This window comes from Solanum dulcamara, chromosome 3 (assembly GCF_947179165.1).
Source record: "Solanum dulcamara chromosome 3, daSolDulc1.2, whole genome shotgun sequence".
Taxonomy (NCBI): domain Eukaryota; kingdom Viridiplantae; phylum Streptophyta; class Magnoliopsida; order Solanales; family Solanaceae; genus Solanum; species Solanum dulcamara.
The window spans coordinates 21,880,303-21,952,391 of NC_077239.1; the positions used below are offsets into that span (position 1 = coordinate 21,880,303).

Genomic DNA, 72,089 nt, shown 5'->3' on the forward strand with positions numbered 1-72,089 from the left:
TAAATTTCCACATTAAAGAAGAAATTTCATCCTACTTTTTTTTTTTTATCTATATTAATTTACAACACCAACAACAAGAAGCATGATCCCAAGCACAAGTTCCATAATCACTCTTCTCAAGTTTCCATCAGTCAAGAGTAGGACAAATGAAATGCCTATCTATTCTTTCAATAATGACAATTTTTCCATCTATAAACGTAGTACCTTGAGTTGTTCCACTTACTCTTTCAATCTCTGAGTACTCACAAATGAGTATTAAAATGAACAAATAAATTCACACTAACACTCCCTTATGCAAAAAGAAAGAATCCGTTTTTTTTTAAATTGAAAAAAATAAAAAAACGTAAGCTTAATATTTCTTATTTAATGTTTCATACATTAGTAATCTTGATCATGCATACAAGAATGCACCGATAAAGAAATTTGTTCTGGAGATTTTTTTGTAGAAAATCTATGAATGTATACAACTATGGTGATATACTAATGTACTCGTGCAATAAATACTTAGACAGTTTGGTGATCCATTAACATTGAGACTCTGTCTAAATAGTTATAGCTCTAAATAATTATTTTCAAAATTTGTTTTGTACCATGTAATTACATTTCACATAGTATTGAAGAAGTTAAAATTCTATGACGATCTACTAAATTCAAGCTAGCTAAAATTTGATGGTATAATGGCAAAATAAGATTTTGAAGAAAACACTTATCACTGCGAGTACATTTTTACTTAATCTACCTTGTTAAATTGGTCTCTTTCTATAGAGAAAACTACACTAATAATCTATAACTACGTAGATGCTCTTTGCTAATTAGAGTAGACAGTTTTCGAGACATCTGTTATTACATCAATTTGATGAACAAGCTATTCTACATGGAACAAAGAGATACAAAGTCATCCTAAGACCTTGAATTTTTTCTAGCTAAAATGAGTAACATAAAGAAACTCGACATGAATATGCTATAAGACAAATTTCTACCCCTGAAATCTACTAGCCATTGAGTCTAAAAGCATGATCTCCAAGTGTGCAACATAAACAGAACCACACAATCATAAAGAGAAGTGTACAGACCAATATTTTCTTAAAACTAATCAGTTTAAACAAAGATGTTGGTCACATAATTGCTAAATGAAAAACAATGACAAATTGATCAAAAACGACATTAATATCTTTTTGAGTATTTGAATCCTCTTAGTCTCACCACAAGAAATAAGACTTATTGTGGCGAGATTTAGTGGGGATCCTACTTGTTGCTACAAAAGCTTCATATTCAGTAGGGACATAAATGGTCGTTCCAAAATATTTAGCTTCAGTGGTGACTTATTTTGTGTCGCTGCAATAGTTGTTACTAATTCCCAAATTATAAAGTCCCGCTAAAATAAAATTTGGGCGCCAAATATTTAGTAGAAAATTTTGAAATGTCGCCTCAAATAAGATTTTGTAGCGACCTAGTCGCCGCTAATGTTAATCCAACTAAATTAAATTTAAAAGAAAAATAAACTAAAAAATCAGGAAAATTTTGGAAAGCTTCGAGATATTAAAAGAACATCTCTTAGCTAAGCTAAACAAAATGCCATTCTCATCAGCTCTTGCACAAAGCTAAAGAAAAAAATGGATATTATATAGATTTGGGGAAAGGGATCGGAGGAAAGAAAAACAAAGACAACACTGCTAATAGAGATTCCTCTTTGCTCGATTTATAGGAACAAGTAGTGTCGATCTGTTGGTGAAATATATATGAATAGGGTTCCTTTTTGCTGAATATTCTTCAATTTTTGACTAATATGGTTCTATAAAGTATGTATTTCATCAGGTATGTGTTCAAATCCCTTTCTAGATTTATGTATTTTAAGATTTCACATGTAATTTCTATAACCCACTTGAATTTTGTAGGAATGGGTTCTCTAAAGTCAAAGGAGAAGGAAGAGAGTTCCTAGTTTGAAAATCAATGTGAGCGTAAGAAGTTCGAAGTTCTAAAGGATTGAAGCAGTTCGCCCATTTGAAATTTTGAAAATCAGTTCGAGGTAAGTTAAAAGCTGAAAGTTCTAAAGATGTTTTTGTATTTTGTATTCTCGATCTTGCGAGGTAAACTAGAAGTCGAAATTCTGTATTCTCATTTATATTTTGTATTTTGTATTCTCGATATCCTCTGTGTGGGTGTTTCTATGTCTATTGATGGAAGTTCTGCATTTGGATTGCACATTGGAAAATCTATCTTGAAATCGGGAGTCTCTTCGTTGTTTACATCTTTATCTCTTCATGGATTTGTGGTTTTGACTAGTTAAAGAATTGAAACCTTTGTTAGAGAAAGAAGTATTCACAATTTTTTTTACAGAGATTAATTTTTTTATACTTTGTGCAGTTCTGTCTAGTTAGCTGATCAATCGATTCTCTTTATTTGACGTTTTATTTTCTGGAGATGTGTAGAGTCGATAAGACTCACTGTAAATAGCCGCAGAATGTATGAAGAATTCTAGTATCTGTACTTATCTTTCATGAGCTCTAGAAAGATATGATAATACTTAAAAATTATAGGAATAACAATAACCGTATAATTATATAATTTGGAGGAGAGATATGAGATTGACATTATTGTGCAGTAGATAGTTGATAAATTAAGAATTTGGTGCTATTAGAATGTGAAAAGAGAAGATTATAAATTATAGATTGGTCTATTATGTGAAAAAAGTTTTTTCCTAGTAGACGCTCCATCTGTATTTTTGATTAAAACAACTACGTAAACTATGAGTGCATCAGAAAAGTGCTACTAATACGAACAAATTCATTACCTATTGCTTAGAAAAGGCCATGAGATCATCCGAGTTGAACTTTTTATTACCTGCATTGTACTGCTTCAGTTCTACAGAGTGTTTCAGGTTATTGTGTGATGTTGTTGTTGGATATTGTTATTGGATGTTGCAGCTCTAAATTGTACAAGGAGCTGCAGTTCTGTATTAATTGCTGCAGCATCTTGCAGGTTTGTGCTGCAGCTCTGCAGTGTTTCTGTAGTTGGTGATCTTATCCACAATATTTTCTCCTAGGTGGTTTAGTCACAACTTGCAGCTTCTATAGATTTGCAATGTACCTGCACAGTAGTAGATAATAGAGAACAATGGATCCTAGGTAGCTAAGCATATATGAGAGGACTTCTCTCGATACAAAGTATCTAGGAAAATCATAAAATAAGGGAGACTCTCTCCTTTACAATATAAACCTAAATAAGGATTCTTCAAAGAGGCTATAACTTCAAGGAAATACATAACCCCAAAAAAGAAAGAAAGAAGAGAGAACACAAAAAAAGAAAGAAACAAAAGAAAATTAGAAGAAGAGCTCATGGTGCTTCCTCTTGAGATAGTCTGCAGCTCATTTAAGGTGGTTCTTTGATCCTCTTCATCTTTTGCCTTCTGAAACTTGACATTCCAGTTTGTCTAGTATGTAGTACCCTCTTGTCTCCTTAGGAAATTGCTGAAAATTATAGATTTGATACAACCTGTCAACCATATGGATGTGCTTGGAAAGAGTGTCTGTAGCAAAGCACAGTAAGTGCCATTGCATATGAGGCTCAATAGCATAGTTGAATATTTACTTATACTTTACTAGATAATCACTGTAAACACAGTAAGTTGTGCTAGTCACAATCATATGTGATCTACGCTCTCTTTTTATTATTAGCATTTAATTGTGAGAATTTCCAATTTCTAGTCACAATCTCATTATTGATATTTTTCTGTAAAGTTATTTCTCAGTACTTCTCTGTCCAATATTTATCATTATGAATAATTGAATTAATTAACTTATTTATTTTTTTATTAAAATAGGAATGGATAAAAATTGGTTGAATATTAGGAATAGAGTTGACCAAAAATATAGAGACAGAGTAGAAGGTTTTCTTAATTGGGCATTCAGTCAACCCAAGGTGAACACTATGATTCGATGTCCTTGTAAAGGATGTATGAACACTGTGTTCAAGCTAATAATTGATATAAGAGTAGACTTATTGAAGAAGGGATTTTGGGATTCTTATAAGGTGTGGGACTTGCATGGAGAAGTGTTGGTTAGAGTTGAAAATTCTAATGTCGCACTTAATGATGAAATAGAAGTTGATAGCGCTGAAGAGGATGACATTACTCAAATGATCCATGATGCTTGTGGATATATGAATCTGGATAATAATGCTACTTATTCGGAGGGAAATGAAGAGACAAATATGCATGCTACAAAGTTCTACAAATTGTTAGAAGATGGTAAGACAGAACTTTATCCTGGTTGCACAAAAGTCTCAAAGTTGTCTTTTGTTGTTAAATTACTTCACTTGAAGTCACTTAACCATTGGAGCAAAAAATCGATGGATGAGTTATTAAGGTTCTTTAAAGAAGTTCTTCCCGAGGAATCATTTGTACCTAGTTCTTTTTATGAAGCAAAGAAAGTTCTTCGTGACCTAGGATTGGGATATACCAAAATAGATGCATGCCAGAATGATTGTATTTTATATTGGAGCGATTATGTCAATGCTCAATCATGTCCTAAGTGTGGCAAGTCTAGATGGAAGTCAGTAAAACTCAAAGGCAAGAAAGTAGCTCATAAAGTGTTGCAATATTTTCCAATCAAACCAAGGCTTCAAAGATTATACATGGCAAAAGAGACATCAAAGAAGATGAGGTGGCACAAGGAGAATAATATTAATGACGGTGTCATGCATCATCCATCTGACTCAATAGAATGAAAATCTCTCAATGAGCATCATCCTACTTTTTTAGCTGAGTTAAGAAATGTTTGATTAGATTTAGCAAATGATGGGTTTCAACCTTTTGGGAATATGAGTTCCAATCATAGTATATGGAATGTCGTTCTAGTTACATATAATTTTCCACCATGGGATTGCATGAAAGATCCATATTTCATGATGACACTTCTTATTCCAGGACCTAAGTCTCCAGGGAATGATATTGATGTATATTTACAACCAATGATTGATGAGTTGAAAGAATTATGGGATGGGGTGGAAACTTATGATGCACACTCAAAATCTAATTTTCTTATGCGTGTGGCTCTGCTGTGGACGATTAATGACTTTCCAGCATATGGAAACCTTTCAGGATGGTCAACCAAAGGCAAGCTTGCATGCCCCTGTTGCCATAAAGACACAATCAATTTCCTTATGCAACAAATTGTGTTATATGGGGAATAATTTCTTCCTTCCCATGAACCATCCATGGTGTAAAAATAGGATGTTATTTGATGGGAAAGTGGAAATGGGGATCGCACCTAGCCCTTTAACAGGTGATGAAGCACTTACACAATTACATGAGTTGGGCAATTTGAGTTTTGGTAAAGTGCAAAAGCGAAAGCGTAATGTTTCTAACAATGCTTATAATTGGAAGAAGAAAAGTATATTTTTTCAATTGCCTTATTGGAAGAGTCTTAAGTTAAGACATAACCTTGATGTGATGCACATAGAAAGAAATGTGTCCGACAATATTTTATCAACTGTGATGAGTGTGGTTGGTATGACAAAGGACACATTGAAAAGTAGATATGATTTGGTGGACCTTGGTATTAGGCAAGGGTTTCATCCAATTGAGGACAGGGATAATATTTTATTGCCGGCAGCTTGCTATGCATTGTCCCCTCAAGAGAAGTTGAAGTTATGCGATTTCTTAGCTAATTTCAAGGTTCCAGATGCCTTTTCATCAAATATTTCAAGGTGTGTTAATGTACTTGAAAATAAAATACATGGATTGAAGTGTCATGATCATCGTGTATTATTACAAGATATTTTACCCGTAGCTATACGTGGTTTGTTACCTAAGGAAGTGTGTGAACCAATTATAGTCTTAGGTAAATTTTTCAAGAATCTATATGCTAAGTGCCTAAAAATTGAAGATCTTGATATCCTAGAAGCTAAAATTCCTATCATATTATGCAAACTTCAAATAGTTTTTCCTCCTGCATTTTTTAATGTCATGATTCATTTGCCAATACACTTGGCAAGAGAGGCAAAACTTGGTGGACCAGTTCAATACCGGGATATGTACCCTATTGAGAGGTAACATCTTATTCTATATATTGAAAACCAATATTTTTAAACTGTCATATTCTATAAATCTATTAATGAGAAATCTATAGTAGGTATTTGCGAACACTTAAGGGAGATGTTCGCAACCCAGGTCGTCCAGAAGGTTCAATTGCTGAAGGTCATATGGCAAGGGAAAACCTTACGTTTTACTCACGATATTTAAAAAATATCTCAACCAAGTTCAATCAACCAACAAGAAATGATGATGGATTTGAATTACATGGTAGGATGTCTATATTTAAATTAAGTGGTCAAACAAAAGGGGCTTCAGTGCGAAAGAAACTACCTCATTATGAATTCAACCAAACATGTATGTATGTTCTTCAAAATTGCGAAGAGGTTACAAAATTCATGGAGTAAGTCTCTTATTAATTCAAATATAATTTCACATTAAGATAATTTAAGTAATCTTAACTAACACAAAATGTAGGGAATATATGAGAGAGATTGAAATACAAGGTTTAACGAGATCTCATGGGATGCATAATAATGAGTTTATTGATTGGTTTTATGCACGTGTAAGTGTTCACTAAAACAACACTTTACTATTAGTGTTGGCATGTCAATATGAACAAATCTTATTTGTTTTTATACATATTTGTACTATTTGCACAAGGACGCACAACAGATGAGCTCATAAGCTTAGCCATCGGTCCAGAACCATTGGTGCATCGATATTCAATATTTATGGTGAATGGATTTAGGTTTCAAACAAAAGAACTTGTGAAAAAAATACAAAATAGTGGAGTACTTGTTAGGGGAGATGATACAGACTCTAATAAGGAGTATTATGGTGTATTGGAGGACAATTATGAGTTGCGTTATATGGGAAACAGAAAAGTTTATCTATTCAAGTGTCATTGGTGGGATGTGGCTCGCCTAGGAAGAGGATATAAGATTGACAGTTATGGGTTTACAAGTGTGAATACTCATTGTGCTTTGAATACAAATGAGCCATTTGTGCTGGCATCTCAATCTAAATAAGTTTTTTTACTTGAATGACACGATTGATAAAGATTGGCTCGTTGTTGTAAAGAAAAATCCTCGTGACCTTTTCAATATTCTTGAAGTTGAAGAAGAATTAATAAATGAAGAAGTTTATCAATAAGAGGAAGTGGAATGTAATATCTTGAGTATTAATGACCAAGAAATTGATATTGCGGTGTCTTTACATAGGGATGATATTGAACCACAAACTGTTTTGCGTACCAATGATGAAGAAAATTAGGAGGATGATTTTATTAATGACAATAATATAGATGTATCTAAAAATGAAGAAAGCGAAGAAGAGTTAATTAATGATAATGATGGAGATGACAATGATACATCCTTTTGAAGATTGCTTAATAGAGACAACTGTATATCTGTCTACATCTTGTTTTGATAAGTTTTTTGTATTTTATTTTAATTAGGTTGACATAAAATTAATTCATAACGCTAGCACAGGAGATTATCCACGATATCCGAAAGCCTGTTATTGGCAACAACGTGGTTATCAAGTTAGACATGGCCAAAGCATATGATAGAGTCTCCTGGTCCTATACTTGTCTGGTACTGAGAAGGATGGGCTTCGGTGAGACCTTTATTGATATGATTTGGCGAATCATGTCTAACAACTGGTACTCTGTTATCGTTAATGGGTCTAGACATAGTTTTTTCCACTCCACTAGAGGGCTCAAACAGGGTGATCCTCTTTCTCCCACCTTATTTATTTTGGGAGCGAAGGTGCTGTCAAGAATGTTGAATTGTCTTCATAGTTACCACTTCTACCGTGGTTTTCATATGGAGAAAAGAGGCCCACAGATTAATCATTTGAGTTTTGCGGATGACATTATCATCTTTTCCTCCGGAAGGAGGGAAATTCTTCAGATTATCATGAAGACCTTGACTCTGTATGAAAAGACATCGGGGCAGCTTATAAACAAGAATAAGAGCCACTTCATGATGCATCCCAGTGCGCTCTAAGACAATGTGGAAATGGTGAAACAGGTTACGGGTTTCACTCAGAAGCATAGTCCCATTACCTACTTAGGATGCCCTCTGTACATTGGCAGGCAGAGAGTCATGTACTACACGGACATGGTCTCTAAGGTTGTCAACAGAATTAGAGGGTGGCACTCCAAAATTCTCAGCTACGGCGGTAGAGCTACACTCGTGAGATACGTACTTCAGTCGCTCCCCGTTCACCTTCTTTCGGCCATTACTCCCCCCCGTACCACTCTCAAACAGATTGAGAGAGTCACTGCTGATTTTTTCTGGGGGTGGAAGGATAACAAGAAAAAATACCATTGGGCTTCATGGAAAAAACTTTGTTACCCTTATGACGAAGGAGGTATTGGGTTAAGGAGAACTATAGATGTGTGCAAATCTCTCCAGTTAAAGCAATGGTGGATCTTTAGAGCTAAACCAACGTTGTGGGGTGAGTTCCTTAGAGCCAAATACTGTCAGAGAGCCAACCCCATCATCAAAAAATTCCATTCTGGCCAGTCGCTTGTGTGGAAACACATGATGCACAACAAACACATTGCCGAACCTCACATTCAATGGAGGATTCACTCGGGTTCATGTTGTTTTTGGTGGGACGGTTGGCTAGGTATCGGACCCTTAGCCAACTATAGGCAGGAGTTGGGAAGAGCAAGCAATGCTAGGGTGGCTGATTTTCTTATAGATGGGCAATGGAACATCGATATGCTAAATCAATTGGCACCAGCGCAACTAGTTCCTCTCATCACTTCTTCCACACTTCAGCTGCAAGGAAACACACCGGACCAGGCTATTTGGAAGCTGAATACCAATGGGAACTTCACATGCTCCTCGGCATGGCAGCTTGTGAGGGAACATAGGACCAAGACACTTTCCGACCATTACACTTGGCACAAAAACATCCCCTTTAAATGCTCTTTTTTGTTGTGGAGGGCTTTTAGAGGCAAGCTGCCAATGGAGGAAAAGATCATTGCATTCGGTCATGTTTCCACTCCATGCTATTGCTGCCACAGTCCAGGTCCAGACACCATAGAGCACATTTTCAACATGGGCCACTTCGCTATGAATATTTGGCGCTACTTCTCTGACTCCCTAGGCATAAAGCATGAAGCCACACCCCTCAAACCTCTTGTTATGAGCTGGTGGCTTCATAAGTACCGCACAGAAGCTCACAAACTTATCCTTCACTCCACCCCAATATTTATATGTTGGAATTTGTGGAAGAATAGGTGCGCGAGCAAATACGGGGGAAAGATTTCTAGCCTGGCGAGAGTGAAATTTGCCATTTTCAAAGACATCTCTAATCTACTTAGAGTCGCGTACCCCTATATCCATTGGCCTTCGAACTGGATCCACACTATTTCCTGCATAGATAAGTGTGCTCATGAAATGAAGATCACCCAAGTCTCGTGGACTAAACCACAACTCGGTTTCGTTAAGCTGAACACTAACGGAAGCGCGTTGGGTAATCCGGGGGCAATTGGGGGGTGGCATCTTAAGAGATCATATGGGTAGATTCATCTTCACCTACACCATACCGTTAGGGGAGGGAACCAACAATCAAGCCGAACTAGAGGCAGCAGTTTATGGGCTTAAATGGTGCATTCAACAGGGCTTTCAACACGTTATCCTAGAAGTCGACTCAGAGTTGATCACTAAATGGATCAATCATCAGACGAAACCTCCATGGAGCCTTCACCGGGTAACTCATGACCTTGTTGTTATTTCCGAATTATTTGTTTTCTTTTCTTGCAGGCATGTATACAGGGAGGCAAACTTCACTGCGGATGCTCTCTCCAAGCACAGTCACACTCTTACCACTCCAGGCCACTACACCACCCTCCAACAGCTACCTCGGGGTACACGAGGATACTACATGCTAGATAGAGCCGGCCTACCTAGCTTTAGACGGAGGAAGACCAAAAGGATTAAGAAGCCTCCATGATCTACTACTTATGTTGCAGCATTGGATTGAGTGCCCAATTGCAGTGTTTGTCTCCATGTTATATTTTTAGCCATGTTATTTGATGATCCTCGCTGACGCTAAAATTTTGTTGTATATAGCTTTTATGAGGATTCATCCCCAGTTTTATTTAGATTTTTCCTTTATTTTATGTAAAGGGCGAGTCTCCCTTATTTATGCTTTCCTAGTTTCTTTGTATCGAGAGAAGTCCTCTTCTTTAGGTGCATAGTTTCTAGGTTTCCTTTTCGTGTCCTTGTATCGGGGATGAGTTGACTGACCTTAGTAGGATGGCCGACTTATGAACCACCATAGGATTGGAGGTTAGGTTTATGTCCCCCTCCGTGTATTTTTCTGTTTTATGTATAATAAGGCTTGGGGGTGTGCGGCTCAACCCCTGGCTGTGCACGAGAGGTGGGAGCCTCATATAGGGTCTGTTCCCGTTAAAAAAAAATAGAATCAGCATTTTAAGTTTAATCAATGTGTTATATTTCCATTAATGAGACTATAGTTGTTAGCAAAATATCGCACATTTTTTTTAATTTATTAATCTAATACGCTATTTTATGAATTGATGTTTTCTTTAGCTAGTAGACATATGTTTTATCATCTTTAATTTCTGAATCTTATGCTTCTCCTTTTTAGTCATGTTGCAGGAAATGAAAGGAACTGGATGAGGTAAAAGTGGAAGAGGTTGTATAAGAACTGGATGTGGAAATTTTTAAGAATGAGAAAGTCTTGCTGGAACCGCATCTCAGCCACAAATACCACCAAGGCAAGGACCTCTACAGACAGAACAATCATCTAACCCAAGGCAAGGACCTCAGCAGATAAGCCAAATATCAAATGACCCTATCCAAAGAACATCTCCAGAGACACAATCATCCAGAACTCTAGAAGAAAGTATACGCCCCTCCCTGGAGGTTGAAACTGGTGCATGTTAGTCCATGTCCCTAGCTAGTGGTGCAGGATTATCTGTGCTTGGTCTTGGTTCTAAAAATTTAAATTTACAAGGATCTAATAGACTAATGGGTGGCGTTCTGCAGCAAAGTAAATTAACTTGAAATGCTGGCAGTTTCTCTTCTTCTAGTTCTGCTAGTTCCCTTCATCTGCTAGTTTTCATACTTGACAGAGGCTTAAATAGTTTCGTTCTTTCTTGGGTGCAGATATAGACACTTATTTAATAATCTTATTTTGATCTGTTTCTTAAAATATATAAGCTCAAACTTTTATGTAGCTTTAAGTTGAAAAAAGAAGAGGATAGTTGGTTAACAAAAGATGTTTTTTCAACATGAAAAGTCTGTTATTCCTTTTTCTTGAGGGGGATCAAATACAAATCATTTCCCTTAGCTTTGAGTTTATGGTACATAACCTTCTTGGCCTTTCAAAATATATATACATAACTACCTCGTTATGAACTAAAGTGAAACTATTTGTACATTATTCCACCTTACGAAAGTGAGATTGGTTCTAAGCTTACTCTTCATGAAAAATACAACAGCAAAAATCTTGAATATGCAAGCTTTTAGTGGAGATGCTAAGATCACATAATTTCATATAGTTCTCAAGATCACCATATTATTGCTTTGCAGTTTCTCGCATCAATAAAAAGAGAGGAAGAGGAAAATATAAATCTAAGATGGTTGATATTAAAACCAAGTATGGAGGAAAAATCAATACAATTATTCCAGATGACATTGATAGAGCTGTGGTTTCTGGTGCTAGAGATATTGTTAATTACTGTGGCTTGATCATGAGGAGCAACATCTCATTTCGAGATAGAAATTGACAGAAGATTGTTTTAAAACATGGATAAGCAATGTGGTATAAGGTTAAGGTAATAAATTACTTTCCATTTTGTATTGTCTTTAAATTACTTAATTTATCAAATTTAATATTATAATGTGTTCAGGACAAATTTGAATTTTGTGGTGGACTGCGAGAACATAATACAAGGCTTTGTGATAAGCACTATGCAAAGACTTTTTAGGGAATGGAAAGCTCGATTGCATAATTCTTACTCTGCCTATGAAATTAATGAAGAAAGATTGTCTCATCGACCTGAAGATGTTGAGTTGGAGGACTGGAAATACCTAGTTAAGTATTTTGGCAGTTAGAAATTCAAGGTAACTTTATTATAACCAAAACATTGTTGCCCACTCTATAATCTTAGACATATGCTTACATGGACAACATGACATCTTTCAGTAGCTATCTAGACTAGCATAAATATTTTCTGATCTCTTGACTTAGTATAGGTTGTTAGTGAGAGAAACAAAAAAATAGAGAAAAATAGATAATTAAGCATTCTTGTGGGACACGATCAATTGCAGAAGTAAAGGAAGCTACGGTGAAAACACATTTGTTCTTCTATAATTATGTATACTTCTTGTTATTTATATGATTATTTGCTTCTATATTTTTTTTCTTATTGAACTATATTGTAGAGAAATCCTGAATCGGGAGAAAAAGACACACCAGATAAAGTCTGGAAGATTCAGCATACACATAAAAATAACAACGGAGAATGTGTATGGTTGGATCCGCAATCCCAACAGATTCATATAATTCCCTAAAGACATTACCTTATTATCTTTTTGATCTACTACAAGTTACTTTATTCTTTTTTTTGGAGATAACTTCTTCTCATGATAGTCATTTTCACCTTGTCTACTTTAATATGTAATCTTTCTTCTTCGGATTTGTGGCTGTGTTTGGAAAAAATATCAGCTGTGAAGTTTCTTTGTCTATGTAAATGAACACTATTGAAGACATGGAAATGAGAACACCATTGAGGACTTAACTGCAGCTGCAGTTTCTACCCCATATTTCTGCGGGTTCTAAAGGTAAAGATGAGGATGACTATTGTAAGGTGTTGCAGGTTGTTGGATGCTAAAGGTTCCAAGGATGGTTGTATTGTAGATGTGTACATGGTTGTGTAGTTGAGGTATTTATTGTTGGATACTGCAGCTCTGCAGTAAACTTAGATGTTGATGTAGTAATCCACTCCATTGCACCATGCTAAATCAACCTGCAGGTTCTAGATGTATGCTGCAATTCCACAACAAAGCCATCAAGTGCTGCAACACTTTATTTACCTGCACAATGGAAGCAAACAAGCGAGGAATTCTAAGTACTGTATCAAGTATTGCAGGTCTGCAATGTACCAGCACAGCAGAAATAGAGAAGAAATACCTACTCTAGTCTTTATCCCTAATGATAAGTTATTTAGTCTAAGAAAGCTATAAACGAGGGAGACTCTCCCCTTTACAAAGGTCCTAACTATTAAATCTTCAAAGTCGATATAGCTATGAAATAGAGACATCCAAATTGAAGAATTAGAAGTTAGAACACTAAAGCGGTAAGAAGAGTTCAAGGAGGTTGTTTGATCCTCTTTAGTTTTCTTCTTCTAAAACTTGCCATCCCTAGCTTGTCCAACTTGATGTAGCCCATAGTTTCTTGTGGTAGTTGCTGAAAATTATAGAAATATTGTGTATGTTCAAGCATATGACTGCATTTGGACAATGTATCTGCAGGGAAGTTTGCTTCTCAGAATACATGTTTTCATTGGAAGAAGTCCAAAAGCTGGACCAAAGAAAGTCCAAAGTTACTTTCAATATGTACGTTATGTTTTTGGTGAAATAATTAAATGTTATTGCAGGGTCAGCTTCAACAACTTGTTTTTGAACAACAATCTAAAGAGATCGAGCATCCCATGACTAGAGATGAGATTTTATCATCGGTTCTCGATGAGAGATCAGGCTATGTTCGGGGAAAAGGATATGGAAAGAAGCCTCCAAAAAAGACTCAACTACATAAGTCAGACATAGAGGCAAGTGTATCTTCGGCAATGGAAAGTATTCGTCAAGAGATGCAAGCTGATATGGATCGAAAGTTACAAGAAGAACGTGAAGAAATGACTGCTGATTTAAAAAAGAATATGAAAGAATATTTGCAGAAAAAATTGGAAGAGGAGCGTGAACACATGAAAGGCGAGGTAGACAAGATGTTCCAAGAACAAATGGCTGCTATTATGACTAGAATGCAATAGGTACTTTCTCTTGCTCCTTTGGAATATAATAAATTGTTATCTTAGTGTAGAAAATAGTTACATTGAAAGTTGGACTTGTTATTAGGGAAATACAACAACTAAAATATTTTTCTTTAGAGATGCCGAATCCAACAAAGCTATGGCCTATGGCCAATAAGAACTACTTTAGTTATCAACAGTAAGTGAAAGATTGTTGGAAGTTTTTTGTGTTATCTATTTACTGAAAACTAGTGAAGACTTCTAATAAGCTATCAATAACCTCATCATTATCTAGAGGACACTTTTGGGAAAGCTTCTCTTGGTTTCAGCCGGCGAAACTCATTTAATAAGTCACTAAGGCATGATTTTTCGTTAAGGCTTCCAGATAAAGTGCTCAAGTCTTGTGTTATTGTAGGTTTTGGTTTTGTAAACTTTTTAGTTTCTATATTTCTATTTTTGGAGTCAAAATCCTGCTTCTTTTAGTTATTATTTACAAAAAATTATTGCTTTAGCTGCTCTTTTATGTTGTGAAGTATAAGAAAAAGTTAAGATTTTAGGTTGGGATATGAAGAGTAACATCCCAAGAAACATGTTCTTGGCAAGAAAAAAAATGGTAATTTTCCTTTTCTGTAGACTAAGTACTGTTTGATATTAAATTAGGACTCAATAGAAGCTGTATGAAAAGGTCATATCTTTAACACCCTCAGTCCTCTTTTGACTATTTTTTTACTGATTATAGAAGAAAAGGAATACTATGAAAGACAGTTTGAGACATTGAAGTCATTCGAGGAAGTTGATGTTGTTTTTCTATTTTTAGGGACAAGGTTCTTATGCAATGGGGCCTAATCAAGAAGTAGTTTGAAGGCGTGCAATGAGAGTTTTTGCTTTACGTACTTTTATATGCAAACACAAAATGCTTTTGTTCTAATTTTGTGAGATACAATGATAACTGAAGTACTAGCTAATATGTACGTAATCGTAAATGCTTTTGTTCTAATTTTGTGAAATACTATATATTAGATGTTTTTAATATCTATATATATATACTAATTTTAGAGAATTTGTTTTTAAAATACTAAATATTGGTCTTTAGTAGCGAGATGAATATTACCTTTTGCAATGACAAAAAAATTGCCACTGATATTTAGTGGATTTTTGCGGCTGTTAATTAATTACGTATAGCAGCGACATAAAAGTTGATGTTAATAGTTTATACTTTTTTGCAGCGATAGGAGACACTACTAATTAATATCAATATTTATCAGCGACATAAAAGTTGCCACAGTTAGCTTATAAGTTTTTGTGGCAACTATGTCGCCACTATAGGGCATACTTTAGGAGCGACATAAAAATTGCCACAGTCAGTTAATAAGTTTTTGTGGCAACTATGTCGCCACTATAGGTCATATTTTAGGAGTGACATAACAGTTGCCACAGTTAGCGTATAAGATTTTGTGGCAACTATATCACCACTAAACATCATATTTTAGGAGCAATTTTCCAAATATTTGTGTTGTAAATTATTATTTTTGTGGCATATTTGTTTATATATTGTGATGAATTATGTCGCCACAGATGGATTTTTATTGTGGCGATATTATTTAATCATCACAAATAATCTTTAGATATGGAACTACTACGAATGGAGCAATTATCGCTGCTATATAACTTTAGCGGCGACTTTGGAGCATTTTGTAGCGACGTTTGGCCTATTTTTCAGAATTTTAGAGGAAGGGTAATTTGGGAATTGTCCAAAATTATATATTCACAAGCCTTGAACATTTTTGGACCATTTCTTCAGCCCCCACTCTCTCTCTAAAAGCCCTAGAAACCTCTCTCTCTCTCTCTCTCTTCTTCTTCCTCTCCAAATCCTTCTCCAACAAGAAGAGTTCCAAGAGCTTCAAGGTTTGAGTTCTCCATTAAAGACCCAACCACAAGATTTTCTTCAAGTCTTCACTAAGGTATGTAAGGCTATCCAAAACATGGGTTGAGTCCACCCATGTGCCCTACTCTTGCTTTGAGGTTAGATGTTCATGAAAAATGGAGTTTTCTTGGTATGGTTATGTTTGTATGAGCTTTGTCCCCTATTTATTTGATTCTATATATGTTGATGTTGTTGAGCTAAAAAGTTCTTAAAATGGGCCTTTATGTGAGTATGAGTTGATAAAGATGAGTTGTTAAATATGTGTTATTGACCTTTTAATTATTTAGATTGTGATAAAGGATGTTATTTTCCTAAAAATGTTGTCGATTTTAAAACGTCGATTTAAAGTCTTGAAGTTGTGATGAGTCACAAAGATTTCTCAAATAGATGGAGGTAATAATTGATTATATCTATATGTTGCTATAAATGTGCATTTAAATTTCTTTTGAAGAGATGATTGAGATTAATCGGATAGTACGATTGGAAAAGATTTGATTGTGATAGAGTTTATGAGTTGACAAGGTTGTAATGAGACTTGTCGATATGAGTTGATTGAGTTGATTGGATGGAGTTTTATGAGAATTGAATCTTGGGAGGAGTATCGAGCACCGAATTGGGGAAGAGTATAGTCCATACTCGAACCCAATACCTGTGTTGCCAAACGTAGGGGGGATTGAACCGTTAAGTCGGATGCTTCCCCGAGAGGTTTGTCCTGACATTATAGGACTTGGTTGGATTGGATCCATGAGTTGTTGATTCGTTCATACCCTGGCAAAGTATGAATGGACGCGGCAATAACGTCGATTTGTTGTACTTTCACTGGCTCATAAATGATGGTTGTCGGGTAAGAGAAACTCCCAAATAGGTCTTGATAGTACTCTGAGTCAGAGTGAGTTGAATGGTATATGATTGGTCCCGTCTAAATCCTATTCTTGTTTAGACTTAGGACACTTGATTGAGTTGTTATTTTCCTTGAGTTGAGATTCCGAATTGATTTGATTCTTCCTTGATGTTCGTTGTATTCGGCCATTTTACATGCTCGTATATTCCATATACTGACGCCATTTGGCCTGCATTGTTTAATGATGCAGAGACAGGTACTAGAGATCATCAACCGGCGCTCCGTTGAAGATCCACATACACTCCCAGCTAGTTGGTGAGTCCTCCTAGTTTCCGGAGGATGTTGATCTTTCTTGTACAGTTTGTTGTCGTTTCCTTTATTTTTGGTTGGTGGTAGCCATGGACTTGTCATTGGCACCTCTTAGACTTTGATAGAGGCTTCATAGACTGGAGTGTGGGGAGGTTGAACGGTTATTTAGAGGAGTTTTATTATATTTGTTTGTTGATTTGATGAATGTTTGGCCTTCGGCTCCCATATTATGAATAGTATTTTACTAATTGAGTTTCCGCTAAGAGAATGTGATTGATTGAATGTGTGACTGGACCAGGTGGTTCGCTCAGAGGTCAGAAATGGCCTTCAGGTGCCGGTTACGTCTAGGGTACCCTCCCGGGGCATGACAGAAAACTAGTTAGTTGAATGATATACTCATTTAAAATACCCAAAAATAACTTAGAATTGGGATAAAAAGTTTTGGAAAGAACCAAAATAATCTTGGAAGACATGCAAAAAAATTTTGTGAAAAAAATACAACAAGCTTTCACAGATAGCTTCACCATTCGTGAAAACTTATATTGGTCGTATAGGTGTCTGTGAAAGTGTGAATGTCTGACAGGGCTTCACCAAAACGGGCATAACCTTTTACTCCAAATCCAAATGAGACAAACTTTGTAGCGTTGGAAAAAGAATTCATAGTCCTTTAATTTGATAGGTTATGAAGCACCTAACTCTTTATATTGTAGGCTATATGATTGTTTAAAGTTGACCCAAGTAAAATCCTATTTTGAAACTCAATTGATAAGGAAGCTTTCAACTTAAATTTGTGCTAGAGGATTCTTGTGACCTTAATTCACCTCCAAATCAATTCCTACACTAAGGAATTGACCTTAACACCTATCTATAATTAATAATCTCTGGGTACAATCCTATACATATATAAAGAATAGATTGGATCTTAGCTTAGAAATTTTTAGGGTGTTACAATATCTCCCCCCTGGGATCATTCATCCTCGAATGACGACTAAGCTAGGAAAATACACAAGGCACAAATGCAATGCACGAACTGAAACATTCACGCATGAATAGATACTGGATTTGAAACATGGAAAGGAGTATTACCTCAGATGATTTCATCAAAATTTCTCTTAAGTTTTGGGAAGAGAATTATGGGCTAGATATAAGAATAGGACTACTATGCATTACGCGATGCAACTGATAACTTTTGAGCTTAGCAACTCTTTTCAATTATGTTCTTCTTTATGAATATTACACCTCATTTGTTGAATCTTTTACCTCCCACCAAAGCCTACGTCTAAATCGATACTCTCATGGAGTTCAAGCTTAACTCAAAGTCACATGGTGCTACCCATAAGATGATCATACTAATGTAACCCATAAGATTCATGTTCTTTATCTTTGTAGGGATTTTCATTTAGAGGATACTACTTCTATTATCACTCTAATACACTTACCTAAAACTCTTAACTACAAGTCACCAATAACCTACAACCATCATCCACATAAAGATAAAAATACATTCGATTCTATCATTCTAATCACATTATGGCTTCTTTGTAGGAACTACCACCTAAGAATTTTCATGTTTTCCTTAGCATATCTAGACCCACAATTTCATTTAATTCTATGAAAAGGTACTCCAAATACTCTTACCTACCTATTACATATAACAAAACCTCATATCGCTCCTCCTCCATATTTATAACCTTAAATGGAATAAGCACACCATAATTATCACAATAAGGAACACCCAGCCTCTCCCACTTCCATGACTCAACTACTACTATAAACATCATATCAAGACTAAAATGAAAGGATCACTGGAAGGGCTTAGAAAAAAAGATCATAAGCATGATTCATTCAAAAAATCTAATTAGAGAACATACATGATATAACATGATTTGTACAACATAGGGCTAGACAATTTTAAATTCATGGAATAAGTTTGGGATCGCTGAATGAAGTTACCACTTCTCATTCTAGGAACTGAGCATGGACATGAATCAATATGAAGTTCATGGATCTGGTCCATGGATATGGTTTTGATGCACAAGACATGAATAAGGTAGCACCTCAACTAAAATATAAGGAATATATTGATATGGAAGAAGCATTGATGTCTTATCCTAGTCAACTCATCACTATCAAAAGCTTAAAAACCTACTTTAGTTCCTTAACTCATGATCTCTCCCTTAGCTTGAAGGTCACCTCCCTAAGTCTGCGGACCGATTCTCTTTTCTAAGCTATAAGCACAACAATCCACATGGTTGGGGCATCACTATACACAAGAGTACTTCACTCTTATGTTATACTATACTCGAAGATACAAAGCAACTTCTAGGACTTTCTTCTGACATACTTCTCTTAACTTTCTTCTATCTTATAGTCATCTTTCTATAATCATTACTCTTATTAGCGTACATAGCCTCTTCCTCTAACTCTTATATCTTACCTCTTCCCTCCAGCACTCATCTTCTAAGTTCACATATAGCTAACTGAAGGAAACTTTGACTATAATGAGAGACTCGTCATCATCTATACATAACCCCCTTCGACCTAATTTTTATGGATACTATATAAAATATAATACTTACCTCAACCTTTTCCCCATTGGCAACTGACGGATACTAAGTACAATTGTGATGCATTTCTCACCTACTTAGTATATTCATAATACTGTCAGTATACCTTTCTGCGCTATATTATTTTATAATATAGGTTCAAATAATCAACATCCAGCTCATGGTTAATACAAATTCTACTCAGCTCAACAATACTATTTATGAGTCCTTATATTTCGAGGACAAACCCCCTATGTTTATTTTAGTTATTTAGTCTTTCAGTTTTAGATAGTTAGAGTTAGCTGGGGGATTCTCCCAACAACTTATCTTAGCAGAGGATTTCAAACAATTAGACAATAGTTTCATCTTTATGGTTTGTTATTTTGATAATTGAGTTAAGATTGGGATTTTTTATATCTTTCAGATTCAACTTCTGGATCATATATTTTAGTTTCAATTTATATGTATGAATCTTAGCATCGTGTAGATCGTGAGTTAGCTTGGAGTGACTTGTAACTCTAAGTATCGTGTTATGATTCAGGGGTAGTCTCGGGTCATGACATGCATGTTTTTGAAAAACAGACACAAATCCTTGTTAGACATTATTGAGTTCAATGGATGATTTGTATGATGCATTCTTCTCAAGGTTGCTTAGTCAAAATTAATGTTATGATGTGTGTAGATGATGGATACATCTGGTACCTTTGCTAAATATGTGCTACAAGTCATGTTATTAGAGGCTTGTAGATATGTTTGTATGTTCAATATCTCATTTAAAGCTAATGTTGGGTGAACTTACACTCTTTTTAGCCATGTTTGTTAATATTTGATCATCATTTTACGTAATTTCTAGTTTGATACTCCTTATTTTTTCTCAATTATATAACTTTGAGCTTATGAAAGGTGTTTTATACTTTGTAGATGAAAGAAATATAAATTGAACTAAATATGGAGTAAAAAATAGACAAAAGATGCAAAAAAAAGTCCAAGACAACCACAGGAGCTTGCCCCTTGAGATGAAAGGTGAAGGAACGGTAAAAAATAACTCTCTATTGAGTGCAGGAACAATGTGAATAAGGAAGCCTTGCATTGCGAGGTACAATGTGAGGTAGCTTCCCTAGCACCGTAGAGTGATGCAAACCAGAGAAAATTTTGTCGCTCTCCTAGTCTGGCTAGATGGGCCCTTCAAGGTATTTTAAAAGTCTATAAACATCATACTTACACATTTTAAACATGGGCTTAACTTTGTTGAAGTCAGGAACCCTGTAGGAGCATAGAGAGAAGCATATTCATCATTATTCTAGTTTTTCTTCTAAACTTTATCATAGAATTATTATTTTATTATTGTTGATGAATTCTTTTACGTTTAATTGGATTGTGAATGGCTAAAAATTTTCATTTTAGAGTTATGACCATTGTACCAAAATCTTCTTCTAATTATAAGATTATTTAGAGGATTCTACCATACATAGTTCATTCTCTTAATCTTATGCTCAATTATTTTGTAGTGTCCCTACACATAAAGTAATTGAATAATTTCTAGTGGAACTAGACAAGAAAAATCTTAGAATAGAATGTGACCTACTAGGGGTAGGGTTCATCTACTGATGAATTAGAAGTTAAATGAAAATGTGCCTAATTTGCGCTTCTTGTGTAAACACATAAGAAGATATATACATGCATTTAGATAGGTTTACCACATTCCCCTTAATGATGTAGGTATGAGGTCATTCTGGATAGGTGATTATACGGCTCGAAATACCATGATCATATTACCAATCTTGTGATTCAATAATTAGATAAATATCTTAATTATGCTTAACAACTATAATTAGAGAAGATGAAAATACGCAATGTGCCACAACTCTAGGTCTTTAATCTACGTGTTAAACTCCTGTAATAAATCTTTGCTTCAATAAAAGTGTTCTTATCGAATTCAATAGTAGTAATTTCTAGTAGAATAAATACCAAAAAATAAGTTTCCTAAAATGTCACGATCTAAGCTAGACCCAAAAATGTGACACGACGAAAAAGATCCTAAATGACCCTAAACAAGTCTGTTAGTATAGCATGACGTAAGAAAGTATAATAATTAAGAGTAAACTTAAATGCAGAAGATAAGTGTCAAAAATATAAGTGTAGATAAAAGAGATCTAAGAATAACATTCAAAAGAAACGGGATATCATACTAGTCTGAAAAGCCTCTACTACAATAGACGGGGAGTAGGAAAAACACTAGCTCACCCAAATCATCTAAAGACATCATAAAAAGGAAGACATAAATAACTCATAATGGTTGTGACCTAAAAGCATGAGGACTCACCAAAGCAAGAAACGTTAACCAAAACCTGTACTAGCCACGAAAGTGAGTGGGAGTGTCATGACATATATAATAAAATAATATAGGCAAAAGAGTATACGTTAGTTCTATAGAATATACTTAGTAATGCGAATATGTAATGCATGACGTAAATCATAATAATGCAATGACCAATTTAAGCATAGTAAAAAATTTAAATGCATCATTAGAAATATAAGACATGGTCAATGCCAACTCTTAAGAAGTTCATAAGGTAAACATAGCGTAGTATGAGTCATAAAACTTTACTGTTAATCAACATAAAACTTGAGAGAGGTATAATGGAGTCCAGTGTCTTCTCCCCACCAAAAAGAGGTTTTCCTACTTGCCAAGGTAAGGATCATAAACAAGAGCTCTATGTGGATCCACTAGCTTAAGCTTAGACTATCTATTTATGATATTCTACGGTGGCACATAGTTATGGGATCTAGGTGATTTCTCCTAGTTCACTCGGTGCTAAGAAAACTCACAAAAAGAATATCAATCATAATCATAGTATAATCATATAAAATGGTAATATGCTTATAAGACCAAATTCATCATAGAGGAACTGCATGGGGGAGGGGGCTGTTGAAAAACTTGAAAAAGCTCATTCTTGCTTACGTATTTTGAAAATCATAAGAATAATTCCTTAAACTATATCATAAACATAAACCCAATCAAGCCATAGGAGATACTTAATTAAAAGCATCTAGATCATGATAAGCTTTTCATATAAAATTACACTTAACTTAGAGTGGATAAATCGTGAAAACCTTCATGATGAGATTACTTCCTTTTCAAAGAAAAATTGGTTTCATAAAGTCATATTAATAATTTATCTAAAGCATTATTGAAATCATAGTTCATAAATTCATGATGCATACAAAATCTTAAATTATAGTGCATATTCATAAAATAGGTATAATCATCGGTTCATATATAACTTCATGAAATCCTATGATTATTATCAATTCATGCATAATAAGATCATCAAAATTGTGTAAAACCATGACTGAACGAACCCAATGCAAAATCTTCAAATTAGCTAGAATTTTGGGAGAAATCATAAAGAGGAGTTAAAACCCTTTTTGGGACTCCATGGATGGATAAAATCTTACAACACTAGTTCTAATAAAGACAATTATGAAGTTGATAGATTGTCAACAATTAAGTCTTTGAGGGATCGACAAACTCGATTACTAAAGCAATCACTTATTACTTATGATCACTTACACTTACATTTGTGTTTGGTGAAAATTTGAGACAACATTGGTCTTGTTGTTAGTTTTTGTTCTCAAATAGTGGGCTTGATAGGCCTTGTGTATGTTGTATATTACACTTTCTTATGGCTTGGCCTCGTCAACTCAATTGTGTTGTAGAACTCATTGTGTACTTATTTTTTAATTCACTCGGTTAAGTGAGAAACTAGATGTAGGTCACATCTCTCCTAGTTTTGATCATGATAATAGATTGGAAGAGTTGTTGAAATCTCATGTAAATAATTAAGAGAAATCAAGGATGTATTAATAATTAAAAATTATTGAGTACATGCTCCTTATATAGAAGTGAATTATAGAGTCTTAGACTTGCTACACTTAGAGTTCTACTACAATGCAAATATGCAATTTACAATAGTAGTGGTTGACTACTACTATTATAAGTATAACTTATCCTAGTTGACTTCATCTATACAAGTCATAGCAGCCTAGTCGAGTCTTAGTAGCCAGTCTTCGTGTGATTCTAACTCTATACTAGTTAACAGTTGTACACATTGATTGTACCACATTGTTCAAGTTGTTCCATATCTTAATATTCTCTTATCTTCAAAATTTCTCCTTTAGCTAGTGAAAGGAGGAAAAATTACTCCTAGCTTGCTTCGAAATCTAGCAAAAACTTCCTTTGGCAATGCTTTGGTATGAATGTCATCTAGCTAATCCTTGGACCTTACAAACTAAGTAAAAGTTGACTTATGGCCTCATTTTCTCTAACAAAATGATAGTCCATTTCAACATATTTGAATCTAATATGCATAACTGGATTGACTGTCATGTTTAAAGCACTCAAATTATCACAATACAATGTAAGGACTGACTTGAGGTACACCCAAGATCATGAAGTAGATGTATAATCCAAGTCATCTCTGCTATAGTGGAAGCTACTACTCTATACTCAGTTTTGACTCTCGATTTTGCTATTGTGGTCTGTTTCTGGGAAGTACAATAAATACAATTTTTACCTAGGTAGATGATATAGATTGTGGTTGATCTCTTAGTGGTGGTGTAGCCTCCCCAATCAGCATCTGAATATCCACACAACCTACAAGGTGATTGTGAAATAATTTTGTATCCAAAGTGTAGAGTACCTTTGATGTACAGAGAATCCCTTTTGACTCCTTGAAGATGTTCAATATTAGAACTTTGCATAAACTGACTTGCTAGATTTACTACATGAGTGATACGAGGTCTAGTGAGTGGAAAATACTAGAGACTCGCTACTATCATTCCATATAGAGAGGGATCCGCAAGGCATCCCATAGCTTCATATAATCCATGCTTTTGAGACAAAGAAGAAGCTACAACCTTTGCTAATGTCATATCAGTCTTGTCCAGTAACTTAGCATTTGACCTCTATTCCCAGAAAAAAAGTGTAAAGGACCAAGATCTTTCATAGAAAATTACTTTCCAATGTTGTAGAACCAGCTCTGATACCATGTAGAAATCTCATGTAAGAATAAAGAGAAATCAAGGATGTATTCATAATTTAAAATTGTCAAGGACATGCTCCTTGTATAGGAGTGAATTGTAGAGTTAAGCTTGGTACACTTAGAATTCTACTACAATACAAATATACAATTTACAAGAGTAGTGGTTGACTACTACTACTATAAGTATAACTTAACCTAGTCGACTTCGGCTAGTACAAGTAATAGCAACCTAGTCGATTTTAATAGTCTAATCCTAGTATAACTCTAATTCTCTAACAATTAACAATTGTACACGTTGATTGTACCATATTGTTCAACATCTTCTATATCTTCAGCTTCCTTTATCTTCATAAAAATTAAGATAGTGATTTTGTTGGGTCTTTTAGACTCATAGTTACTATATATGCAGGTGTAATAGTTGGGGCTCCAAAATTAATCAGTGATTAAAGCCAGATCACACAAGTCATATCCGGTTGAGGTGGGCCACCACTAGAATGTGGAGGTAACCTCAACTCCTGCCATTTATTTTAAATTTTTATTTTTTGTATTTTTCAATTTGCGTCTCACATCAGTTGTGTACAAAAATAATGCTTATGATTTGCTCTCTTGTTGGATTTTGGATTGACTTTCTCTATCTTGTATTACGCTTTCGTAACTATATTTATTTGGGGCAACACTAGTAGTATTCTCTCTCTTTTTTATATTTTGGGCATGTTTTAGTTTAGACAGTTCGTCTAATGGATAGTGAGTCATTGGGTGTCCTGTCATGACGTAGATGTCAAGTTTGAATTGTGACAAAAAAGTAATATTTATTTAAACAAATTAAAAAAAAAAAGTAAGATACATAAATTAAAAAAGATGGAGTAATAATTTTGTTTGGGTTGATATAGTGTAAATTTTCTTTAATATATAGAAAGATGTCAATCTATTATCATCATAAATAGCGATGCATCAAATGAAATACCAAAATAATAACTTCAAAATATAGAAGATATAATGAAATAATTAAAAATATGCTTTCTGTAATACTTTAATTTTTTAGATAAAATAATTACATACCTTAGCATCAAATAGACATTAGCAAGTAAGACTTTTGTTAAATAGTTGTTTTTTTTACTTAATTCACTTATCATTTCTTTGATTATCATAAAAGCTCTTCTGACCTTCAATGTTAATTCTTAATTGAAGGGGATAAAAGCCGGTTAAGATTACTTGGAAGTAATGAAATAAACTTTAAAACAATTTCAATAATAATAACTAAAAAAAAATACCACTGCTTGAGCATATGTTGACTAGAGTCGATTGACTTGGTCAAGTCTTCCTTGGGATAAAGTGAAATTAAAATGGTGCAGATTAGTAAGAGGATTACTAGGATGAGAAATTGCAAGGGAATTGTACTACTTCAATATTTTATTTTGTTTATTATTTAACTGAGCTTCCATTGATTATTCATGCGTAAAAAGTACAAGTTGAATTTAATTGGGCATCCCAAACTATTTATATGATCATTGAGATTACTACTCAATTATAATATGTTAGGTATAGTAGGAACAATACGAGATTTCAGTTCTTTATTCTTTTTTTGGGAAAAACATGTTCTTATATAATGGCTAAGATTTTCTCCCTTCCGTTTAACTAATCTATGGTACTTTAAAATTTTAAAATTAACTATAATAGTGCTCTAATTAATTTTAAGAAATGGTTACCTAATGATACGAACATATTAAAAAATAATAGTTCCTCTTAATTTACTAATGTGAATAAATTATAGAACAAATATATTTTTAATATGCAGAAGAAAGTATTTGAAAATAGGTGGAATATGAATAACCTAAGTAAATTGAAAAGTGAATCTTGCTTAACTAGTAGTCCAATCTTCCACTCCAAAGCACGATTTATAGGTTTCAGTTGTGACAAGTACAAGTGTTGAAGTATTATTGCTTCCTCTAAAAGCGGTGTCAGAGGAAAACTACAAATCTATATTTAAATCAAAATGAATAAAAAAGTCGGCATGAGACTATTTCAGCTACATTTAATAAGACATGAATTACACACGTATTCATGAAATTGAAATAGTGTTCTTTATTTATGTTTTGAATATTCGATTAGCAAGAGGAAAATATTATTGCAGGGGAATCGGAGGATCGAATGAGGGATATGCGCGTGGGGAATTGGGGTCGGGTGTGATGTGTTAATTAGAGGGAGAGGAAAATATAGCAAAGGAATATTAAGGAAAATCGATAAGAAACACGTTATCTATATATAAGGTAATATTTGTATAACTTATATGATATTTGGCTAACTAGATGGGAATAAGTTATTAATATATAAAATTAATACAAAATTTGATTGATAATTTAAAAATCTACATAATTAATATATGCATAAGTCATGAGGAATCTATGTAATTATTTTATATAAGATAAAAGATGGAATAATAAATACATGTACAACTAATACATGCATAACTAAAATATGCATAGTTTAATACATAAATTCACTCGTAATTAATTCCTACATTACTAATACGCGCATATATAACTTTAACCAACTAGCAAACGATCCCTAACTATAGAACGTCACTTGCAAAACTTATTTTTTCTTCTTCACTAAAAAAAAGTTATTTTCTTGACTTTTATAAGAAACTTTTTTTTTTTTTTTAGAGAAAACACGTTCCAAAAATTTTGATCTACCAAATTGGAGAAAATTAAAAAAAAAACATTTTCTAGACAACGTTTTCCTGGTTACCAAACGCACCCAGAAGCTTTAAAAAAAATGCTCTTGGTATACTGCTGAAAATATCCAATCAGGAAGTTTGCATAATTGACGCACTTTATTGTTTCTTTTTTTTAAAATTTTGTTTTTACAAAAGTTACACATAACAAATTGGACAATTGGGTGCACTCGATCTGCCGCCACCAACTACTATAAATATGTGAAGGGGCATATTGCACCTTACACAGACTACTTAGAAGCAATTTTCTTTCTCTTTAGTAGTTACTACTCTTTCGTTTTTTAGTAGCCATGGCTAAGATATCATTGATATTACTAATAATATTTCCTTTTCTTCTTGGACCGAGCTCTGCTCAATCGTTATCCGCCAATTTCTACTCTTCCTCATGCCCAAATGTCCTCTCGGTTATTAAAACCGCGGTGGATTCTGCTGTTTCCAGTGAGGCTCGCATGGGGGCTTCTTTACTTCGTCTTCATTTCCATGATTGTTTTGTTAATGCAAGTTACCTTTAACCTTATTTTCTTCTCTGTCTACTTGTTACTATTTAATATTACTTTTCTTGTTTCATAAGTACTGTCCATGCATGCATACATATGTTTACGCAAAAAAGAAAATTTTCCTTTTTCTCATATAGATATATGACTAAAACACTCAAATTATAATGATAGAAGAATTATATAATTGATTCCCCAGGTGCACTGGATTTTGAACTTTATAGGTCCATTTTCGTAATTCTAGCACTTCTGTCAAATTTACTAGATTCACAATCTATAATTTTACATATTTAGTGGATTGTTTAGCACACATATAAATAGACTATGTCAAGACCTATGGGTTCCGCTGAACCCATAGCTTATGTGTTGGATACGCCCGCGTGTTGAACCCGACTAATTTGGAATTGAAGTATAGTTGATTGAGTGGCATATATGAACCTTAAATAGTCGCATTTTTTGAGTTTATCGTATGACAATGATATTGAACGCTACGTGTCTTTGTGTGTGTTTTATTGACCAGCAGGTAGTGTTTCCAAGAATGGAGCCAACAAGCTTAAGAGCTACCAGCTTAAGAAAGATCCTCCACCTTATTAATTAGCAAAAAAGAGATATAGGGACATGTTAGATATACATAGTCCCTCATTTAAATGTCCTTGCTTGTTATTTCACTTACACGCCATTGACTTGCAAATAATTTCTTCAATCTTGAAAATAACCCCTTAACTAATCCTTCTTGTCTTCTTCTCCATGTTAACTATTGAAGCTACTATAGAAGATGGTGAGATTAAGATAACCTTGAGATGACAAGCATTGATTGATGACATTTTCTACCCCTCTATCTAATAGCAAAGCCAAGATTTTTACTAAGGGAGTTCAAAATATAAAAAGGATTACATATGCAAAAGCCAAATGGTGTTCATCATACACCATATATATAAGCAACAAAATAATTAATATAATCGTGTAAGAACAATGTAATTTGTCGCTGAAGGGGTTTGGCCGTTCCTAGCTCCAATCCTGTCACCATCTTTCACATACACTAAATTAAGATGTGACCAATTAATTTATGCTCATTAGTCATAACAACTTTACTTCGATGTCAAATAAATTAAACATATGTGTGACATTTTTACCTAATTGAATCAGGGTTGTGATGCATCCGTGCTACTAGATGACACATCAAACTTCACAGGAGAGAAAACTGCCGGACCAAATAGTGGATCATTAAGAGGATTTGATGTGATAGACACTATTAAAACTCAAGTGGAGTCTTCGTGTGCTGGCATTGTATCTTGTGCAGACATTTTAGCTGTTGCTGCACGAGATTCTGTTATCAAAGTAAGTCAAAATATGCTAAAATTCTATATATAGGCTTATTCAAAAATTAATTCTTTTCCAAGCATATGATCAGTTCAATAGAAAAGCATATTGAATATCAATTTTTGTGTAGTCTTATAATATGTGCTGATTGTTTAAATAATGAAAATGTTGCATATTAAGTAAAAAATAGAAAGGCAAATTAAACTCTTGACTCTAATTGCGTGTGGAATGTATTGTGGATTTCCTCAGCTTGGTGGCCCTAGTTGGACTGTTTTACTCGGTAGAAGAGACTCAACTACTGCAAGTTTGAGTGCAGCAAACAACAATATTCCTGCACCAACTTTGAACCTCACTGGCCTTATTTCTTCCTTCTCAAACAAAGGTTTAACTGCTAGGGAAATGGTGGCTCTCTCAGGTATGTTACAATTAAAAACCATTAATTAACAAGAATAAGTTATATATATATATATATATATATATATAGAAATCGTGTAAAAATTATTTACACAAACAAGTGACTTATATTTATAAGTAAATATCTTTAATAAAGTAATTGGTTACCTGGATGGTAACTAAACAAGCTATCACATGTTAAATTATATTCGTGGAGTAAACAAATATTTTGTGCTATCACTGTATGGAACATAATACTCTAATTAATTCATGAGCTAAAGCTTAAACTTTGTGTATTGATAGTGCATTTTTTTTTTACATCATCAAGATAGGTTACCTACCATAACATATTTAAAACAAGCATAATAAGTTAATTAAGCTGAGAATAGAGTAAATAGCCTGCAATATCAAATTCAATTACATTATTGAGAAGAGAGTAAATAACTTGCAATAATAAATTCAATTACATTATTGGTGTAAACGTCTTTTTCATTTGTTCGTTTATATTACTTATTATTAAACCGTCAATTATACCCATTTGTTTCCTACTAATTGTCAGTATGTCCATTAGATATTCCTAGCAATTTATTATTCATATTTACCAATGTGCTTTTCATACTTGTCAACTTTAGCGATTATTTAAATTCTCCTGTCATTTAAGATTAAAACAAAATTAATTATTTTTTTCATTTTACTCTTAGTAATATGTGTTCTTGTAGATTACACACATCTCAATAAAGGGAGATAAGGAATATCTTAAGACATAATTAAGCCTATAACTAATAGTCATATACTCCTAAATAGTCATATTTTGTTAAGAGATGTATAAATAAAAAATACGGCAAATATTTGAGACGAAGGGAGTATTATTCTACTTTGACAGCGACATGTTTCTTGGAATGTTTCAGGAAGTCACACAATAGGCCAAGCAAGGTGTACTACTTTCAGAAACCGTCTATACAATGAAGCCAATATAAATGCCTCATTTGCAACATCAGTAAAAGCAAACTGTCCACAAAGTGGTGGTAACAACAATCTTTCACCACTAGACACCACAAGCCCAACTTCATTTGATAATGCTTACTACAAGAACTTGCAAATTCAAAAGGGCCTTCTTCATTCTGATCAAGTGCTATTTAATGGAGGATCTACAGACTCCATCGTTAACACTTATAGCTCTAATTCAGCGACTTTCTTCACTGATTTCGGAAATGCTATGGTGAAAATGGGAAATCTTAGCCCCCTTACAGGTACTAACGGCCAAATCCGTAAAAATTGCAGGAAAATGAACTAAGATTTAAGAAAAGGAAAAAAGTACCAAAAAATTGATTTCAATACTTCGAGTGTTGCAATGTTTTTTCCCTTTTTCTTTTTATAGCCAACTGTAATGTTCTGCAATTTTGGAGGTAAAGGTGTTAAGTAACGTCCCCCCTCCAATATGTAAACGTTCCAAGTAGTGAAATAAAAAAGAGTGTTTTCATATCTTGAATTGTTTACTGTATTAAAAAAAAAAAGACGATCTAGATGTCATTTTATTCATATTTTATTTTGCATAAATAAAGGGGCATTGACATACAATCAATGACATAATTCAAAGATAGATATTCTAATTTGGTCTCAACTTACAATTAAATATTTTAATTTTGAGTATGCACATCTAGACATCTCAACTCATTTTTACAATATCATTTGAACACCTCAATTTACAAAATGATCATCTAAGTACCTCCAAAACTTATATATCACATCAGCATCGAGTGGTCATGAGAAATAGACGAGTTGAGATGTCTAGATGTGAATTTTTAAAATTGGAGTATTTAGTTGTCAGTTGAGGTCAAGTTAAAATGTATATCTATATATTATGCCTATACTAATTAGCAAAAACTGATATCACTTGTGCTCACAAAGAATAACAAAAGAACAAAGAAAATAAAAATAGTAAATGTATTAAACAAACATCCGATCCCGCAAAATTCACTGTGTGTTGTTAATAAATTTTAAGGCCTCATTTGTTTTTGTTAAGATTAGACGTCTGAATGAACATATGAATAATTAGGAGGTTGTCTCAAGATCTGAACACTGAATGATTAAAACTGTTTGTCTTTTCAATAGTTGAATGTACATAATTTATTTATATGTACATATTAAAAATACAATTCAAATAAAAATTAATTAAATATTAAAAAATGATTAAAAATAAAATTAAACACTTATGCTTGCTAGTGATGGTTGGAGATGGTTTGTAACGATTGTGGTGATGGTAATATTTTTTGTTAGTAGCTAGCAATGATGGTCGTAATAGTTGTGAGGGTGAGTTAATTGGTATTGTGGTTACTATCATAGTGGTGGTGATTGATAGTAGTGTTTGTGGTTGTAATGGTCAAATTGGTTAGTAGTTGGTGGTGACTGAAAAATGTGTGGTGGTTGATGATGTGTAGTTGGCGGCGGTGCTAGTTATGATGATGGAGGTGGTGGTAGTAGATATTGATTACATTGATGGTAGTGACGGATAATATAGTGGAGGTGTCGGAGATGGTGGTGGTGATCGAATAATGTATGATGGTTCGGAGGTGCTAATTGTGATGGTGGAGTATGGTGGTAGTAGAATTGTAATGGTGGTAGTAGTAGTGGAGGTGGCGACGACTACAGAGCCAGAGGTAGTGATGGTAATGGATATAATTATAATGATGAAGGAAATAAATGTGGTGGCAACTGATAGTAGTGGTAATTAATGGTGGTGCTTATGATGACAGAGGTGGTTAGTGATAGACAACGATAATGGTTGTTGACGATGGTGGTGGTGGTGGTAATTGTGACAGTAGAGGTGGTTAGTGATGGTGATGATTGTAGATAAAGCGATGGTCAACATTATTCATACAAGAATACATCTTAATGATAATAAGACTACGTTCTAAATCTTAATGATTAAGACCTATTCAAATCAATTAAGTGCTTCAAATCTTAATAAAAATAAATGCACTTAATGGTCTAATGTTTTAACCATTTAGATTTCGACCTTCATTAAATTCAAACAAGTGAGACATTTATTCTCACTATAGACGAGGTTGTAGATTATTTTCTCTCAAGATAAAATAGATATACTCGATATTGACGTTGCGATACCTCAAATATCAATACCTTCAACGAACCCAAAAATTAGCAATGAAATAACACAAATACTCGACTTTATTTGTCAAAAAATATATGCAGAAGAAGAAAATTCGATATTTGAAAAGTTTGATAATCCTCTCTATTTATAGACAATAATATGGATTGTATAGGTGTGAATTCACCTGTTCAAAACAAACTCATCTATTCATAATAAGCATGGTGTCTTTTGGTGAAGGGAATGTATGGTTGAAAGGAACATGTCCTTTCTGAAAATATTTTATGAATTTTGAATCATTTCTGTGAGTTAATTAATAATTTGTGAATTACTTATTAATAATCTGTAGATTAATTGATAAATAATTTTGCAAATTAATATTAGGAAAAAGAAAATTCATTAATGAGAATGATAAATAAATTTTTTTTAAAAAAATTATCAGTCAATCACATCATTCGTTAAAGCCAAAGTCAAAGCCAAAGCCAAAGCCGAAGTCGAGCCGAGAGATGATGATGACGGCGTGAAGTATTTCTTAATATAAGAATAACATTTTCCCTCTATTCTACCAATAAGGGAGAAATGACTTTTCATTTTTTTCTTTCATTTAGTTTTCCCATATTTCTCAGTTCATATTACACCCACATTTTTCAATGCACACCTTACACAAATCCAATAATCCCCCACATGAATAGGCGTTAAAATATATGCATGAAAAAACTCTGTTATTCGTTAGTAAGGATTAATTGTGTTTGAATAAATAAGTTTTCATTTGAACTTTACATAGTGAACATAGATTGAATATATTCAATCAATTGATAAAATTGATATCCTTGAATCGTCAAGCATTTGTACATACCTACATAACATAAGTCACACAATTAATCCTTTAACTATTTATGGTTCCCATTATGTTCATTTCATCCCTGAACACTTCCTGGTTCATAAGTGTGTAGAGAACCGGCCTAACAAGATTCTTCTTGAAGAGGCTTACACTTCACACTTACATAGGTGATTCCTAATTGTGTTATCCCGTAGATACACCACTTGATATATCTTCTATCAAACTTATAAATCATTAAAAGTTCTTAATGAATTTTTTTGTTACTGAACGTTGTCTCATCTCGAGAATGGACCACAAAATTTATTTTGACAATGTTGAACTTCATCAATGACTTTATTTGATCTTCTTGAATCTAGATATTGTGATCTAAAGTCTTCTAGGTAGAGTTACCGTCACAATAATTTTTCCTCGGTCATAGTATCATTCTCTTTTATGAACTTTCAACTACCTCTCTTGTTAGGACTTTATTAAGTGGATCTGATACATTATCTCCTGACTTTATATAGTCAATTGTGATAATTTTAATAGAGAATAGTTGCCTAATAGTATTATATCTTCATCATATGTGATAAGGCTTTTCGTTATATATAGCACTCTCAGCCCTCTCTGTTGCTAGCTGGCTATCACAGTGTATGCCTATACAAGCCAACGATTTAGGCCAAAATGGAATATATTCTAGAAAATTCTGAAGTCATTTTGCTTCTTTACCATCCTGGTCTAACGCTATGAATTCAGTCTCTATTGTAGAGTGGGATATACATGTTTGTTTGAATAATATCTAAGACACTGCTCATCCGCCAATGGTAAAAATATATTCACTTGTGGACTTAGTTTTAGTTCATCTATTGATCTTATATCACTATACACTTCAATCGTTGTTGGATACATGTTGTAATGCAACACAATATTTTGAGTATTTTCTAAATACTCCAAAACTCATTTCATTTTCATTCAATTATTTTGGTTGGGATTACTTGTGTATCTACTCAATTTACTTATAGCGCAATCTATGTTTGATTGTGTATTGTTCATGATGTATATCAAAATTTACAAAACTCTGGCATAATCCAATTGAAACTAACTTTCACCTTTATGAGTCTCATTTTTCAATATCAAATTATTAGCTTCTAAATGTTTATATCAAATTTACTAGCAAGCATACACTTGGTAGAATTTGTATTAGCAATGTCGTTACTAGTTATTAATATCTCATCCACATAGAAGCAGACAATGACAACTTGAATTGTAGTATTCTTAATGTAAACACAATTGTGTCACGATTTGATTTTTCAGGTCATGATGAAATCTACTATAACCCACAAGTAGGTAAGCCAACTCGTAACCCAGAACAACTAGTAATAGGTTTAAGGGTAGAAACTAAATAAGAATAAATAATACTAATGTAAACAAGATAATTTAGCTGAAGACAAGCCAAAATAACATATATATATATAACTGATCCTTCCCAGTACTTGGAAGTCACAAGTACAAGTCTCAAAAATGGACCACTGAAATAAGACTGTTACAAAAGTAAAAGACAGATAATATATATAAATATACAGAGGGAGATGGGTAAATCCAGAACGTTGTGTGCTCACCCTCGCCTCCGATCAAGAATGCTCCAAGCTCGAGTCAACACTGGAAATTGGTGTTCGGAACTACATCATGAAAATAGATGCAGAGTGTAGTATGAGTATCAAAATAATAAGTACCCAGTAGGCATCATAGGCCGACTAACTTAAAAAGTAAAGGCGATATGAAAAGAGGGAATAGCATACAACAAAGATCAAGAGTGAAAGTCTAAAGTAAAGTAAAGTAACGAGGTGCACACGAGTGTAGAAGGAACTAACTAAAGGAATGTACAACTAAACTACACCTAACTGGACCCCCATAAGCCAGAAGGTACATTCGTGCGCAAGTTTAAATAGAAAATCGATCGGACCCCCATAAACCCGATGAGTACACAGAATAACTACAACTGCTGAGAACTGAAACTGAGAACCCAAGACTAGAGAGTATAGAAACAGAACTGCAACCCAATCTAGTAGAAGCTGACCGTACGAAGGACGAACATGTATAACCAGATGCTCCCAAAAGTATCCAAGAATTGATCAAGTATCAAGTGATAGAGGTCGAACCTCTAACCAGATGCTCATAAGAAGTAATCGATCAAGTACCAAGTAACTAAGGTCGGACCTATAACTAGATGTCCTTTATAAGAATCCAAAGTGTCGAGGCCGAACCTCTCACTGGATGGTCGTAGCAGGAGTCAATACGGTCGAGGCTAGAGCCTAAATGCGGATGGTCGACAAAGTTACCCAATGTAGCTGGTGCAGGTGCTTCCAATGATAAATAGTTGCCATGCTCCGTGGATCACCGTCCACACATACTCCATTAATAAAAACCATCAGAGCGTAACCTCAAACCAATATTGAATCGCAGAATAGAACCAAGTGTCGCCGCCGAAACACATTAAGGTGCAAATTTGAGGAAGTAAGGACATAATATAATTGGAGCAAGCATATTGCCTAGATAAGGCCCAAACAATCAGACTCAAGTCTTCTATACCAGTCTATAAGGATCTAAGTCGGCTGAACGATATCAGGGCAAAACTAAGGCCTATCGGGTCTGAATCATGCATTTCTAAGGAAAGAAATAGTCACACCTAGACTAAGGTCGAACATGCTTCAAATGAACAACAACACAAGTATACAAACGCACCACAAGGCATGGATGATCAAAAAGGCAAATAGCATGCTCACAAGTACCCGATAAATCCCCAAAAAGGCCTAAAACATGATTTCTAAATGTCTAAGCATGATTCAATACTACCCAATCCCAAATAACAACTAATCAACACATAAATACATTTCGAAGCTCAATCTGAAGAAAGAGAAACTATAGCCTACCTGTAGGTCGATCACGCACAGTTTAAAATCACGAAATTAGAGCTTTCCATTTCTTAGCTGCCACGTTATCAAAAATAGGTACACAAGGTTAATACAGTCGTTTTGACATTAAAATTATAAATTTCAGAGATGAACTAATTTTGGAGTCAAAATCGAAAATATGGGACCCACTCCAGTAATTTTTGAATTAACTCTGTGAAAAGGTTCTTAACAGTACCTCGAACTTGTGTTTTAAAAAGGAATACAATCCGGTGCTCAAATCAGTGCCAACACATACATGCATCAAAATTCACCAACAAACTCAAATTACAACAATGGCAGCATCAAAGCTAGAGAATTTACCTCAAATAAAGGCTTACAACTAATTCTAATCGCATCACAATGTTCCTCAACCAATACTTTTCCTTTTAAATCCCCCAAATCACCTACCAAATGAGAAAGAAATTGATTTTCAAATTTGTGATCTTAAACAAAATTTTGGAACTAAAAATAATTCTCAGATGTCGTAAAAGCGACCTCTAAGATCGCTTAAGCGACCCTCACCAAGATGTGGGCATCGCTTTTGCAACTCTTGCCCATGGTGGATTGGTTGTTTTAGCGACCTCTATCTATAGTGGTCTGGTCGCTTTAGGGACCCCCCTCTGTCGCTAAAGCGACAAGGGGTCGCTTTAGTGACGGGACCAAACACAACTAGTCTAAAATGGGATTTGGCATTCCATGTCTCTGATGGGGTGCTCAAAATTCGTTCGGAACCTCATGCATGCAAATGAGATATGGTACACCACCAAATTCGATGTTCCAAACTTAATTATAGAATAATAGAATATATATATATATATAAGAGATGAAGTGGGAAAGGCTTCCCTTGGTACAGCGAGGGAAGAACCAAGGCTTCGCTCGATCACCGAACCCTAGCGCATTTGAAATTCCAATACGAGATCATTTTAACAAAAAGTGGATCCTAAAACCAAGTGTCATTTTTATCCAAATTCCACAACGACCTCAATATTAGACTAGGAGCCTCGAGAAGTGTATGAAGGGTCATTATAGACTAAACTTGACATTCTGAAACTAACCCTATTGACAAAATTTTCATCCAAGCATATTTTCCAAGAATGTTGACCAAAGTCAACCGTAGGCCAAATCAAAGGCTAAAGCGCCCAATGGCCTCAAACTTGCACCGATTTCCTCGATACTCATGTTGACTATGCTACTAGCCTAATTTGGCCATTTCAGAGCTGATGGAACCGTTAGAATTCCATTATGAGATCATTTATATGATGTTATGACTGAAGTCAACCTTTTAAGTTTTAAAAGCTCTAAAATAGGGAAACGGACCTAAAACCCAAACGAACGACCATGCGACTAAATAGTCAGTGACTATAAGTCATAAATGACTTAGGGTCACTACAAGAATGCTTTAAACGACGAAAATGAGGCTTAAGTAAAAAATGACTTGGAGGGTCATTACAACATCCACTACTAAAAATGATTTCATCAGTGAAAGTAAGTGTCAAGAAGTACCTGAAGGCTCAAATAAACAGGGAACTGCTCCCGCATCTCTTGATAGGTATCTGAGGTAGTCTCTTTGATTAGACGGTGCCTCCAACGGACCTTAACAACAGGAATGTCTCTCGATCCCAACAACTTGACATCTGTAACTAGAATGGCCACTAACTCCTCTACAAAGGTCATACGATCATCCAACTCACCTGAATCATACTGAAGCACATTAGACTCATCTGGAACTTACCGGTAGCATCGGTAGATGAAAAAATAGATGGATAGCTAATAGTGAAAGGGGTAGGGATAACTCATAGGGAACCTCACTATCACGACCAAACCCCGTAGGCTGCAACTGTGGTCCGACCTGGACCCCCGTATACATATCTATCAACTGTAGTCAAATTGAACTATGAACAAAGTGATACTACTCACAAAAACCCCAATGAGTTAAAACTTTTTTGTGTACGTGTGGCCTTCTTCATTCATATCATATCATGAAAGAGAATGCAAGCCGATAAGGCTGCTATAACGTAAAAACATTTACAATGTACCGTATAGGTACAGCCGAAATAAACTCATGAACAACCCACACATACATGTCTACAGACCTTTAAGATAGTACGGTAACATATGGCGGGACAGGGCCCCCGCCGTACCTCTGAATGAACAAATACATATATACATCAGAGGACCAGTACAAAAAAACTAAGCTCCGGAATAGCAAAGCACCTCCAATCATAAGTGACCAGAAATCCTAAGCTGGAGGATCTCTGAAATGAACGTCTGTACCTGCGGGCATGAAACGCAGCCCCCCGAAGAAAGAGGAGTCAGTACGATACATGTTCTGAGTACATAAGTATACATAACTGGGATAACAATTGAAACAGGGATGCAGGAAATCAAGTATAGCATTTAATAGGGTACTATACCTGCACCTCATAAAATAAATTCTTGTATACCAGTATCACGTACCATATTCGGCCCGCTTGGGGACTCAGTATTACAAATACATCATCTATCACTATAGGCATATGCATATTGTTAGCACTGTGGAACGTAAAGCCCGATCCATATATATATCAAGCACATGCCGAGGAACGATGACCCGATCCACATATCGTATAATAATGCCGAGGAACGACGACCCGATCCATATATATATCAAGCACATGCCGTGGAACAATGTCCCGATCCACATATCATATGATAATGCCGAGGTACGATAGCCCAATCCGTATAATACATAACAATGTTGAGGTACAACGGCTCGATCAACATAACACATAACAATGCATATACGTGCATGTAAAACTTGGTAACATGTCAAACATCCCTTAGGTATCACTATAAAGCATGTTCCAGAGCCCTTAGTTATAGGAGCTTACACATTCCATCATTATTCAACCTATAGAAAGCTCGAGGGTCGTAATTCAACTACTTAAAGACCCTTATCATTCAAGAGTCAGTACAAGTCATGAGTCACATCCAGAGCCTGTAAATGGAACTATATCTAACTCATATCATACCTTGTTTTACTTACATTAATCCATTCCAAGGAAAAGAGGAGATAGGCTTCACATGTATTACTTTTTATCACGTAAAAGGCTTACAAGACCATAACTCAACCATCGCGGGAGTTCTAACATCAAGAAGTGAATAAGATTAATGAATCATGCTCGAGATTCTAAGAATGGGACTATCTCCACATTACAAATACCAACCACTTATGGCTAAGACATGCCAAAATAAGAGAGGATAAGCTTTACATACTTATGCCAAAAACATGCCAAAAGAAAGCTTTATATACCTCGTATGGCTTCTCTGCATCATGTTTACGTCGTCATCCTCCGAACCTATTTAACATGGAAGAAATGCGAGTATCAACAACCTTAACTTTTCAGTGCCCTCGGTTGCACCTTAGCATTCATGGAACCTATTTCCTTATTCGTCTCCTCGACTATTTCTTTAATTAGTTAAGGCTTTAACGAAAATTGGGCAGCACTTCCCCTATAAAGTGCCTTATCCAAATTTTCAATTACATCCCTAATCACTACAGCCAACAAAAAACAACACCCTGCAGCATATAAATATAAAACATGGCGACATCATGCAACGCATGCTCCAAACAACTTGTTGAAAATTATGACACCAAAATAGGGTTTCTAGTCTTTATTTCGAAAAGCCTTTATTTATACGAAACGAGGAGTCGTGTGGCTGTTACCAATAGCACCCACACCTCTTTTAGAACCCATTTAGGCCCTGCAACAAACCCCCTCACACCTGCAGCAGTACACCACAAGCACAACACTTTACTTCGACGGCAATTCAACTATAGCAATTCTGATTTAATTTATTTTGAACGTCAAGCATCTCTATGATCTTTTCACATATCCAGATACTTAAACTATATATAATACACTTAATACTAACACCATAACCTCCCAATTGAAATTAAAGACCTTACCTTACCCAAAATTGGCCAAAACTTGCCAACACTATCAAAACGTGAATTCTGGACAGCCTACTATCTTGTATTGTCGCTTAGTTTCGAAGGGGTAATTGAAGGAAAAAGGATTTGTGGCCTCAATTAAAGTTATAGACATGTATATCAGGGTCACATAAAATGTTGAATAACCCCTACAGTAAATTTATACAAAAAGATATGCCCAAAATACCAACAGCAGTCCGTGTAGGATTTCCCAAACCAAAATCTGGGCAGAACCTCCCCCATACTTCATCACCCTTTTTTGAGCAGATAAAAGCCAAAATGAATTTTATAGGCTAAATGACAGTTATAGACCTATCAAAAAGCTTTCCAAAACATCTTGAATCACATGAAAGGAAGCCTTACACAAGGATTTATACTTGTGTTACTAACAATATTTTAATTCAAAAATGGGTCTGTTCCCTAGCGTTTTCTCTCTTTCTTTCTCTCACATTTTCTCTCTTGTTCTTGACTGAAATTTGGATGAGAATCAGATTATGAGCCATATAACACACATACATACACCTCCATGCTGTTGAGAAATGTCGTAAATAATTAATTCACGGAGAGAAAATTGGAAACTTACCTTAATTTCTCTTAAATCATGTCTGCTCTCTTTTCTCTCTATGTTTGCTGAAATTTTGGATGAAGAATGAGTTAATAGTCATCATAAGACATATATATGTACCTCTTTAGAAGGTTCCACGTGGCAGCCCCCTAGGGGTGATACGTGGTAGCCTCCTAGGGTGCCACCTCAACCCATACGGCCAATCACATGCTGCCATGTGGCAGTGGGATCCACCCCAAGCTGCTGCATCACCAACTTAAGCCTAAGTAGGTGAATCACCTACTTGTCCAAGTAGGTGCATTACCTACTTGCTTCGATTAGGCGCGTCGTTTCCTTATTTCCCATCCGTAGGTCTATAATCTCGTCTTACTTCAAGAGCCTATGAATTTCTTGCTACTTAAGCTCGACGTATACTCAAGTAGCTTAATTATGTAGGACATCCAAGTTGGTAGATTATGCAAGTAGATCAAGTCCTACAACTCATTACTTGGCCTCCAACTCCTTCTGAATTCTTATAACCCTATTTCCAATCTTCCCTATTATGGGGTATCTCATTCTTCTTCCCTTAGAGTTATTTGATAGCGTGGTAGACAATATAAGTCACATGGAAACTTTTAAGAAGCTTAAGAAAGCGTTCCGAAGTACCAAAATATGGGGCATAACATCCTTCCCCCCTTTAGAACATTCGTTCTCGAATGTTAACTTAGCTCATTAGGTCGTACGAGGACTTTAGGAATTCTCCATAATGGTTGTCATCCATATACCCTTTTATTCATCGATTCAACTAACCTAGGAGTTTAGACTTCTTGTAGACGTAGGGAGCACGTACGGATATTTCTTTTCCATCTCTTCTTCGGCTTCCCAGGTCAACTCTTCTTTATTCTTATTTCATCACAAGACTTTGATGGAAGCCATGTCCCTAGTTCGCAATGCATTAGTTGTTCTTCAAATCCACATTCCCTTATCTTTAAAGGATCTCACTATTCTCCCAGGTGGAGTCACGTATACACAATACTTCTTTATGCCCCATAAGCTTTCACCCTTGTCGTGTACCTGATGCTAACTTCTAATCTTATTTAAAACCATATCAACTTCGTTCTAATAGTAGTCTTGTATTATCACCTTTTTATTGCACTATATCTTTAATTTGTAGTTGTCTATTTCCCTTTTTATTCGATACTCATACTTAATTAATCACGTCCATCTTAAGTGCTTCCTTTAGTAGTCCTTTCATTCCTCATTTTCAAAACATCTTATGTTTACCTCTATTTGTTCTTAGTATACCAGTCATTTCTGGCATTCCTCCTGTCTTCTTGCTCACTTTACTTTCGTTACCACTTGACCTTTTATTCTGAACCTTCCCTATAAATCTGTGTAAGCCTTCTTATTCATTCTCTGTTTGCTTTTCTGTTTTTCCACAAACCATGTCATATCCTTTTCACATTCAATCTCATAGTATGACACTTCTTAACCTCGTTAAAGATTCTTACTATGGGTTACTTACCCTTCTTAGTTAATATCATCCTTAATGTCTCACAAGCTGTCTTATTAATACTTCACATCCATCACAATTCTTTTTTCCTTGTACTCTTATCTTAATCATACTGTTACTTCTTTTAACTACAACTCATCATAGTTTACTCCTGTGTATCAATTCAGTCAGTGCCTTAGTATATCGTTCTATCCAGATCTATCAGTCTTCTCTAAATCATTTTCTTTGGATCATAAGTCTTTTCCAACTGCGTTTTACCACACCAGTATCAACCTCTTAGTTTCTATTGCCATCGATTCAGCAATCAACTCATTTCTCAAGGTCTGCCATACTCGTAGTTTAGTCATATCTCATTCTTATTATGGACAAGGCATACTACAACCCTGTATCTCATTCTTCTTTTATTTCTAAGGAGGTTTGGACAGAGTTTCCTCTGTATTTCTTACTATATCAACACCTGCACGCAGAAAATGCCAACAATGCCTTATAAGGACAACATATATATTTATATCGCATCATATGGCAGCCACACAGGGCGCTCAATATCAATAGTATGAAAATGGACTTACCTCGTATGTCCATTTGAACTGTACCTGTTGCACTTTCCCATTTACTTTTCCTTTCACTTTTAAACCTTATATGTCAATCGTACTTCAACACCTTACCTGACATATGTCTTTTATGCCTTTGCTTACCTGCGTACTTTGTGACTTCCAATATCGTCAGTCACTTTCTACTTTCGATGCTGTCCTTCTATAGAAATCAAAGGTTAGTATATGGAATTTCAATCCCCATAAATCGGATCTATCGCACGATCTTAGATATGAAAGAAAGATAATATCCTAAATGTCCTGTAGCCTCCTGTTTATAGATGTGGTGCACAACACACCGATAAACAAGACTCTACTAGACACGGTCTGTAGACACTCCAAGGACGAAGTGCTCTGATACCACTTCTGTCACGACCCAACCCCGTAGGCCGTAATTTGGGTCCGACCTGGACCCCCGTATACATATCTATCAACTGTAGTAAAATTGAACAATGAGCAAAGTGATACTACTCACAAAACCCCCAATGAGTTAAAACCTTTTTGTGTATGTGTGGCCTCCTTCATTCATATCATATCATGAAAGAGAATGCAAGTCGACAAGGCTATCATAACGAAAAAACATTTACAACATGACGTATAGGCACAACCGAAATAAACTCATGAACAACCCACACATATATGTATACAGACCTCTAAGAATAGTACGGTAACATATATGGGGGACAGGGCCCCCACCGTACCCCTAAATGAACAAATACATATATACACCGGAGGACCAGTACAAAAAAACTAGGCTCCAGAATAGCAGAGCACCTCCAATCATAGGTGAGCAGACATCCTGAGCTGGAGGATCTTTGAAATGAAATTTTGTACCTGCGAGCATGAAACGCAGCCCCCCGAAGAAAGGGGGGACAGTACGATACATGTACTGAGTACATAATCGTACATAACTGGGATAACAACTGAAACAGGGATGCAGGAAATCAAGTATAGCATTTAATAGGGTACTGTACCTGCACCTCATAAAACAAATTCTTGTATACCAGTATGACATACCATATTCAGCCCGCTCGGGGACTTAGTATTACAAATACATCATCTATCACTATAGGCATATGCATATTGTTAGCACTGTCGAACGTACAGCCCGATCTATATATATATTAAGCACATACCGAGGAACGACGACCCAATCCACATATCGTGTAATAATGCCGAGGAACGACAGCTTGATCCATATATATATCAAGCACATGCCGAGGAACGACAACCCGATCCACATATCATGTAATAATGCCAAGAAACGATGGCCCGATCCACATATAGTATGATAATGCCGAGGTACGACAGCCCGATCCGTATAATGCATAACAATGCTGAGGTACGACGACCCAATCAACATAACACATAACAATGCATATACGTGCATGTAAAACTTGGAAACATGTCAAACATCCCTCAGGTATCACTATAAAGCATGTTCCAGATCCCTTAGTTATAGGAGCTTACACATTCCATCATTATTCAGCCTATAGAAGGCTCGAGGGTCTAGTTCAACTACTTAAAGACCCTTATTATTCAAGAGTGAGTACAAGTAATGAGTCACATCCAGAGCCTGTAAATGGAACTATATCTAACTCATATCATACCTTGTTTTACTTATATTAATCCATTCCAAGGAAAAGAAGAGATAGGCTTCACGTGTATTACTTTTTATCACGTAAAAGGCTTACAAGACCATAACTCAACCATCGCGGGAGTTCTAACATTAAGAAGTGAATAAGATTAATGAATCATGGTCGGGATTCTAAGAATGGGACTATCTCCACATTACATATACCAACCACTTATGGCTAAGACATGCCAAAATAAGAGAAGATAAGCTTTACATACTTATGCCAAAAACATGCCAAAAGAAAGCTTTATATACCTCGTATGGCTTCTCTTCATCATGTTTACGTCGTCATCCTCCGAACCTATTTAACATGGAAGAAATGCGAGTATCAACAACCTTAACTTTTCAGTGCCCTCGGTTGCACCTTAGAATTCATGGAACCTATTTCCTTATTCGTCTCTTCGACTATTTCTTTAATTAGTTAAGGCTTTAACGAAAATTGGGCAGCACTTCCCCTATAAAGTGCCTTATCCAAATTTCCAATTACAGCCCTAATCACTACAGCCAACAAACAACAACACTCTGCAGCATATAAATATAAAACATGGCAACATCACGCAACGCATGCTCCAAACAACTTGTTGAAAATTATGACACCAAAATAGGGTTTCTAGTCTTTATTTCGAAAAGCCTTTATTTATACGAAATGAGGGGTCGTGTGGCTGTTACCAATAGCACCCACACCTCTTTTAGAACCCATTTAGGCCCTGCAACAAACCCCCACACACCTGCAGCAGTACACCACAAGCACAACACTTTACTTCGACGACAATTCAACTATAGCAATTCCAATTTAGTTTATTTTGAACGTCAAGCATCTCTATGAGCTTTTCACATATACAGATACTTAAACTATATATAATACACTTAATACTAACACCATAACCTCCCAATTGAAATTAAAGACCTTACCTTACCCGAAATTGGCCAAAACTTGCCAACACTATCAAAACGTGAATTCTGGACAACCTACTATCTTGTATTGTCTCTTAGTTTCGAAGGGGTAATTGAGGGAAAAAGGATTTGTGGCCTCAATTAAAGTTATAGACATGTATCACAGGGTCGCATAAAATGTTGAATAACCCCTACAGTAAATTTGTACAAAAAGATATGCCCAAAATACCAACAGCAGTCCGTGTAGGATTTCTCAAACCAAAATTTGGGCAGAACCTCCCCCATACTTCATCACCATTTTTCGAGCAGATAAAAGCCAAAATGAATTTTATAGGCTAAATGACAGTTATAGACCTATCAAAAATCTTTCCAAAACATCTTGAATCACATGAAAGGAAGCCTTACACAAGGATTTATACTTGTATTACTAATAATATTTTAATTCAAAAATGGGTCTGTTCCCTAGCATTTTCTCTCTTTCTTTCTCTCACATTTTCTCTCTTGTTCTTGGCTGAAATTTGGATGAGAATCAGATTATCAGCCATATAACACACATACATACACCTCCATCCTGTTGAGGAATGTCGTAAATAATTAATTCACGGAGAGAAAATTGGAAACTTACCTTAGTTTCTCTTAAATCGTGGCTGCTCTCTTTTCTCTCTATGTTTGCTGAAATTTTGGATGAAGAATGAGTTAATAGTCATCATAATACATATATATGTACCTCTTTAGAAGCTTCCACGTGGCAGCCCCCTAGGGGTGATACGTGGTAGCCTCCTAGGGTGCCACCTCAACCCATACAGCCAATCACATGCTGCCATGTGGCAGTGGGATCCACCCCAAGCTGCTGCATCACCAACTTAAGCCTAAGTAGGTGAATCACCTACTTGTCCAAGTAGGTGCATCACCTACTTGCTTCGAGTAGGCGCGTCGTTTCCTTATTTCCCTTCCGTAGGTCTGTAATCTCGTCTTACTTCAAGAGCCTATGCATTCCTTGCTACTTAAGCTCGACGTATACTCAAGTAGCTTAATTATGTAGGACATCCAAGTTGGTAGATTACGCAAGTAGATCAAGTCCTATGACTCATTACTTGGCCTCCAACTCCTTCTGAATTCTTATAACCTTATTTCCAATCTTCCCTATTATGGGGTATCTCATTCTTCTTCCCTTAGAGTTATTTAATATCATGGTAGACAATATAAGTCACGTGGAAACTTTTAAGAACCTTAAGAAAGCGTTCCGAAGTACCAAAGTATGGGGCATAACATCCTTCCCCCCTTTAGAATATTCGTTCTCGAATGTTAACTTAGCTCATTAGGTCATACGAGGACTTTAGGAATTCTCCATAATGGTTGTCATCCGTATACCCTTTTATTCATCAATTCAACTAACCTAGGAGTTTAGACTTCCTGTATACGTAGGGAGCACGTACGAATATTTCTTTTTCATCTCTTCTTCGGCTTCCCAGGTCAACTCTTCTTTATTCTTATTTCGTCACAAGACTTTGATGGAAGCCATGTCCCTAGTTCGCAATGAATCAGTTATTCTTCAAATCCACATTCCCTTATCTTTAAAGGATCTCACTATTCTCCCAGGTGGAGTCACGTATACACAATACTTCTTTATGCCCCATAAGCTTTCACCCTTGTCCAAGTAGGTGCATCACCTACTTGCTTCGAGTAGGCGCGTCGTTTCCTTATTTCCCTTCCGTAGGTCTGTAATCTCGTCTTACTTCAAGAGCCTATGCATTCCTTGCTACTTAAGCTCGACGTATACTCAAGTAGCTTAATTATGTAGGACATCCAAGTTGGTAGATTACGCAAGTAGATCAAGTCCTATGACTCATTACTTGGCCTCCAACTCCTTCTGAATTCTTATAACCCTATTTCCAATCTTCCCTATTATGGGGTATCTCATTCTTCTTCCCTTAGAGTTATTTAATAGCGTGGTAGACAATATAAGTCATGTGGAAACTTTTAAGAACCTTAAGAAAGCGTTTCGAAGTACCAAAGTATGGGGCATAACTTCCTTCCCCCCTTTAGAATATTCGTTCTCGAATGTTAACTTAGCTCATTAGGTCATACGAGGACTTTAGGAATTCTCCATAATGGTTGTCATCCGTATACCCTTTTATTCATCAATTCAACTAAACTAGGAGTTTAGACTTCCTGTATACGTAGGGAGCACGTACGAATATTTCTTTTTCATCTCTTCTTCGGCTTCCCAGGTCAACTCTTCTTTATTCTTATTTCGTCACAAGACTTTGATGGAAGCCATGTCCCTAGTTCGCAATGAATCAGTTGTTCTTCAAATCCACATTCCCTTATCTTTAAAGGATCTCACTATTCTCCCAGGTGGAGTCACGTATACACAATACTTCTTTATGCCCCATAAGCTTTCACCCTTGTTGTGTACCTGATGCTAACTTCTAATCTTATTTAAAACCATATCAACTTCGTTCTAATAGTAGTCTTGTCTTATCACCTTCTTATTGCACTATATCTTTAATTTGTAGTTGTCTATTTCCCTTTTTATTCGATACTCATACATAATTAATCATGTCCATCTTAAGTGCTTCCTTTAGTAGTCCTTTCATTCCTCATTTTCAAAACATCTTATGTTTACCTCTATTTGTTCTTAGTATACCAGTCATTTCTGGCATTCCTCCTGTCTTCTTGCTCACTTTACTTTCGTTACCACTTGACCTTTTATTCTGAACCTTCCCTATAAATCTGTGTAAGCCTTCTTATTCATTCTCTGTTTGCTTTTCTGTTTTTCCACAAACCATGTCATATCCTTTAGTTATTTCCTTACTAGGCTTTACTTATTCTCATAACGATCTTCGTTACATTCACCTGATATCCTATTCACATTCAATCTCATAGTATGACACTTTTTAACCTCGTTAAAGATTCTTACTATGGGTTACTTACCCTTCTTAGTTAATATCATCCTTAATATGTCACAAGCTGTCTTATTAATACTTCACATCCATCACAATTCTTTTTTTCTTGTACTCTTGTCTTAATCATACTGTTACTTCTTTTAACTACAACTCATCATAGTTTACTCCTGTGTATCAATTCAGTCGGTGCCTTAGTATATCATTCTATCCAGATCTATCAGTCTTCTCTAAATCATTTTCTTTGGATCATAAGTCTTTTCCAACTGCGTTTTACCACACCAGTATCAACCTCCTAGTTTCTATTGCCATTGATTCAGCAATCAACTCATTTCTCGAGGTTTGCCATACTCGTAGTTTAGTCACATCTCATTCTTATTATGGACAAGGCATACTACAACCCTGTATCTCATTCTTCTTTTATTTCTTGGGAAGTTTAGACCGAGTTTCCTCTGTATTTCTTACTATCTCAACACCTGCACGTAGAAAATGCCAACAATGCCTCATAGGGCTAACATATATATATTTATATCGCATCATATGGAAGCCATACAGGGCGCTCAATATCAATAGAATGAAAATGGACTTACCTCGTATGTCCATTTGAACTGTACCTGTTGCACTTTCCCATTTACTTTTCCTTTCACTTTTAAACCTTATATGTCAATCGTACTTCAACACCTTACCTGACATATGTCTTTTGTTCCTTTGCTTACCTGTGTGCTTTGTGACTTCCAATATCGTCAGTCACTTTCTACTTTCGATGATGTCCTGCTACAGAAATCAAAGGTTAGTATAAGGAATTTCAATCCCTATAACTCGGATCTATCGCACGATCTTAGATATGAAAGAAAGGTAATATCCTAAATGTCCTATAGCCTCCTTTTTATAGATATGGTGCACAACACACCGATAAACAAGACTCTACTAGACACGATCTGTAGACACTCCAAGGATTAAGTGCTCTGATACCACTTCTGTCACGACCCAACCCCGTAGGCCGCAATTTGGGTCCGACCTGGACCCCCGTATACATATCTGTCAACTGTAGTCAAATTGAACTATGAGCAAAGTGATACTACTCACAAAAACCCCAATGAGTTAAAACTTTTTTGTGTACGTGTGGCCTCCTTCATTCATATCGTATCATGAAAGAGAATGCAAGTCGATAAGGCTGTCATAACATAAAAACATTTACAACGTGCCGTATAGGCACAACCGAAATAAACTCATGAACAACCCACACATACATGTCTACAGACCTTTAAGAATAGTACGGTAAAATATGAGGGATAGGGCCCACGCCGTACCCCTGAATGAACAAATACATATATACACCGGAGGATCAGTACAAAAAAACTAGGCTCCGGAATAACAGAGCACCTCCAATCATAGGTGAGCGGACATCCTGAGCTGGAGGATATTTGAAATGAAATTCTCTACCTGCGGGCATGAAATGCAGCCCCCCAAAGAAATAGGGGGATAGTACGATACATGTACTGAGTACATAAGCGTACATAACTGGGATAACAACTGAAACAGGGATGCAGGAAATCAAGTATAGCATTTAATAGGGTACTGTACCTGCACCTCATAAAATAAATTTTTGTATACCAGTATCACATACCGTATTCAGCCCGCTCGGGGACTTAGTATTACAAATACATCATCTATCACTATAGGCATATGCATATTGTTAGCACTGTCGAACGTACAACCCGATCTATATATATCTCAAACACATGCCGAGGAACGACGACCCGATCCATATATCGTGTAATAATGCTGAGGAATGACGGCCCAATCTATATATATATCAAGCACATACCGAGGAACGACGACCCGATCTATATATCATATAATAATGCTGAGAAAAGATGGCCCGATCCACATATCATATGATAATACCGAGGTACGATGGCCTGATCCATATAATGCATAACAATGCTGAGGTACGATGGCCCGATCCACATAACACATAACAATGCATATACGTGCATGTAAAACTTGGTAACATGTCAAACATCCCTCAGGTATCACTATAAAGCATGTTCCAGATCCCTTAGTTATAGGAGATTACACATTCCATCATTATTCATCCTATAGAAGGCTCGAGGGTCGTAGTTCAACTACTTAAAGACCCTTATCATTCAAGAGTGAGTACAAGTCACGAGTCACATCCAGAGCCTATAAATGGAACTATATCTAACTCATATCATACCTTGTTTTACTTACATTAATCAATTCCAAGGAAAAGAAGAGATAGGCTTCACGTGTATTACTTTTTATCACGTAAAAGGCTTACAAGACCATAACTCAACCATCGCGGGAGTTCTAACATCAAGAAGTGAATAAGATTAATGAATCATGGTTGGGATTCTAAGAATGGGACTATCTCCACATTACATATACCAACCACTTATGGCTAAGACATGCCAAAATAAGAGAAGATAAGCTTTACATACTTATGCCAAAAACATGCCAAAAGAAAGTTTCACATACCTCTATGGACTTCTCTTCATCATGTTCACGTCATCATCCTCCGAACCAATTTAACATGGAAGAAATGCGAGTATCAACAATCTTAACTTTTCAGTGCCCTCGGTTGCACCTTAGCATTCATGGAACCTATTTCCTTATTCGTCTCCTCGACTATTTTTTTAATTAGTTAAGGCGTTAATGAAAATTGGGCAGCACTTCTCCTATAAATTGCCTTATCTGAATTTCCAATTACATCCCTAATCACTACATCCAACCAACAATAACACCCTGCAGCATATAAATATAAAACATGGCGACATCACGCAACATGTGCTCCAAACAACTTGTTGAACATTACGACACCAAAATTGGGTTTTTAGTCTTTATTTCGCAAAGCCTTTATTTATACGAAATAAGGGGTCGTGTGGCTGTTACCAATAGCACCCACACCCCTTTTAGAACCCATTTAGGCCAACCCCCACACAGTTACAGTAGTACACCACAAGCACAACACTTTACTTTGACGACAATTCAACTATAGCGATTCCGATTTAGTTTATTTCAAACGTCAAGCATCTCTATGATGTTTTCACATATACAGCTACTTAAACAATATATAATACACTTAATACTAACACCATAACCTACCAATTGAAATTAAAGACCTTACCTTACCCGAAATTGGCCAAAACTTGCCAACACTATCAAAACGTGAGTTCTGGATAGCCTACTGTCTTGTATTGTCGCTTAGTTTCGAAGGGGTAATTGAGGGAAAGAGGATTTGTGGCCTCAATTAAAGTTATAGAAATGTGTCTCAGGGTCGCATAAAATTTTTAATAACCCCTACAGTAAATTTGTACAAATCTGTGTAAGCCTTCTTATTCATTCTCTGTTTGCTTTTCTGTTTTTCCACAAACCATGTCATATCCTTTAGTTATTTCCTTACTAGGCTTTACTTATTCTCATAACGATCTTCGTTACATTCACCTGATATCCTATTCACATTCAATCTCATAGTATGACACTTTTTAACCTCGTTAAAGATTCTTACTATGGGTTACTTACCCTTCTTAGTTAATATCATCCTTAATATGTCACAAGCTGTCTTATTAATACTTCACATCCATCACAATTCTTTTTTTCTTGTACTCTTGTCTTAATCATACTGTTACTTCTTTTAACTACAACTCATCATAGTTTACTCCTGTGTATCAATTCAGTCGGTGCCTTAGTATATCATTCTATCCAGATCTATCAGTCTTCTCTAAATCATTTTCTTTGGATCATAAGTCTTTTCCAACTGCGTTTTACCACACCAGTATCAACCTCCTAGTTTCTATTGCCATTGATTCAGCAATCAACTCATTTCTCGAGGTTTGCCATACTCGTAGTTTAGTCACATCTCATTCTTATTATGGACAAGGCATACTACAACCCTGTATCTCATTCTTCTTTTATTTCTTGGGAAGTTTAGACCGAGTTTCCTCTGTATTTCTTACTATCTCAACACCTGCACGTAGAAAATGCCAACAATGCCTCATAGGGCTAACATATATATATTTATATCGCATCATATGGAAGCCATACAGGGCGCTCAATATCAATAGAATGAAAATGGACTTACCTCGTATGTCCATTTGAACTGTACCTGTTGCACTTTCCCATTTACTTTTCCTTTCACTTTTAAACCTTATATGTCAATCGTACTTCAACACCTTACCTGACATATGTCTTTTGTTCCTTTGCTTACCTGTGTGCTTTGTGACTTCCAATATCGTCAGTCACTTTCTACTTTCGATGATGTCCTGCTACAGAAATCAAAGGTTAGTATAAGGAATTTCAATCCCTATAACTCAGATCTATCGCACGATCTTAGATATGAAAGAAAGGTAATATCCTAAATGTCCTATAGCCTCCTTTTTATAGATATGGTGCACAACACACCGATAAACAAGACTCTACTAGACACGATCTGTAGACACTCCAAGGATTAAGTGCTCTGATACCACTTCTGTCACGACCCAACCCCGTAGGCCGCAATTTGGGTCCGACCTGGACCCCCGTATACATATCTGTCAACTGTAGTCAAATTGAACTATGAGCAAAGTGATACTACTCACAAAAACCCCAATGAGTTAAAACTTTTTTGTGTACGTGTGGCCTCCTTCATTCATATCGTATCATGAAAGAGAATGCAAGTCGATAAGGCTGTCATAACATAAAAACATTTACAACGTGCCGTATAGGCACAACCGAAATAAACTCATGAACAACCCACACATACATGTCTACAGACCTTTAAGAATAGTACGGTAAAATATGAGGGATAGGGCCCACGCCGTACCCCTGAATGAACAAATACATATATACACCGGAGGATCAGTACAAAAAAACTAGGCTCCGGAATAACAGAGCACCTCCAATCATAGGTGAGCGGACATCCTGAGCTGGAGGATATTTGAAATGAAATTCTCTACCTGCGGGCATGAAATGCAGCCCCCCAAAGAAATAGGGGGATAGTACGATACATGTACTGAGTACATAAGCGTACATAACTGGGATAACAACTGAAACAGGGATGCAGGAAATCAAGTATAGCATTTAATAGGGTACTGTACCTGCACCTCATAAAATAAATTTTTGTATACCAGTATCACATACCGTATTCAGCCCGCTCGGGGACTTAGTATTACAAATACATCATCTATCACTATAGGCATATGCATATTGTTAGCACTGTCGAACGTACAACCCGATCTATATATATCTCAAACACATGCCGAGGAACGACGACCCGATCCATATATCGTGTAATAATGCTGAGGAATGACGGCCCAATCTATATATATATCAAGCACATACCGAGGAACGACGACCCGATCTATATATCATATAATAATGCTGAGAAAAGATGGCCCGATCCACATATCATATGATAATACCGAGGTACGATGGCCTGATCCATATAATGCATAACAATGCTGAGGTACGATGGCCCGATCCACATAACACATAACAATGCATATACGTGCATGTAAAACTTGGTAACATGTCAAACATCCCTCAGGTATCACTATAAAGCATGTTCCAGATCCCTTAGTTATAGGAGATTACACATTCCATCATTATTCATCCTATAGAAGGCTCGAGGGTCGTAGTTCAACTACTTAAAGACCCTTATCATTCAAGAGTGAGTACAAGTCACGAGTCACATCCAGAGCCTATAAATGGAACTATATCTAACTCATATCATACCTTGTTTTACTTACATTAATCAATTCCAAGGAAAAGAAGAGATAGGCTTCACGTGTATTACTTTTTATCACGTAAAAGGCTTACAAGACCATAACTCAACCATCGCGGGAGTTCTAACATCAAGAAGTGAATAAGATTAATGAATCATGGTTGGGATTCTAAGAATGGGACTATCTCCACATTACATATACCAACCACTTATGGCTAAGACATGCCAAAATAAGAGAAGATAAGCTTTACATACTTATGCCAAAAACATGCCAAAAGAAAGTTTCACATACCTCTATGGACTTCTCTTCATCATGTTCACGTCATCATCCTCCGAACCAATTTAACATGGAAGAAATGCGAGTATCAACAATCTTAACTTTTCAGTGCCCTCGGTTGCACCTTAGCATTCATGGAACCTATTTCCTTATTCGTCTCCTCGACTATTTTTTTAATTAGTTAAGGCGTTAATGAAAATTGGGCAGCACTTCTCCTATAAATTGCCTTATCTGAATTTCCAATTACATCCCTAATCACTACATCCAACCAACAATAACACCCTGCAGCATATAAATATAAAACATGGCGACATCACGCAACATGTGCTCCAAACAACTTGTTGAACATTACGACACCAAAATTGGGTTTTTAGTCTTTATTTCGCAAAGCCTTTATTTATACGAAATAAGGGGTCGTGTGGCTGTTACCAATAGCACCCACACCCCTTTTAGAACCCATTTAGGCCAACCCCCACACAGTTACAGTAGTACACCACAAGCACAACACTTTACTTTGACGACAATTCAACTATAGCGATTCCGATTTAGTTTATTTCAAACGTCAAGCATCTCTATGATGTTTTCACATATACAGCTACTTAAACAATATATAATACACTTAATACTAACACCATAACCTACCAATTGAAATTAAAGACCTTACCTTACCCGAAATTGGCCAAAACTTGCCAACACTATCAAAACGTGAGTTCTGGATAGCCTACTGTCTTGTATTGTCGCTTAGTTTCGAAGGGGTAATTGAGGGAAAGAGGATTTGTGGCCTCAATTAAAGTTATAGAAATGTGTCTCAGGGTCGCATAAAATTTTTAATAACCCCTACAGTAAATTTGTACAAAAAGATATGCCCAAAATACCAACAGCAGTCCGTGTAGGATTTCCCAAACCAAAATCTGGGCAGAACCTCCCCCATACTTCATCACCCTTTTTCGAGCAGATAAAAGCCAAAATGGATTTTATAGGCTAAATGAAAGTTATATCCCTATCAAAAATATTTCCAAAACATCTTGAATCACATGAAATGAAGCCTTACACAAGGAGTTATACTTGTATTACTAACAACAGTTTAATTCAAAAACCGGTCTGTTCCCTAGCGTTTTCTCTCTTTCTTTCTCTCACGTTTTCTCTCTTGTTCTTGGCTGACATTTGGATGAGAATCAGATTATGAGCCATATAACACACATATATACACCTCCATGTTGTTGAGGAATGCTGTAAATAATTAATTCACAGAGAGAAAATTGGAAACTTACCTTAGTTTCTCTTAAATCGTGGCTGCTCTCTTTTCTCTCTATGTTTGCTGAAATTTTGGATGAAGAATGAGTTAATAGTCATCATAATACATATATATGTACCTCTTTACAAGCTTCCACGTGGCATCCCCCTAGGGGTGCCACGTGGTAGCCTCTTAGCGTGCCACCTCAACCCATACGACCAATCACATGCTGCCATGTGGCAGTGGGATCCACCCCAAACTGTTGTATCACCTACTTAAGCCTAAGTATGTGCATCACCTACTTGTCCAAGTAGGTGCATCACCTACTTGTTTCTAGTAGGAGCGTCGTTTCCTTATTTCCCTTCCGTAGGTCCATAATCTCATCTTACTTCAAGAGCCTATGCATTCCTTGCTACTTAAGCTCGACGTATACTCAAGTAGCTTAATTATGTAGGACATCCAAGTTGGTAGATTACGCAAGTAGATCAAGTCCTATGACTCATTACTTGGCCTCCAACTCCTTCTGAATTCTTATAACCCTATTTCCAATCTTTCCTATTATGGGGTATCTCATTCTCCTTCCCTTAGAGTTATTTGATAGCGTGGTAGACAATCTAAGTCATGTGGAAACTTTTAAGAAGCTTAAGAAAGTGTTCCGAAGTACCAAAGTATGGGGCATAACACTCACCAACTGTCCTCAATATCTCAAAAGGCCCTATATACCTGGGCTGAGCTTACCCTGCCTCCTATATCTGATTACACCCTTCAGGGGATATACTCAAAAAAATATGCAGTCACCAACTGCAGATTTCAAAGGCCGATGCCTGTGATCTCTATAACTCTGATGTCTACTCTAAGACATCCTGATCCTATCTTGAATCACCCGCACTTGATCCAAGGTCTCCTGAAGCAATTCTGTATCACATGGCCTAGGCTCCATAGACTCAAACTAACCAACCATAGAGAAACAATGCCTACCATATAAGGCCTCAAATGGGGCCATCTGAATGCTAGAGTGGTAGCTGTTATTTTATGCAAACTCTGCCAAAGGCAAAAACTGGTCCCACTGACCCCCAAAATAAAAAACACAGGCCCAAAACATGTTCTCAAGCACCTGAATATTGCGCTCTGACTGGCTATCAGTCTGTGGGTGAAATGTGGTGCCCAACTCCCCCTGAAAAGCCTTTCAAAAACTGGAAGTGAGCTATGAACCCAGTCTGAGATAATAGAAATAGGCACACCATGAATACAAACCACCTCCCGAATGTAGTTACGAGCCAACCTCTAGAAACTAAAGAAAATATGAATGAGAAGGAAGTGTGACGACTTGGTCAATAGATCCACGATGTCCCAAATACTTAAGGAAAACCAAAAACGAAGTCAATGGTGATACGCTCTCATTTCCACTTCGAGATGGGTAATCTCTAAAATTTACCACCAGACCTTATATGCTTGGCCTTCACCTGCTGGCAACTCAAGTAATGCGACACATAGTTTGAAATATCCCTCCTTATACTGCTCTACTAATAGTGCTGCCTTATGTCATGATACATCTTAGTTGTGCCCTGATGGATGGAGTATGTGGAATCATGGGCTTCGATAAGCTGAATCAAACCCCAACTCTTGGAACACACAATCGGCCATCAAATCTCAAAACCCCATCTGAATATAAAGTAGCCTGACCAATATTACCTGCCAACACCCTATCTCTAAGTACCATCAAAGACTTATTCTCAAACTGACAACTACGTATCCGATCTACAAAGATGTCTGAACCCCCACATGGGCTAGTATCTACTTGTAATATGAGATATCAAGTTGGATCATCCGATTAGCTAAGGACTGGATGTCTAAAGCCAACAGACGCTCCAAAATTGAAAGGAAGGCTAGACTATCCATACTCGTTGACTTCTGGCTCAAGATGTACACTAATACATTCGCCTTGCCCGAATGGTAGAGAATAAAGAGGTCATAGTCCTTGAGGAGCTCAATCCAACTATGAATTAACGTCACTTTAGCTCATAATGTACTGAAGACTCCCATGATTAGTGTAGATCTCACAACAAACTCCATTCAAGTAGTGCCTCTAAATCTTAAGCACAAAAACTACTGCTTCCAACTCTAAGTCATGAGTGGGGTAGTTGCGATCATGTAGCTTAAGTTTCCTCGATGCATAAGCAATAACTTGACCCTGTTGCATCAATACACAACCCAAACTAATGTCGGATACGTCACAATATACCGTGAAGCCCTTACCCTCAACTGGAAGTGTCAAAATAAGAGCAGCGGTAAGTAACTCCTTGAGCCTCTGAAATCTCATCTCACACTCCTCTAACCTTAGAAAAAGGACATCCCAGCGAGTCAACTGAGTCAATGGAGATGCAATAGAAGAAAAACCCTTAACTAAGCGTCTGTAGTAACTCGCTAATCTGATGAAGCTACGAATCTCAGTAACAGAAGCGGGCCTATCTCAATCTCGAATATCCTCAATCTTTGCCGAATCAACCATAATACCTTACTTAGATACCACGTGCCCTAACTATACTACAAACTCAAGAAAAAACTCACTTTGAGAACTTGGAATAATGTCGGTGTTCTCTCAAAGTCTGGAGAACTATCCTCAGATGCTGCAAATGCTTACTCTAGCTCCGCATGTATACCAATATGTCATTAATGAAGACAATGATGAAAGAATCAAGATATGGCCTGAACACTCGAGTCATCAAGTCCATGAAGGTGGCAGGGGCATTAGTCAACCCATAAGACATCATAAGGAGCTCAAAGTGGCCGTAATGAGTCCATTATGCGGTCTTAAGGATGTCCACTGCCTTAATTCTAAGATAATGGTAATTGGATCTCAAGTTTATCTTAGAAAAAACTGCGACATCCTAAAGCTGATCAAATAAGTTATCGATACGAGGCATGGGGTAACGGTTTTTCACCGTTACCTTTTTTAGCTACCTATAGTCAATGCACATCTTCATAGTCCTATCCTTCTTCTATACAAATAGAATAGGAGCACCCCATTGTGACACACTTAGACGGATGAACCCCTTACCCAGGAGGTCCTCAAGTTGAACACTGAGCTCCTTAAGCTCTCCAGGTTCCACCAACCCCTTGACCTGCCTCCCCAGGCTCCACCTCTAGCACCCTATCAGCCACCCTGATGGTTATGGTCCTAAACTCTAACTCTAACTAGAGGAGGCATTGTTGTCACTAGTATAGCTGATAGAAGAGTTGGTACAATCACCCCTCGCCCTTGCTTGGGGTAGTCTCTAGACCAATTATTTAAGATGCACAGTCATAGTAGCCCTGGGAAGATTGACCTATTAGAATACGACTGCCATGGCTTGAAGAACCTGCATCCAATCCCTTAGAGCTTTGGCCTATGCCAAGACCACCCTACTGACGCTGGGTGCCCTCAGAAGCAGATAATACCACCTGAATAGGTTAGCTAGACTGACCCTGCTAAAATCTCCGACTGGACCTATCATATAAGTCCATCCCTTTAGTGGGACCCACTATACCTACCCTGGTAATGAGGCATCTTATCACTGCCTCATTGGGCCTCATGATGAATATGCTCTATAGACCAGGCATGGTCAACCACATCTAAAAATGAATGGTTTGTTGGAGCTAGATGCTCTGTGTCAGCCCTCAGCTTGTACCACAACCCACACACAAAGCAACAAACTTGCTCTTCCTCTATGGGAAAGATCATGGTGGCATAGCGGGACATCTCATGGAACGTCACCTCGTACTGTGAGACATTTATTGAGCCTAGCTCTAATCTGGAGAACTAATCACGAAGCCATCCATGATGCTCTGTGGTATGTATAGAGCCAAGAAAGCCTCTGAGAACTTATCCCAAGATACGAGAGGTGAGCCAGCTGGCCTAGATTACAATTATGAGCTCTACCACTATCTGGTAGGCCCACTAAATTGATGTATGGTGAAGTCAGATCCTCTCGACTCTACAAGGCCTAAGGACTGGAGTTTCTACTAGTATGTAGTCAAAAACTCATGGGCGTCCTCCCAAGTCATTTCAGTAAATATCGGTGGATAAAGCCTCTCAAATACCCCGGGCATCTTTTGCTTATGCAGTGGCATGACCCCATCATCTATACCCGATTGTGCGGCCATATGAGCTGGTAGTGGATGATCCTTTAGGGCTACTACTACAGGTTGAACCTACGGTGCCAGAGATGGAGCTGGAGCTGGTGCATGTCTCATCTTACCTATAGCTATAGCTGCCAGAATCTGGGTGAGTATGGCATGAATCTCCGGTCCTGCAGCTGGTGCGGGTGGTGGATAGGATAGTACTAACCCCACCAGTTATGGAGGTATATGCGATGCCTGTGGCTCTTTCTTAGGCTTAGGAGCCCCCTATCTATAACATGCCAGTGCTGCAGCCCTCGCACAACCTCTAGGTCATCCTAGCGGGCCCAATTGTGTCATTTCCGACTGATGAGCCTCGCGTGCGAGCCATTATTCAAAAAAGTGAAACAAATGAGATTTTAAGGAACCAATAAGATACACGTTGCATGAAAGCTCACAGACGTTTCCACACCAATTTGCAGGACTGTACTAGACATTAGCTTTGTATAAGTGAGACCGATGAACCTGAGGCTCTGATACCAACTTTTTATGACCTAATATCTCAGGTCATGATGACACCTATTATAACCCACCAATAAGTAAGCCAACCCATAATCCAGAATAGCTAGTAATAAATTTAAGGGTAGAAAATAAATAAGAATAAACAATAATAATGTAAATAGGATAGTTTAGTAGAAGACAAGTCAAAATAACATATATACAATTGGTCCCTCCCAGAACCTGGAATTCATAAATACAGAGCTGACTAACAAACAAGTACAAGCCCAAAAAGTGGGCCACTAAAACAAGACTGTCTCAAAAAGTAAAAGAAAGATGAAACATATATATATATATATATATAAAGAGAGAGAGAGATATGGGTAAACCCATAACGCTGTGTGCTCACCCTCACCTCCGATCAAGACTACTGCAAGTTCGAGTCAATATTGAACTCTGGTGCTCGGACATACATCACAAAAATAAATTCAGAGTGTAGTATAAGTACCAAAATAATAGGTACCCAGTTGGCATCATAGGACAACTAAGCTTGAAAAGAAAGGCAATAATAAAAGGAACAAAGGTCAAGAGTGGAAGTCTAAAGTAAAGTAAAGTAACGAGGTGTACACAAGTGTAGAAAAAACTAACTAAAGTAATCTACATCAAAACTACACCCAATTGGACCCTCATAAGCCCAGAAGGTACACTCATGCGCAAGTTTAAATAAAAAATCGATTGGACTCCCATAAGCCCGACAACTACACATAATAACTACAACTATTGAGAACTTACACTAAGAACCCAAGACCAGAGAGTATAGAAACAGACCCTCAATTTGGAGAGTATAGAACGATAACCTCAACCCAATCTAGTAGAAGCTGACTGTGTGGAGGCCAGACCTATATAACCTAATACTCCCCAAAAGCATCCAAGAACTGATTAATTATCAAGTGACAGAGGCTGAATCTCTAACAGGATGCTCATTAAAAGTACCCAAGTAATCAATCAAGTACCAATCATGCATTTCTAAGGCAAGCACTAGTCACACCTAGACTAAGGTCGAACATGCTTCAAATGAACAGTAAAACAAGTGTGCAAACATACCACAAGGCATGGATGATCAACAAGGAAAATAGCATGCTCACAAGTACCCGATAAAACCCCGAATAGGCCTAAAACATGCTTTCTAAACGTCTAAGCATGATTCAATCCTACCCAATCCCAAATATTAATAATTCAACACATAATTACATTCCCAAGATCAATCTAAAGAAGAAAAATTCATAGCCTTCCTGTATGCGGATCATGCAGGCTCCTAAATAACGAAATTGGAGCTTTTCTTTTTCTAACGGCCTCTAAAGGCTTCCACACTATACAAAATAGGTACACAATATTAATACAACAATTTTGACATTAAAATTATCAAATTCGGAAATGGACCTATTTCATAGTAAAAAATGAGAATGTGGGACCTGCTCCAATGATTTTGGAATTAACTTTATGAAAAGGTTCTAAATGTTGCCCCGAATTTGTGTTCAAAAAAGGATCACAGTCCGCTGCTCAAGTCATTCCCAAAACATACATGCATAAAAATTCACTAACAAACTTAAAATACAACTATGGCATCATCAAAATGAGGGAATTTAGCTAAAGCAAAGTCTCTATAACTAGTTCTAATCACACCACAATGTTCCTCTCAAAAAAACCCACAACTTAGCCTTTTGAATTGCCCAATTTGCCTTCCAAACGAGAGAGAAATCTATATTCAGATTTCTGATCGTAAACTGAATTTCAAAGCTAAAATAACTCTCAGGTGTCGCACAAGAGACCCCAAAGATTGCTTAAGAGCCCCCTACCAGGAGGCGGGCATCACTTTCGTGATATCTGATCGCTTAAGCGATTAGTTACTTTAGCGACCTCCACCCATGGTGGCCTTGTCGCTTTAGCAGCCCGCTTATCTCTTTAGCGAAAGTCGATTCAGATACAAGGGTTTGCTTTAGCAACGGCACCAGACACAACTGGTGTAAAATGGGATTTGGCATGCCCAAGTCTCGGACTGGGTGCTTGAGATTCGCTTGAAACCCCGTGCGTGCAAGCAACATATGCTACCCTATCAAATTCGACGTTCCGGATGCAATGATGCATTCAAAATTTCTATAGAAGGTCATTTCAATAAAAAGTGGGTCCCACCCTCATGTGTTATTGTTAGTCAAATTCCACAATGACCTCGGAATTAGACCGGAGGACTCAAAAAGTGCATGAAGGGTTATTCTAGAACAAACTTGATATTTTGGAATTAACCATGCTAACAAAATCTTCATCCGAGTGTGTTTTCTAAGAATGCTTACCAAGGTCAACCTTAGGCTAAATTTCAAAGAATAAAGCACCAAATAGCCTTAAACCTGGACTGATTTCCTTGATACTCACGCCGACCATGCTACTAGCATAATTTGGACATTTCAGAGATGATGGACTGATCAGAATTCCATTCTGAGATCGTTTACCTGATGTTATGATTGAATCAACTTTTCAAGTTTTAAAAGCTTCAAAACAGGGAAATGGGCCTAAAATCCAAACAAACGACCAGGCGACTAAATAGTCAGTGCCATTAAGTCATAAATGTCTTGGGGGTACTACATGGATGCTCTAAATGAGAAAAAAGAGGCATTAAGGAAAATATAACCTGAAGGTCATTACAATTTGTCATACTTATTAATTTTAAAGCAATTTGACAACATTGTATGATCAAATTTTGCATGTCATTCTCTGGGTACTTGTTTTAGACCATACAAAAATTTAACAAGTTGACACACTTTCTTTTGATTTCAGAAACTATGAACCGTTCAGGTTGTTTCATGTATTTTTCCTTTGAATCTCTATTTAAGAAGAGTATTTTTACATCTATTTGATAGATTTCAATACCATACACAATTACTAACACTATTAGCATTCAAATTGATGTAATTCTAGTTATCGGTGAGTACGTATCAAAGTAATTAAGACCCTCATATTCTCTAAATTCTTTGATGACAAGTCTTGCTTTATATTTATTAATAGTGCCATCATCTTTTATTTTCTATTTGAAAATCCATTAGGAACCTAAGGATTTGTTTTCGGTAAGAAGATTAACCAATTTCCATGTGTGATTATTTGTTATGGGTTTAATCTCACTATTACCTATCTCTTCATAATATTGTGCATCCAAAGAAATCATAGCTTCTTTAAAAGTGTGAGACTCATTTTTAATAAATAGATTAGAAATTCTAGTCCAAAAGAAGTAGATGTTCTTTGACATTTGCTACATTTTGAATTTGTTCTCGTCATGATTTTATTTTATTTCTTCTGAGATCCTTTAATTCCTTTGTTAGAAAACTCATAGTCTCTTTTATACAGATTTATGATTGTTAAAAAATTTAGCACTCTCTCATTCAATCATTGTATTAATAAGAAGTTGGAATTTTCTGATTTATGAATCAGAAATTGATATGCTTTCTTATTTGTACATATCCTATGAACACAAAATCAACTATTTTGGTCATATTTTTACCCTTTTAGATTTATGATTTGTACCTTATCCAAGCATCCCCACAATATTTTAGGTTGGGTTTTCTTTTTCCACTTTTTTCAGTTGCAATAGATTGTGTATACTATGGAGAACTCGATTGAGTATTCGACTAGCCATAAAAATAGTTTTTCCCACAAATTTGTGATAAACTAGAATTTATCAATAAGGCATTCATCATCTCCTTAAGTGTGCAATTTGAACTTTAGAGAGTAAAGGCAGTTATTTGATGAATAATGTCATATTTAAAACATATTTTTTTAAAAAGGTGATTCATATTCACCTTCCCTATCACTCCTTATCATTTTGAACCTTTTCTTGAGTTGTGTTTTAATTTCATGTTTGTATTGTTTGAATGCTTCAATTGTCTCATATTTACTACTAGTTAAATAGACATAGCAAATATCATGTACTATAGTTAATAAAAGTTATGAAATATTTCTTTCCATCGCGATATGGTATTGACTTCATCACAAATATCTGTGTGAATTATGTCTCAAGCTTTTGAATTCCTTTCAATTAACCTATAAGAATGTTTAACATTCTTATATTCAACACAAATTTGATATTTTAATCATTTTCTTTCTAACTTAGGAAATAAGTTTAAATTACTCATCTTGTGCAAGGTATTATAATTGACATGTAGTAAATGTGAATGTCAAATTATTTGACTCAAACAAGTAAAAGGAAGCTGAAACTTTATTATTATTATCAACAATTATCACATTTAGTTTGAAAATATTCTAAGTGAGATAGTCTTTTCCTACATACATCTCATTCTTATAAATTATAATTTTATCAGAAATAAAAATGCACTTAAATATATATATTTGACTAGAAGACTAGCATAAACTAAATTATTCCTAATTTCAGAAATATGATAAACATTGTTCAAAGTCACCACCTTGTCAGAGATCATCTTCAGAAATATTTTATCATAGTTTTCAACCTTTGCCGTTATAGAATTTTCCATGAAAATGGTCTCGTTGGGTGTAGTAGGAGCATATGTCGCAAAAACCTTTTTTAACAATACAAATATGTAAGGTGGCTCTAAAATCAATCCACCACTCCTTGGTATTTCTTAGGAAGTTGCATGCAGATAACATGGAACATAAGTCATCAATTTCCACACTTGTTTCAACCAAGTTGTCTTGACCTTTCTTCTTATCGTGATTTCGAGCACGATATTTCACAACATTGTTTCTAGCTTTTCCAAAGTTGTAGCAGTATCCTTAAACTTTTTCTTAATAGGATTATTTTTTAATATAGAGGACTTCTTCCTACTTTTTTGTATTAGTTGGAACAGCCTCAACAAGATTTGCTTCCATAATCGTTGAGTTTCCTATAGCCTTCTATTTTGCAACTTTGTTATCTCCCTCTAATCTCAACCGAACAATAAGATCTTCAAGGCTAATATCCTTGTGCCTATGTTTTAAATAATTTTGTAAGTCCTTTCATATAAACTACAATTTCTCAATCATTGCTGCAACTTGAAAGGCATCATTCACAATCATACTTACACAAAACGTATGTAAGTATTAACAATATACTTAATAATTTTGACAAAGACATTATGTAGATGTTTTCCTTCAGCAAGGAAATCATGAATAATCACTTGCAGTTTTTGAACCTAGGTAACAACAGATTTGCTATCCACCATCTTAAATTCCAGAAACTTAGAAACAATAAACCTTTCAGACCCGACGTCTTCTATTTTGTACGTTTTCTAAAGCATCCCTCACTTCTTTGGACGTCTTCATGTTACCGTACACATTGTATAGATCATCCTCCAACCCTCTTAGTATATAGCTTTTGCACAATAAATATTAGAGTGTGTCCAGGCCTCAGTCACTAAGAAACATTCATTATTGAAGTTGATTCTGATATAACTGGAATGTCTTCTTCAATGAACCTGTGCAGACTCAATGAAGTTACGTATAACATACATTTTCTGCTTCCAACACTTGAAGTCTATTTCAAATATAATTTCAAGCTTTTCTGCCAAAGCAAGTGTTGGTGTAGAATGGCTGGAGGAGATTGCATTACTAGTAGTGCCAATCATAAGGGTAGCTTATGTTCCTGTCATTGTTTTCTTTCTCTGATAACAACAAAACAAAATTATCAATTGGTGAAGATTTTATTTCTACAAACAAATAAACATTTTGTTTCTAGAATAATCAATTGGTGAAGATGTTATTTCTTTGAACCAATTTTTTTTTCTTTTCTAGAAACAAATTTACTATTTTATGATATTTTTATATTCTTCAATTGAATATTAAATAGGAGTAAAAAAACTAAAAAGCTTTTTTGTAACAACCCTAAAAACGTTGTCTATGGTGTTCCAATTCTCGATAAAAATGCTTCTACTTCTGCATTTTGGGCATAACGTTTGATAGGATGGTCTAAATTAGGTGATTCAATTTTTTACATAACTCCAACATCATTAACTACAACTTTTGTGAAGACTATAGCTTATGTTTTGGAGGATAAGTAGGTCAAATAAATTAATCTTTGCAAGACCCGGTGATGTGATAAAATAGAGTATTTATAGAAGAAAATTCATATCTCACTCTAAACTGATCCAAATTAGTTGATTCTTGAACGACATGAAATAAGACTTCTGTAGCTACAATTCATATGTAGACACCAAATCCTAATTAGGAAGTTATCTTATTGAAATGTAGCTCCAAAAAAGGGTATTCCGTAAAAAGAAGATTCATCTCACCAACCATAGAAGATCTAGATTCATTTGACATGACCAATGACATCACAATCCTCCATTAAATTTTCATATTTGTCTTTATAATTATTTTAATTATTGTTAGGTCCTTCCTTCATACCTATAAATACCCACCTTATTTCATGATTTTGTTCATCAGGCTTTCTCAAGCAATTCTTCTCTCTATACACTTCTTTATTCATTCTCAAAATATAATTTTAATTCTTAGTAGTGTAGAAATATTATTTCGGTGATTTATATACTCCAGGTAGTACATAAAATGCTCAAACGAGGAGAAAATGTTAGGATTCAAGAGTGTTCATTAAGCCGTTCGATTCTGAGTAAAGCTTCGGATTCCAGGTATGTAAGGCTTCAATAAGAGTATTCCTTCCACTCTCATTCCTATATTATTTTGATTAAATGATAAATTATATTTATTTACCCAATTCTTTTCAAGCTTTGCTCTAAGGTATGTGGGTATTGATTCATGGATCTTTTCATCCATGAATCCCAAATGAATTATCAAAGTCTTCTATTTAATTCAAGTATGAAATTTTATGGGTTTTCATATCATGATTCCAAATGAATAGATTATTAAGTATTTGAAGTTTAATTACCTATCTTATATTAGCTTATGTAAGCTTTCAATGAGAGTAATCCTTCCACTCTCATGCCTAAATTATTTAAATTATATGATAAATTATGTTTATTTTCTTTAAGCTTTACTCTAAGATATGTGGATGTTTATCCATGGATTCTTCCACCCATGTAGTTCAAAAAAATTTCAGTTAAATTTCTTGATTTCAAGTAAGATTTTCTAATGGGTAATTCTTATTTCAACTTAATAGCATGAATCATGGTTAAACTAATAATTATTGGTCTATTTTTATGCAAAATAATTTTATATGTATGAATTGATGGTTTGCAAGTATTTTCTCTATTTATCTCTTTAAAGGTTCTTGAAATTCATGGTAGGTTGTTTAAAGTATTATTTTTAATTAATGGATTTTAAAGTACTTATGCATAATTTCATTTACATACATGTTTGAAAGTTGATGTGATTTAACCCACCTAGTTTTGTTATATTTTCAATGAAGTTTGACTTGAAAGCTTTGACTCCAAATAAATATTTATGAAAAAAATATCTATGATCAAAAGGGAGTCTTATTAAATAAAAGAATGATGAAATGATATAAATAATGGATTATTTATGCAATAAGGACAATTCTTGCATATTTGAATTACCAAAGGTTTTAATGAGCTATTCTACTGATTATGATATTTTGAATTCTCAATCTATATGCTATGACTATTTTGAAGTATTAAACTATTCTGTGGGATTGACTTAGCACCGAATAGGTCATTGAACTGGGATTCGGTTAGGGAATCCAGGTAGAAACCCCTTGTCTCATTAACTATGTGCCAACATAGCAGCCCTTATAGGCTTAGGCTAATGGATCCATGAAATCCTTAAAGTTAAAGTTAAAGAAATGAATGAAATTGACCGAGTTCTACCTGACAAGTAGTCTTCCCGTCCAATGTAGGGGGTTATGTTGGATTCCATGTAATAGCTCGCATGGTTTTAAATGTCGGTTATGGTCATCTTACCACAAAATGAACGTTTCAAATGTTATTACATGATTACTCATGCATGTATATATCCACATATGTATGATTTAAATGGTATCTACTTGATTACTCATGCATGCACTTATTTATGTACTTTACCTTATAAATGTCCTAAATATTTTACATTGTATTACATGCCTACATACTTAGTACATTCAAAGTAATAACACATGCTCTTTTGCCTACATGATATCACCATTTAGGGACCGATGCTCATTCTTGTTCTCTTTCATGTGGCTAGTTGAGATTTTGTTTGAAGGCTACTTTTGGTAAGTTCTCATATTTCGAGAACAATACTCCTTTGTATTTATAACTTATGATATGTTGACACCTCTAGACACTTACTATGGCAATTCATTCTATTTTGATTGAGGGTGAGCTAGGGACTTGTCTTAGCCCCCAATAAATCTAAAAGTTAGAGGTATTGTTGGACATACGTAACTTGAAGATTTACTATTATGGTTTCCACTTGATTTTTTAATCTTTACCTATGAAAGGCTAAATGAATGCTAAGAGGCTTGTTTGAGGTACTTTTGGGTTCCTCATTCGCCCTGTCACATCTAGGCCCTAGGCTTGTGGCGTGACAAACTTGGTATCAGAGCCCAAGGTTTTGAATTATCCTCGGAGTCCAACATACCGCATTGAATAGGGTATTCTTCATGGTTGTGAAGCACGCACAATTATGAATAGGAGACTATGAAGCATTTAGGAAAGTTTTCCTTCTTTCATGATTCATGTCATGCGATAGAGCATACTCTAGGACTTTTCTCCCTAACAATTATTCTTTGCGATTTTCAGAAGATGCCTTCAAGAAGAATTCCAATCCAAAGAAGGATTGAGATTAATGATGGTGGTATTCTTGTTCAAAATGGTTCAGAATCATCATTGGTATCGGATGTAAAACCAAGGCAATACATGGGTCCAACCTTAGTTAAATTAAAGAAATTGGTGGTTGATAAGAAGATTGAAGTTCTATCATAAGGGGGAGATGGAGTGCCTAGTTATCAAGGTCGGTTGTGTGTTCTACTATTAATGATATTAGATGAGTCATGATAGATAGAAAGAGAGTGGGTGTTCCATATAGTGATGATGGTGGCATGCTTATTCCATTTAAAGTTATAGACATGGAAGAAGAGCTAGATGGATCTTGGTGTGTGCATTAGATAGATAAGAGTATATTTGGTGTGCCCTTGGTATGAGTTAATGCAAATTTTTATGTAGAGATACTAAGGTAGGCATGAAAATTCTTAAGTGATGTTGACTTCAAGGGAGCCATAAAGTGGTTAAAATAATAGAATTTACTGCGTGGTTGTAGATACGTGAGTGATTGTGAGTCACCTGGGCTACGGATTTTACCGTTGGTTGATTCTCGAAATTGAAAAAAATTTGGGTCCAAACCCATAAATGAATAGGAAGTGAGGCATAGCCTATTGATGACTTCTTGTTAAGAATTTCAAATGAATGTATTAGAATGGTTATAAAAACAAGGCTTGAATGTGGTATTGATGGCATATGGGTGAATGTATGATGTATTGGGTGTTTTTTTATTAGGTCTTGTGGTTTGTGAAATATGGTTGTAAGGGGTAGTACTCTTGGAATAGAATTTTGTATAAAGGTATCAGGCCCTAAGGCTTTTTTGTAAGGTGGCCTATGAACGGGATTTGTCATTGGAGTTAGCCTCGGTTCATCCGGTATTCCATGTGTCTATGTTGAGAAAGTGTGTAGGTGATCCAAGTTCCATTGTGCCTTTGGAAGTAGTGAATATTGAAGAAACCTTGACGTATGAGAAGGTCCTGGTTGAGATTTTGGAACGGCAAGTCAAGAGGTTGAGGAACAAGGAAGTTGCATCCATCAAAGCCCTTGGGAGGGATAGACAAGTCGAAAGTAATACATGGGAAGCAAATATGATGAAGTGATACCCTCATATTTTTCCCTCTACTCAAACCTAAGGTATTAAGTTGTCCTTGCTCAACTACTTGAAATCCTTACATTTTAACTTTTCTTATCATATGCATGCAAAATTATGAAATATGTTTCGAACCGTGTTTTAAATTGCACTATTGCCTTAATGATGGGTTGTTGGTTTACACTCTACTCTACTTAAGCTAAGTCTTATTTCATCCGAGGAAGAAAAATCGTATCTCACTGTAGAATGATCCAAATTAGTTGATTCTTGAATGACATGAACTACAATTTCTTAAGCTACAATTCATATGAAGACACCAAATTCTAATTAGGAAGTTATCTTGTTCAAACGTAGCTCTGAAAGAGGGTATTACGTAAAAAGAAGATTCATCTCACCAACCATAGAAGATCTAGATCCATTTGAAATCACTTTGACATCAATAGTCCTCTATTTGACATCACCCATGACATCACAATTCTACATTAAATTTTTTAGATTTTTCTTTATAATTATTTTAATTATTTTAGGTCCCTCCTTCACACCTATAAATACCACCTTATTTCATAAATTTGTTCATTAATCTTTCTCAAGCAACTCTTCTCTCTATACACTTCTTTACTCATTCTCAAAATATAGTTTTTGTTCTTAGTAGTGTAGAAATACTATTCCGGTGATTCATATACTTCGGGTAGTACACAAAATGCTCCGACGAGGAGAAAAGGCTAGGATTCAATAATGTTCATTAAGTCCTTCTATTCTGAGTAAAGCTTTAGATTCCAAGTATGTAAGGCTTCAATGAGAGTATTCCTTCCACTCTCATGCCTAAATTATTTTTATTATATGATAAATTATGTTTATTTTCTTTAAGCTTTACTCTAAGATATGTGGGTGTTTATCCATGGATTCTTCCTCCCATGTAGTTCAAAATTTTTTCAACTAAATCTCTTGATTTCAAGTAAGATTCTTTTATCGGTAATTCTTATTTCTACTTAATTGCATGAATCATGGTTAAACTAATGATTATTGATCTATTTTTATGCAAAATAATTTCATATGTATGAATTGATGGTTTGCAAGTATTTTCTCTATTTAGCTCTTTAAAGGTTCTTGAAATTCATGGTAGGTTGTTTAAAGTATTATTTTTAATTAATGGATTTTAAAGTACTTATGCATAATTTCATTTAAATATATGTTTGAAAGTTGATGTGATTTAACCCACCTAGTTTTGTTATATTTTCAATAAAGTTTGACTTGAAAGCTTTGACTCCAAATAAATATTTATGAAAGAAATGTCTATGATCAAAAGGGAGTCTTATTAAATAAAAGAATGATGAAATGATATAAATGATGAATTATTTATGCAATAAGGACAATTATTGCATATTTGAATTACCAAAGGTTTTAATGAGCTATTCTACTGATTATGATATTTTGAATTCTCAATCTATATGTTATGACAATTTTGAAATATTAAACTATTATGTGGGATTGACTTAGCACCGAATGGGTCATTGAGGTGGAATTCGGTTAGGGAATCCTAGTAACAACCCCTTGTCTCATTAACTATGTGCCAACATAGTAGCCCTTGTAGGCTTAGGCTAATGGATCCATGAAAGCCTTAAAATTAAAGTTAAAGAAATGAATGAAATTGACTGAGTTCTACCTGGCAAGTAGTCTTCCCGTCAAATGTAGGGGGTTATGTTGGATTCCATGTAATAGCTCGCATGGTCTTAAATGTCGGTTATGGTCATCTTACCACAAAATGAACGTTTCAAATGTTATTACATGATTACTCATGCATTTATATATCCACATATGTATGATTTAAATGGTATCTACTTGATTACTCAT

General features: G+C 35.7%; 2 protein-coding genes and 1 pseudogene across 2 annotated transcripts; all 3 read left to right on the forward strand.

Annotated features, from left to right (window-relative positions):
- The first annotated feature begins 3,822 nt into the window (after positions 1 to 3,822).
- Positions 3,823 to 4,725, forward strand: LOC129883509 (uncharacterized). Its single transcript, XM_055958153.1, has one exon. It carries the CDS (start codon positions 3,823 to 3,825, stop codon positions 4,723 to 4,725), a length of 903 nt encoding a protein of 300 aa, XP_055814128.1.
- A 6,243-nt stretch (positions 4,726 to 10,968) lies between these two features.
- LOC129883510 (uncharacterized) lies at positions 10,969 to 14,072 on the forward strand (annotated as a pseudogene).
- A 13,616-nt stretch (positions 14,073 to 27,688) lies between these two features.
- Positions 27,689 to 31,139, forward strand: LOC129882469 (cationic peroxidase 1-like). The gene is made up of 4 exons (XM_055956768.1): positions 27,689 to 27,947; positions 29,091 to 29,282; positions 29,514 to 29,679; positions 30,566 to 31,139. Exons 1-4 carry the CDS (start codon positions 27,741 to 27,743, stop codon positions 30,949 to 30,951), a joined length of 951 nt encoding a protein of 316 aa, XP_055812743.1. The 5' UTR covers positions 27,689 to 27,740; the 3' UTR covers positions 30,952 to 31,139.
- Positions 31,140 to 72,089: the final 40,950 nt, after the last annotated feature.

What these genes read in the sequence shown, in the direction of transcription:
- LOC129883509 (XM_055958153.1), top strand. Translation starts at nt 3,823, where the DNA reads ATGGATAAAAATTGGTTGAATATTAGGAATAGAGTTGACCAAAAATAT.
- LOC129882469 (XM_055956768.1), top strand. Translation starts at nt 27,741, where the DNA reads ATGGCTAAGATATCATTGATATTACTAATAATATTTCCTTTTCTTCTT. An exon ending in TCCATGATTGTTTTGTTAAT is followed by an intron (nt 27,948 to 29,090) that starts GCAAGTTACCTT and finishes TAATTGAATCAG; the next exon opens with GGTTGTGATGCATCCGTGCT. An exon ending in CACGAGATTCTGTTATCAAA is followed by an intron (nt 29,283 to 29,513) that starts GTAAGTCAAAAT and finishes GGATTTCCTCAG; the next exon opens with CTTGGTGGCCCTAGTTGGAC.